The sequence below is a fragment of the Hibiscus syriacus genome, unplaced genomic scaffold (assembly GCF_006381635.1).
Source record: "Hibiscus syriacus cultivar Baekdansim isolate YM2019G1 unplaced genomic scaffold, ASM638163v2 tig00111131_pilon, whole genome shotgun sequence".
Classification (NCBI taxonomy): Eukaryota; Viridiplantae; Streptophyta; class Magnoliopsida; order Malvales; family Malvaceae; genus Hibiscus; species Hibiscus syriacus.
In genome coordinates this window covers 131,827-203,915 of record NW_024062991.1, presented here as the reverse complement: position 1 = coordinate 203,915, position 72,089 = coordinate 131,827, and the positions used below count along the sequence as shown (strand labels likewise).

The following is a 72,089-nucleotide window of genomic DNA, read 5'->3' as shown; positions in this document are numbered from 1 at the left end:
GGAAACAGATGCATACCTTTCTCGGCTTCACCTTAACTCAGCTGTACCTGCTGATCGCCCTCCCCTTCATTTCTCATAGTTGGAAGCACAAATTGCTTCCCTTTGCGCCGTTGAGTGTTGAAGAGGCCTTTAACGGAAGTAACAAATCCATGAGTTGGACGCTTTAGAAAGGTTGCTTTCTGATCAGACTGATCATCGTCACCGAGATTGAATTCACCATCAGGAGAAGCGGTTATACTTGGTTGTTGACTGTTTCCCTTGTCTTTGAATTTCTTACCCTACCAAAATGTAAAAGGAGAGTCAGCAGATCTACATTCCAAAAGCTCACACACTTGCATATAGTATGTTATTCGGATCCTAACCCAACAAATAGGAGGGAAACAAGACTGGTTAAGTTTGAAGTGGGAGAAGATTCGGAGTACGGAGATTTGAAGGCAGGTTTACAGGAGTATCATTAAGATACCTTAGCTGAATTCCAGTTACAGACTTTAGGACTCCCCATGTAACATGCTTCTTAACTCGAGAGATCAGTCTCCTCCATGTTCCAATGAACTCGACTCAACTCGAGAGATCACTTCCAACAAATCTGGACCATTCGTACGTAAGTGATAGCTCAACCAAATGCACAACAACAGAAATACATGACAATAGAAACCAAATAATGACAACAAAAAACATGAGATAACCAATTAAGTTAGTTGAAGCACCTGACTTAACTTGACATCGCGAAATTTAATCAGTTTAGGAGGCCTAGCCTTTTCTCTTCAATGGGTTTTACAACCTGAGATGGTCGACCGGCTTTAGCAGATTTTGTCTCTCATTTTATCCTGTTGCTCAATGGGATCAAGAAGGTTCATTTTCGAGGATTGAGCTTGCATGAGAATTTCGGTTGCTATGGACTCTGCAACAACGTCTTCCATTCTGTCGAAAGAAGATATTCTCCTCAACCCGGAGCCAGATTTTAGGTCTGGCAATTTTGTTGCCTGCAAGTGGGTTCAGAAAGAGTTTATGGAAATTACTGCATTATAATATAAAGATATAAAGCCTCAATAGAACCTAGTGGCTTAAACAAATCAAGAAGTTTCCGTGTTAATACAAGTTACTGAAATATATGGAAGCTTACTTGGGAGAATCAGTCGGCAGATCAGTAATAGACGCACTTGATGTGTGTGATGCCTCAGGCTCTTTTGATATTAGGCCGATGTTGTTGTGATATCAATGCTTTTCTTTGCCCTTCTTGCACCAGAGATTGTCGAGACCTTCCAAACTTCCTGCATATCCCAAGTTCCAAGCATAAAGAATATCACCAATTGCACTGAAAATTTGCTTACAGATTCAAAGACCCGAAGCCCAAAACTAACCTTCTGTTTTTGTGAATGTTGGTCTTCTAATGGGAAAAGATATGCCCACACCATTCTGTACATTGCCTCAGTCAAATGAATCTACATTGCCTCAGTCAAATGAATCTTAAGCGGATATAGATCTACCTACAGCACAAAAGCAATAACTTGTCATAACTTTTCTTAGCACTTCGGAGCTAACTTATGTATCAGAAAAGCTCCTCCACAAGCAACAAGGTCCACTTCTAAAGCCATGATACCATTAAACTATTGCATTGCATTCACTGCAATTGACAATATACAAGACCCTAGTCATTAAGCAATGTCAAACTCAGTTTTGAGGAAACAAGGGCCGAAAGCATGATCAGCAAAATCCGTGTCTCTTTTTGGTCGACCTTGCTTCTTGTTTCCTCTTGCTTTTAATGGCATCAATTCCAGATGTCATCTTATTTCCTGCATGAAATCATTTAATCATATTCACCGCTGATCTAGCTATAATTTCTCACAAAGCTATGACAACCTTTTAGCTTGCCTTTTAGTTCCATTATTCATCATCTAATCTGTAAGACCAACTCATGGGAATACATAGAGAAAATCGACTATGTAGGAGATTATACATATGTCCATAGCAATCAACTTGCTTAGAACAACATATGAACCAGATCATTGGTTCAATCAAACTGCAATCAGGGAACTCATGCAGGACTGAGCAATATATAAAAACTACTAATGGTTCTGTATTGAAGTCGGTCAAAATATAAAATGACTAACGCATGTAAACAATGAACTCGAAAGGGAAAGAAAGGGGGGGAAAAGAAGTGAATTGTACTTGTAAAAGCTCCAGAACAGAATTTCCACCCCTGGGAGCTCTCTGCATTGCATCAACACGAAGCAGCACTTTTCTGCAACAAGGAAAGTTGGTATCATGATTTTCTAAATAATTGTGACAATAAGCTTAGTTATCTAATCCAAATCTTCACACAGATTAAAATTTCAAGAGGAAACTGATCATGTATCTAGGCAAGTTTCAGATTGCATAAATGGAAAAACCAGAGGACCATAAGACAGAAGTAACTATAGGACTAGGTTCATTTGGCATTGGGTGCCAAAGTGGGCATTGAAGTATAGAAATTCAGAGGTTCAGATGAGGCGTGTTGTCAAAACGATTATAAATCTTGAATGGGGAAAAATAAATATTCTAATAAATGTCACAAACTATTATAAGTAGTGTTTAAGTTAAACTCTTAATCCTAATTTATCTCTAAAACTATCTCTTAATATGTAGAAAATATGACTCCTATTTTATCTAGGTCTCTAATTCATGTATATAAATATCCCATATACCCTCTTGTGTAAGATGTAATTTTCCTTTGAATAGAAGTATTTCAATTCTTTCACTATCGGAAAAATCTGGTTATTTACATGGTATCAGTTGCCGGAATCGATCTCAGCCTTGCTGTCGTCGCCGTTTGTAATTCTTCCGATCAGCAGTGTGCTTTCAGTGCACTCCCGTCCTCCCAATCATAAAATCCCATCAACACGTCGTACCCATCACAACAACAAACCCTTCACAACACCATCTTTTCTGGCAGCGCCACCCTTTTCACAACATAGTACCTTCGCAGTGTCGTCCTCCTTGCTACACCACCGTAGCGTTGCTCCATTGAATTGTCACACCCTTCGCAGTGCTATCCTTATCGCAGTGTCATTCTCTTCGCATCGCAGCACAACCCCGTCGCAAACTCATCGTCCTTGTTGTGCAATCACATCACTGCTCTTCTCCAAGTACTGCTCTCCTCACAATGCCGCTTCTGTCGCACCACTGCTCTCCTCGATGTACTGCTCTCATCACATTGTTGGTCCAGTGCTGCCCTCATCACAGCGACAGTCCTTCCCGCTGTTTGGTCACTGTTTGGCCAGCCCGGTCTCACCGTAACACAGCCTTCAATTTCTTTTCTCGACAGTTATGGCATTTCCTTCTTCATCTAATCTTCCATCCGAGACTGAAAATTTCATTATCCAGTCGTCTCCTTCCGACTTGATTTCCTCGTCTATTACTTTTCATCGTCTAAATGGTGAGAATTACATTGCCTGGTCTTAATCCATGCGTCTGTTGATTATCAGTCTTCGAAAACACCAATATCTCCCTGATAATATGTCGATCCCCGATCCCTCTGATCCCCAATACGACACTTGGCTCACCGAGAACACCATAATCATGTCGTGGCTCCTCAACTATATGTTGCCTGACATTAGCGTGGATATCATGCTCTATACCACTGCCTTCGAAATATGGAATGCTGCCAAGGAGACATACTCCAATCAGGAAAACTCGTTCGCTCTATTTTCCATTGAATGCTAGATCAATGACTTGAAGTATGGAAATCTCACTATTACGGAATACTTCACTCAGCTGTCTCGCTTATGGCAGCAAATTGATCTATTCGAAACTCTTGCTTGGCAAACTGGTGTTGATGCCAAACTCTATAAAGGGCTGCTTGAAAAATGACGTATTTTTCAATTCCTGTCGGGGCTGGGCATCAGGCCTCTTCTGTCTCTTCGCGAGGTGTTCTCTGAGGTCTGCCGCGAAGAAAGCCGCCGCTCTCTGATGCTTTCTCCATCCGTTGAAAGTTTTGTCTTGAATACCCATTCCTCCGGTGACACCCGTGTCAAGAAAGGTCCTCCCTGGTGCAATCACTACCGGAAACCTGGTCATGTTCGTGATAAATGCTAGAAGCTACATGGTTTTTCGGCCAATTGGACTCCATCGAAATCCTCCTCACATCTATCCCCACGATAACTCTACTGTAACAACATTGGAATGTGGTTCCTTTTCTCGTCAACAGCTGGATGATCTACGACAGATGTTTGGTCATTTACAGATTCCACCTACTATTGAGCCTAAGTCTGCCTGCACTGTTAGGGAAGGTAGTTTTCCTTTTGCCTTCTTATCCCCTTCATCCGGATGTGTCTCTTGGATTGTTGATTCCGGAGCAAGTGATCATATGACAAACAACTTCAGTTTATTTTCAACCTTTCACAAAAATGATATCTCATGCAGTGTTTGTACTGATGATGACTCCCTATCACCGATTAAGTGCAATGGCTCCGGGTTGCATTAATAGTCGAATTATTCTGTCTAATGTTTTAATTGTTCCAAGTTTGACTTGTAATCTTCTTTCGATTAGAAAATTATCTACCGATTTGGGTTGTACTTCTCATTTTACTAGTGATCATTGTGAATTTCAGGATTTGACATCAGGAATGGTGATTGGCAATGTTAGGCGTCGTGGTGGACTCTACATCCTTGAAGTTCCTCCTTATGCTCCCATTCCAAACCACTCACTCGCACCATTTATTTCTTCCTTTGTTTCAGTTTCTCCTACAGATGCGGCTACCGACATTGTGTTATGGCATTTTAGGTTAGGTCACCCAAGTTTTCCTCATCTTACAAAATTGTTTCCCAAATTATGTACTAATAAAAATCCCGCATCATTTTATTGTGAAATTTGTTCTCTTGCAAAACACATTCGGAGCTCTTATCCTCCTTCTCTCTCCCGCTCACCTAAACCTTTTTCTTTAATTCATAGTGACATCTGGGGACCTTCACGGGTTACGGGTTTACATGGAATATTTTGGTTTATTACCTTTATTGATGATCACTCTTGTATCACTTGGACTTTTCTTATGAAGGATAAATTTGAGTCTTCTATCATCTTTAAACGCTTCCACAAAATGGTTGAAACATAATTCCAAAGTTCATTGGCATCCTTAAATATGATAATGGTGGGAATGCCTCTCTTATTCGTTGGGATCTTTCTTCCAGGAAAATGAAATAATCCACCTCACTTCCTGTGTCGACACTCCACAAGAAATTGAGGTCGCTAAACATAAAAATCGTCATCTTCTTGAGGTAACGCGAGCACTTTCTTTTTTTCTTCTAATATTTCAAAATACCTTTGGGATGAGGCTCTCTTAACATCTACTTTTCTAATCAATCATTTGCCTAGTAAGATTCTTGTCTTTAAGTGTCCATGAGATATCATCTCCTCTAAATTCCCTCATTTCAAACCTTTTGCCTCTTATGTTCCACTACGTGTCTTTACTTGTAATGCCTTTGTCCATGACCATAATCCTCATAAATATAAACTTGATCCTCAGGCAATTTAGTGTGTCTTTGTTGGTTATTCTTCCTATTAGAAATGTTATCATTGTTACTCTCTGATAACTTCGTAAAAAGACTTAAATTATACTATTTCCACTTAAGTTATTGCTCGTCTAAACAAAGTATGCACTTCATTTTTAGTTGCATTTAGTTATATATAGGTTGTGGTGGATAAGTTTTGCCTAGGCAAGATTTATTTGGCTTAACTGATGCTGCTGAGGAGAAGGGGTTGTTTGAGTTGTGTTTGTGCAGGAATTCTACAGAGGAAGAACAATTCAGTCGTGATAATGAAAAGTTGCAAAGGCCAATGGAGCATATGAGAACGTGAGGAGCAGATTTATCTCGCCGAGGTAAGATTTATCTGAAGAATTCTGAAGCAAATGTGGCGAAACCGCCTATGTCACATGCCAACTGGATGACATGCTTCACGTGCAAGCAAGCCTTGAATATCCTGACAACTGTCAGCCACATTTCCTTTTTAAGTTTGGGAAATTAATAAATGCTAATTAAGGAAACTCCAAAAGTATGCAAAGCCCTAGGAGATTCTCCTTATAATTACCAGCCGTAACCGCAAAAAGAAGGGGGCAAGGAAGAAGAAAGAAGAGCTTTACCTTTGGCGTGAGCAAGCAACTGCAGTGCTTTCCCTCCGTCTACCACCAGTCTTCCTTGGTGTCCTCTATAGCCAAACGATAGCAGAGCGGTGATCAGGCCTCGAGAGAGGGTGATCACCAAGGTAGGCGTGGTGCTGATCAAGATTGTCGCGACAGAGCCCTCGGTTTTGGGAGTCGTTCTTCCTTTGTTTTTAAACTCTTATTTTATTTGGGGTTGTATTAAATGGTTTAATATTGGATGATCTTTGATAACTCCATGAATACTTTACTTGGTGTTAAACTTTGTTTTGCCTGAACAATATTTTATGTTTATGAATGATGAATTATGTTTGCTTATGACTGTTTTGCTCATAGTTTAAATATTTTGTAAGAGCATCAAGAGATCGCCTGGGGTTTCGGTCAAACATGTCTGGGCATTGTAAGAGCATCGAGAGATAACCTTTTGTCTAGAAAGTGATTCTTGAATTCGAGAGAATTAAGAGAGATCAACGTGAGCAAAGGAATGAATCTGGGATGGTGAAGTTCTAACTTGTCTACCTTAGAGATAAGGAGTGAGTTTCAAACGACTAAAAGGGATAAAGGCTAGAGTAGGTTAAGACAACGTCTCTAATTAACGCCGAGAGGTATTGCCATAGAAACGGTCTAAGAATACCTAGTAATCCTGTCGGGCAGTTTAGCGAGTCATAATAATTCATTCTGGGCTTAAAATAATTGTCGCCGAGACAATGGTTTAACATCAGTGCTCTGTGACACGTCTGAATATGTGAGGTTGTTTGCATTATTTTTAATCCAATACTTGTTTTGTTTTATCTGTCTGCATATTTTCTTTGTCTCGACCACACTTTCTGAAATCATTGAATCATTATTCTTAGCTCCTTAATATTAGTTCTTAGCTTTAATACTTAGTAGGATTAATTTGTGGCATTAGTTCTAGTTGTGGTGAAAATATATTTCTAATCAAATCCCTGTGGAGACGATACTCACTCACTATTATATTACTTGCATCGATTGTGTATACTTGCACATATTAGCTTGCCTTAGCATATACATTCACAAGCGATCAAGTTTTTGGCGCCGTTGCCGGGGATTGGCAACTGACGAAATTTCTAGCCATAACAAGTTCTTTGTGTCACTTTATAATTATTTAGGCTAATGTAGTTTATTATTTTCTTTTATAGGTTTTTATTATTACATGACCTTGAGATCTGTTGGTAAGCCTTTGGAACCATTCGACCCCGAAGTTGAGCAATCGTTCAGATAAAGGTTGCGTGCCCAAAGAATCAGAGAACAATTGAATCAAATGCAAAACGACATGGGAGATTTAGGAGATCAAGTTGCAAGGCCAAGAGCGATACGAGATCATTTAAACCCAATTCTCGATGACCTCAATCCTGGCATAGTGGCACTTGAGATACAAGCCACTCATTTTGAACTCAAATCGGTGATGTTTAATATGCTGAACTCTATCGACCAATTTGGTGGTACACCCAATGAAGACGCTAGACAATATATGCGTGCTTTCCTTGAAGTATGCGATTCATTTAGACAACAAAGAGTACATGAATATGTGCTCAAATTGAAGCTTTTTCCTTACTCCTTACGTGATAGAGCAAGAGTTTGGCTCAGCGGAGTTCCTTCCGGATCAATGGAGTCATGGCAAATTTATGCAAGAGTTTCCTACTCCGATATAACCCGCCTAATATGAATACACAGCTTCGGAACGACATTGCGAGTTTTCGCCAAGGCAATGATGAATTAATGTGCGAATTTTGGGATATGTATAAAATTTTACTTTGCAAATGTGTTAATCATGGATTTCATGATTGGACGCAAGTGGTGATGTTTTACAATGGAGTCAACACACTAACTCGAATGATGTTAGATGCCTCAGAAAATGTCACCCTACTAGACAAATCACCCAAGGAAACTTTTAACATCCTCAACAGGATAACAAATAATGACTATCAATTTCCAAGTGCAAGATTGGGAACTAGCAGAAAAACCTCTAGAGCATATGAATTAGAAAGCAAAGATTCGGTAGCAGCCCAACTTTATGCCATAACCAATATGTTGAAAAATTTGCAACGTCCTAATGAGGTAAGAGAAGTCAAGGCGACCAATAATGTATGCATATTCTGTCAAAAAAACCATCATGAGAGTGAATGTCCTGAAAACCATGAGTCAACTAATTTTGTTGGCAACTACAATCAGAACAACAATAATCCCTATTCGAACACGTACAACCCTGGTTAGAGACAACACCCAAATTTTTTGTGGAATAATCAAGGGAACAACAATAATCAAGCCATAAATTACAGGCCACAACAAAATAATTCTGACCATTAGCATATTCAGAATCAGCATCAGCAGCCCTGACAGAACAACAAAGGTATATCTTCTTCCTCTAACACTCATTCCAATACTAACTCCTTGGAATTATCCTTGTAGGAATTCATGGTCTCGACAAAATATTTTATGGCGTCTACAAAAAACCTTGATGCACGAACATTCTGCAACAATAAAAAATCAAGGAAATTTGTTACAAAGCCAGGCAACACTTTTGCAAAGCCACAGTTCAACTCTCAGACCATTGGAGAATCAAGTGGGACAGATTGCCACGACATTACATTCTCGCCCACACGGAAATCTCCCTAGTGATACTGAAGTCACTAAGCATCATGGGAAGGAGCAATGCAATGTACTTACGCTAAGGAGTGGAAAACAAGTTGATCAAGATGACAAGTTTGGGGGAGAATAACTGAACAATTCTCGCCAAGGCTTAACACAATCGGATGAGGAATCTGAGAATGCTGAAAAAGAAAAAGCGCATGAAGAGAAGGAAAGAAGTGAAGGCTCAGAAAAGCATCAACCGGATAACAAGAAATTCATGGTCAAGGCCAGTAATTTCCCTGCACCATCAGTAGTCGATGTGAGACCTCCACCACCGTTCCCTCAACGGTTGAAGAAACATGATGATGACATCCAGTTCAAGAAATTCGTTGATGTTCTGGACCAGTTGTGTATCAATGTGCCCCTACTCGAAGCCATCGAGCAAATGCCTTCCTATGCCAAGTATCTGAAGGAAATTGTTACAAAGAAAAGAAAGGTAGAACGTATCACCACGACAACAGAAATCTGCTCGGCAGTGATCAAACTCCCACAAAAGAAAAAAGACCATGGCAGCTTTGTAATACCATATTCCATTGGTAATGATTTCATCGGACGAGCTCTTATTGACTTGGGATCAAGTGTAAACTTGATACCAAAATCGATACTCATGAAACTAGACAGGTATCACGCCCATCCCACCTCGGTCATTCTACAGTTGATTGATCGGTCTTATGTGCGACCCGAGGGTACAATTGAAGACGTCATAGTAAAGGTAGATAAATTCATCATATTTCCAGTGGATTTTTTCATTCTGGATTGTGAAGCTGATGAAAACACACCAATTATTCTGGGACACCCATTCTTAGCAACAGGCAGAATCATAATAGACTGTGAAAAAGGATAATTCACCATGAGAGTTGGTGAGCAAAGTGTCACGATCAATGTATTCAACTCTATGAAATACGCAGACGATCCAAAGGAATGCCAATGCATTAATAAGATTGAAGAAAAGGCAATCCTGGGACGAGGTAAATCCCTAAGGCTCGATGAGTACATCAATTTGTACCATGAACCTACAACTGAAATATATAAAGCAGAAAACTTTGGCCCTGACGAAATATTTTTAGAAGACGGTTCTGACAATCATGGCCACGACAATGAAAATCTACACACTGAATACCCTGAAAGCGATACCAAGGCAAGATGCGAAGAAAAGACAAAGAACCAATTGAGATTTCTTCATAGGCCAGGTATGAAATTCGAACCTTTAGATTATGTTGAAGTTAAATCTCAAGAGTCATCTTCAGAACATGCACCGAAATTGGAGCTTAGGACTTTACAATGACATTTGAAATATGCTTATCTAGGAGTTGATGAAACTTTACCAGTGATAATCTCTGCCAACCTAACCTCCGAACAGGAGAAGAGTTTGTTGAATGTTTTGTCACATCACAGAAAAGCTATAGGATATACGATGACAGACTTGAAAGGAATCACTCCAACCATATGCATGCGCAAAATCAATCTTGAAGATAGCCACAACACCTCGGTGGAACCCCAAAGACAGCTCAACCCGATCATAAAGAAAGTAGTCCAGTCCTATATCCGATAGTTCATGGGTTAGTCCAGTCCAATGCGTGCCAAAGAAAGGTGGTGTAATCGTGGTTAAAAGCAAGCATGATGAGTTACTCACCACGAGAACAGTCACGGGCTGGCATATATGCATGGCTTATAGGAAGCTCAACAAAGCCACAAAGAATGATCATTTTCCTCTCCCTTTCATTGATCAAATGTTGGATAGATTTGCGGGAAAGGCATTTTATTGCTTCCTCGATGGATACTCGGGGTATAACCAAATTGCCATCGCACCCGAAGACCAAGAGAAAACAACGTTCACATACCCGTATGGTACCTATGCATTTAGGCGAATGTCATTTGGACTGTGTAACGCTCCAGCTACATTCCAACGATGCATGATGGTAATCTTTCCAGATATGGTGGAAGAGTGCATGGAAATATTTAAGGACGACTTCTCCCTTTCAGGTGATAACTTTAACCGATGCCTCGACAATTTATCCAAGGTATTGAAACGTTGTGAAGAAGCCAACCTAAAACTGAATTGGGAAAAATGCCATTTTATGGTAACTGAAGGAATAGTGTTGTGACACAAAATTTCATGCCATGGCATCGAAGTCGACAAAGCCAAGGTGGATGCAATTGCAAATCTTCCCCACCATGCAGGATTCTATAGGCGGTTCATAAAAGACTTTTCTCAAATCTCTAAACCCTTATTTCTTTTGCTTCAACAAAATCATCCATTTAAGTTTACTAATGATTGTTTGAATGCCTTCACAGATTTAAAGAAAAAGCTTTCAACAACGCCAATAGTTATCCCACCAAACTAGAACGAACCATTTGAGCTTATGTGCGACGCTAGTGACTATGCAGTTGGAGCAGTGCTAGGGCAACGTAAAAGTAAAATTTTTCATGTTATCTACTATGCAAGTCGAACACTTAATGATGCTCAAGTGAACTATACCACCACTGAAAAGGAACTCTTAGCAACAGTATTTGCATTCGATAAGTTTAGGCCATATCTAATAGGCACTAAGGTAATTGTGCACACAGATCACTCAGCTATTAAATATCTGATTAATAAAAAAGATGCAAAGCCTAGACTAATTCGGTGGATATTATTACTGCAAGAATTTGATTTAGAGATCAATGATAGAAAAGGCATAGAAAATCAAGTGACGGACCATTTGTCTAGGCTAGATAACAAACCTGATTGTTCTGACATCAAAGATATTAAAGAGGATTTCCCTGATGAGAAAATATTATTTGTCACGGCTGCATCGTGGTATGCTGACATCGTTAATTTTCTTGTTAGTGGTATTGTTCTTCTTGATTTATCTAGCCAGGGCAAACGGAAATTTCAACATGATGTGCGACATTACTATTGGGACAAACCATTTCTATTCAAGCAGTGTGGAGACCAAATAATCTGAATGTGCATTCCAGAAGAAGAACAACAAGATATCCTACTCCAATGCCACTCTTCACCATATGAAGGGCATTTTGGTGGGATGAGAACAACAACAAAAGTGCTTCAGTCAGGATTTTATTGGCCAACCCTATTCAAAGACACGCATGAATTCTACAAGTCATATGATAGATGTCAACGTACAAGAAACATCTCAAAACGGCATGAGATGTCATGTCAACACATTCTGGAGATTAAACTTTTCGACGTATGGGGTATAGATTTCATGGGACCTTTTCCAACATCATTCAGAGATATGTACATTCTCTTGGCAGTGGATTACGTATCAAAATGGGTTGAAACCATTGCAACACCTAAGAACGATTCCAAGCCGGTGTTGAAGTTTTTGCACAAAAATATATTCAATCGCTTTGGAACACCACGAGCTCTCATTAGCAATGAAGGGACACATTTTGATAATAAATTGATTGCCAAGGTACTGAAAAGATATGAAGTACAACATAGAATTGCTATGGCGTATCACGCTCAGACGAATGGACAAGCTGAATTATATAACCGAGAAATCAAACCGGTCCTCTTAAAAGTGGTCAACCTAAGTCGAAAAGATTGGTCGCCGAAGCTAGATGAAGCACTATAGGCTTATCGCATAGCATTCAAGACACCGCTGGGAATGTCCCCGTTTAAGCTAGTCTATGGAAAGGAATGTCATCTACCAGTTGAACTCGAACACAAAGCTTATTGAGCCATCAAAAAGATAAACATGGATGCTCAGCTTGCTGGAGAAAGAAGACTATTGGAACTGAACGAGATTGATGAATTTAGAGCGCATTCATACGAGAATGCCCGCCTTTACAAGGAGAAAACAAAACAATGGCATGATAGAAAAATATTGCTGAGGCAATTTTATTCTGCACAACAAGTACTGCTCTACAATTCACGCCTTAAGTTATTCCCAGGTAAGCTAAAATCACGATGGTCAGGACCATTCATCGTACACCAAGTCCATGACAATAGAGCAATTGAAATTTAGAACCAAAACGATGGTTCTATCTTCAAAGTGAACGGGCAGAGACTCAAGGAGTACAAAGGAGCCCCAATCATGCGCGACAAACCGACATCGTTGTCACATGATGCCTAAGAGTTTGCTTTTCTTAATTGAGCAAATATTAGTTGCCTAGGCAACGAAAATCTAAATTTTGTACATAAATAAGTTAAGTTATTTTATGTTTTAATCCGTTTTATTTTATTATTTTCTTCTTTCATATTGTATGCGAGCAAGGAACACGTGGCAGCATGGGGAGTTGAAGCATGCATGAAAAAAAGGCCTAGGGTACGTGATTTGGCGAAAAAATAAAGAGGGAAAGAAATTCTTTCTTCCCTTTTATGTCTTATCAAATATTTCTCATTTAATGAGAAATCTCTTCCCCACCGTGTAAAGACCAAAATACCCCGAAACTACCCATCACTTTCCAAGAAAAACTACCCACTCTTCTTCTTCTTCATCGTGTTTCCTTCTTTCTTTACAAACTAGAAAATTTCCTTTCTTTCTCTCAAAATACCTCCCCATCGCCACCACTAAAATCAACCAAGAAAAATGGTGAGATCGAGAACGGCCCCAACCCTAGACAGAGTTTCGAACGTTTCTAAACAGCCGAAGCAGAGGCACGCTTCAAAACCATTCAGCAATGCCAAGTCTATTTGGAAGATGCATTCGTTTTTCCAGCCGAGTGAGAAGAGCAGTTTGGCCCTGAGGTGATAGACGTCATAAAGAAGCATAACTGAGAGAAGTTTGCTCGTAATCCTAACGTCGTAGTACCAAAAATGGTGAGGGAGTTCTATGCCCACCTCGCAGACATATCCAACCACACGATATATGTTGGAGGAAAACTCATTCGCTTTTCCCCTTCTGTACTTAACAAATACTTTAAGTTGGGGAAAGTGGATGACCAGCACAAGAGATTTGTGGCTGAGGCAGATGAAGAAATGTACAGTGGAGTTCTACAGGATTTATGTTTTGGGTGGGCCAAGTTCGAAGGGAATGCCCTCATAAGAAAGCGAGTAGATCGTCGAGCCCTCAAACCACACGAGAAACTATGGAACCATTTTCTTAAAGGCAAGCTGATGCCAACGTCCCACAATACCATTGTCCTCGTTAAGCGGCTAATGCTGTTGCACTCGATCATATACGGTAGGACGATCGATGTTGGTGAGATCATCTTTGAGCAGATCCATGACTGTGCCAAGAAGAACCGTGGTAACCTACTATTCCCAAACAACCGCGCTGTGCAGAAAGAAAAAGGTTCCTAAGGAACCATTCGAAGACTTCATCAAACCCAATGAGGGTATTACAAAGAAAAAGGTCCCCGAGTTGATGAGTTTCAGTGATGACGACCCAAAGGAGGGTCTGGAGCGAGGAGCAAAATCGGTTGCCGCGACTAGAATGGTCGTTATGGTCAAGCACACGCGTGAGACGTGTGAAAAGATCGGGCGCTTGGAGGACCAAATGAAAATTGACTTTGAATACGCCAAGGCAAGGGACATGAAAATCAACGTCTTCATCAAGGAGTTGCTCCCAACCACAATGATCAAACTGCCAATCTTCCCCAATGTCATCCTCAACTACAATGCGGGCGGCATCACATTTCATGCCTCGACCTTTTATATCCCTCCAGGTGTTCCACCAGAGGTGCCCAGCGATGTGCCACCATTTTCAACTCATGTCCCACCCGTACCAGAAGAACGCCAAGGAGACACCGATGAGTTCCTCATCCTTCTCCACCACCGAAAGTAGCAGTGATATTCCACCCCATTTCTTCACTGATGAAGATTTCACGCCAGCACCGAAGCAGCCTGAGTAGGATCATATTCCATCCCCAGTTCTATTAACACCACCAGCCCCAAGAGCAGCTCCTAGTCCACTACCAGTTCTAGCACAACCGACTCCCGTGACCGAGCAATCCACTCCAGCCGACCAGCAAGAAGCGATACAATAGAACGACAAGGCGTATACTTAAACCGTATCCTTATAAGCCAGAAGTAGTAGACTCGGGATCCGAGAGCCCTTCCCCTCCCAAACGATGTCGCACGAGGGCGTCCAGTCAAGCCACACCACTACAGTAAGTTTTTGTAGTTTTCATTTTTTTTCGCATTTGCATATAACATCATTTAGTTTAGTTTTCATGCATTGAGGACAATGTATCCCTTAAGTTTGGGGGAGGTGTTTTCCATTCTGCCATACTTTGTTAAATAGTAATTGATGTTAATTGGTTGAAAATTTTGGTTGTCATGACATAAGCAAGTTAGGATTATTGTTAGGAATGAATTAGGGATGCCTAATGATGAATGCAAAATTTTATTGCCTAGGCCAGAATTATTGTAAAGACTGTCTGAAGAAGAGAACCAACCCTAGGCTTGATCCTTTGAAACTTATAAACACAATTGTAGGCTATCTTTACTCTAGGTAATCTGTAAAATTTTTAGGAAATAACTTTCTAATTGCCGAGACTTCAAAAATATTCTAAGGGTAAGGTAAAAACTCTCTAGTGTTTAAAAACTTGAAAACTCGAAAAATACAAATTGACACTCTTATGTGCAAAGGCATGAATAATAAAAACTCCAAAAGAAATTAAGAGTAGCTAAGGCATATGAGTGAATAAAAGTAGTCACATGATGACTCTGCCCGACTAGCTTGGGGGTGGAAGGTATGCTCCCTTTCACCTAGAGTATAGAACAGTAGTTGTGATGAGTCGACTCCCCTATAAAAAAAGTTTGAATAAAGAGAATAAAATTTGGTAAATAACTAGGAGTATAAACTAAGCCTAATGAATAATTTATTGCCTTGACAACCTAGAAGTGCTTACTTTAAGTTTTCTAATTACCTCTATGCATAGTATGGTTACAATCACGCACACATAATAGCAAAGGATCCTGACTAGGGAAGGGACTTGACTAATATGACTGTCGAACATGTTGAGGCCACATATTTTTGCTGAGGGTTGAAATCTCAAACTTGATGATGTTCATGATACTGCTTTGTCATGACAATTTTGATTTTCTTCTAGTTATTATCCATTGCTTAAGGACAACCAATAGCTTAAGTTTGGGGGGTGTGATAACTCCATAAAAAGACTTAAATTCTAGTCTTTCCACTTAAGTTATTGCTCGTCTAAACAAAGTATGCACTCCATTTTTAGTTGCATTTAGTTACATATAGGTTATGGTGGATAAGTTTTGCCTAGGCAATATTTATTTGGTTTAACTGATGCTACTGAGGAGAAGGGGTTGTTTGAGTTGTGTTTGTGTAGGAATTCTACAGAGGAAGAACAATTCAGTCGTGACAATGAAACATTGTAAAGGCCAATGGAGCAGATGAGAACGTGAGGAGCAGATTTATCTCGCCGAGGCAAGATTTATCTGAAGAAGTCTGAAGCAAATGTGGTAAAACCGCCTATGTCATATGCCAGCTGGATAACCTCCTTCACGTGCAAGCAAGCCTTGAATATCCTGACAACCGCCAGCTGCATTTCCTTTTTAAGTTTGGGAAATTAATAACGGCTAATTAAGGAAACTCCAAAAGCATGCAAAGCCCTATGAGATTCTCCTTATAATTACCAGCTGTAGCCGTAAAAAGAAGGGGGCAAGGAAGAAAAAAGAAGAGTTTTACCTTAGGTGTGAGCAAGAAACTATAGTGCTTTCCCTTCGTCTACCCCCCAGTCTTCCTTGGTGTCATCCATAGCCAGACGATAGCAGAGCAGTGATCAGGCCTTGAGAGAGGGTGATCACCAAGGCAGGCGTGGTGCTGATCAGGATTGTCACGACAGAGCCCCCGGTTTTGGGAGTCGTTCTTCCTTTGTTCTTAAACTCTTATTTTATTTGGGGTTATATTAAATAATTTAATCTTGGATGATCTTTGATAATACCATGAATGCTTTACTTGGTGTTAAACTTTTTTTTTCCTGAACAATATTTTATGTTTATGAATGATGAATTATGTTTGCTTATGACTGTTTTGCTCATAGTTTAAATATTTTACCTTAACACTGTAAGAGCGTCGAGAGATCGCCTGGGGTTTCAGTAAAACATGTCTGGGCATTGTAAGAGCATCGAGAGATATCATTTTGTCTAGAAAGTGATTCTTGAATTTGAGAGAATTAAGAGAGATCAACGTGAGCAAAGGAATGAATCCGAGATGGTGAAGTTCTAATTTGTCTACCTTAGAGATAAGGAGTGAGTTTCAAACGACTAAAAGGGATAAAGGCTAGAGTAGGTTAAGACAACGTCTATAGTTAACGCCGAGAGGTATTGCCATAACAACCGTCTAAGAATACCTAGTAATCCTGTCATGAAATTTAGTGAGTCATAATAATTCATTTTGGGCTTAAAATAATTGTTGTCGAGACAATGATTTAGCATCAGTGCTCTGTGACACGTCTGAATATGTGAGGCTGATCGCATTATATTTAATCTAATACTTGTTTTGTTTGGTTTTATATGTCTGCATATTTTCTTTGTCTCGACCACACTTGTCTGAAATCATTAAATCATTATTCTTAGCTTCTTAATATTAGTTCTTAGCTTTAATACTTAGTAGGATTATTTTGTGGCATTAATTCTAGTTGTGGTGAAAAGATATTTCTAATCTAATCCCTGTGGAGACGATACTCACTCATTGCTATATTACTTGCATCGATTGTGTATACTTGCACAAATTAGCTTGCCTTAGCATATACATTCACAAGCGATCACTCTCTTTCTACAAATGGTTCTTCACATCTATGGATGTCACTTTTCATGAGCATAAACCATTCTTCTCAAAAATCGAAATCCAGGGGGAGAGTGAATCTGAATTTCAATTTTTACCAATTATTACTGAGTTACCCATCTTCTAATGGAAAAACTACCACTCCACAACCTCTTAACACCACCACATCTGATAATGAAAACCAATCCATTAATCCCATCGACTCTCATAAAACACCCAGGCCATCTACCGATATTCTCACCTATACAAGATGACCCAAACAAGACCTACCTTCTACACTGTAGCTAATACATTGTCAATAGCCTGAACTAAGTTTAAATCCATCGATAGACAAAGGAGATGATGACCAAAGTAAGTTGGATGTGGTAATTGATACTAGTGAGTTACCAATTGCTCAAAGAAAGGGAGTTAGATGATGTACAACTCATTCGATTGGTAAATTTATTGATATGGGAAACTAATGTTTGGTTTTAAGACTTTCACAGCTCAGGTTGATCATATTCACATTCCAGAAACCATAGAGGAGACATTAAAAAGCCCTGAGTGGAATAAGGAAGTTGAAAGAGAAATTTCAGCTCTAGAAAACAACAAAAACCTGGGTCATCATTGATCTACCTAAGGACAAGAAACTTGTCGGCTACAAATGGGTTATCACTCAGACTTATGGAGTTGACTATCAGGAGGACCTTTGCTCCAATTGCAAAACTCAACACTGTTCGAGTTCTATTATCCTTGGCAGTAAACAAGGATTGGATACTTCACCAACTAGATGTGAAAAATGCATTTCTCAATGGAAATCTTGAAGAAGAAGTCTATATGCAAGTTCCACCAGGAATTCATTCTGGGAATAACCGGATATGTAAACTACTAAAATCATTATATGGTGTCGCAGCCGTCTTTCGGTTGGACCCAGAATTGGGATTCGACTTGGATTAAACGAATTAGGAGTCACCACCGATCATTTATTTTAAGAATAAAACAGGTTGATCGGATACCTCGATTTTTACCTGATCTGTATTTTACTATAAATGTGTCGGGTTTGGGAGTTGGTTACGGTCAAGGAAGGATTAGCACTATTGAACAACCCTTTCGGTACTAATTAATTTATTGGTTGCCTTTAATTACGAAAATTAAAATTAAAATTAAAACTTAAAATTCAATTCGAATTAATTAACTTTGATCGATTTAAATTACTACTGAAAAAATTTAAAAATATGTTAGATAATAAATAATAAATGAATATTAAAAAATCAAAGGGAAAAATAAAACTATAAAAAAAATTAAAATTTAAAAACACGAAAAGATAAAAAACCTTTAAAAAGTGCAGTTCCAAGATGGCCAGGAAATTGAAAATTGTACCATATCTATAAATAAACAAGTTCTGGTGGTAAATGCTCGTATCAAACTGGCTCTTTAAAGCATATTCATTAAAGATAGATGTCATTGATGGGACAATAAAAAAATTAGAGTGTACATGTATGCGCCTGTTGCAACTGGAAGATCAAATAAAGTAGTAACCTCTGGTAAAGACCACAACTGGTTTATATTCCCTTCCTTTGTATTACATTTACGGTTGGTAGTACATCACAGGTCGTTGCCCAAGAAGCATATGCTGCCCATACTATGGCCCACTTGGATGAAAATATACTTGAGGTGATTGCATCATTTCTACTCTCTGTTTCCTTAACTTCCTTATCGAATTCTCCAGACGAAGATGCAACAACTCCAAAAATAAAACTGATATCATCAACAATGTTTACAGTTGAGGAAGCTTTCTTCACACTAGATGCTACTTCAGGTCCTCTCTTGTTTTGTCCATCAAACATGAGATCCAAATTGTTATCTCTTGGGCTTGGAGAACTGCTGGGTCGAGAACCCACAAAAAAGGATTCGAGATCGTCATCATTCTTTTGTTGGCTTACCCTCGCAGAAGCAGCTGATATTTCCCTAGCCTCAAATACTGCCCTTTCACGGGCTTTAGCTTATGCTTTCTGCATTGCAGCTCTTTTGTTTCCCCCTTTTTATTTTCATTTTTACAGGCCCCACCGCCACTTCATTGCCCCAGAGCTTTGCATTGGGTCGTTGGTTGAAGCAGAGTTGAAAAGTAAGGTCCAGAGAGAGTGCGAAAAGCCCCATTTTCTCTAAAATGTTTCTCTTTTTTATAGGAGTATTTTGGAAGGCTTTGTGCTTCGTGTAATCAAGTTTATTAGCTTAGTGTGTGGGGTAGTGAAATGGTGGAGATAGTGGGAGTTGTTGGGTAGTTGAGATAATAGTGGGTGCCTGCAAAAAAATAAAATAATAATAATAATAATATAATAATAATAATAAATAAATAATAATAATAATAATAAATAAATAATATAATAAAATATTTTGTAGACCAGACAAAAATGGGTGTCTACAACTGCCCCTCTTTGCATATTTTTGCGTTAACAAGAATAGGGTAAAGACGAAAAAAGACAATCAGTTTTTGTCTGGTGTTCTTAAATGTGATTGGGCTTCCTGGAATTGGGCCTTTGTCTTATTCTCGGTTTAAAGATTTTGGCTTGAAAATTTCTTCCAGAAAGTAGTTCATCGTTGTCATCGAGCTGAATGAAATCGAACACGTCAAGTCTTTGGTTGGCATATAGCCCTTCTCGACTTAAGCTATGCTGCAAATGATGTGCCTTGGAGTTGAGCGTATTCGAAATCGAAGGTTTGGTGTTTCACGAGAAACATTTTCAAAGGTTTTTTTTTGTGTTTCAAGAGAAACTGTCTCAAGGGAGGCAAAATTTTGTTTCAATAGAAACATATTCAAAGATTGGTGTTTCAAGAGAAACTGTCTCAAGAGAGACAAAACTTTGTTTCAAGGGAAACTGTCTCAAGAGAGACAAAATTTGTTTCAAGAGAAACTATCTCAAGAGAGACAAAACTTAGTTCCGAAAGAAACTGTCTCAAGGGAGACGAAATTTGTTTCAAGAAAAACATATTCAAAGATTTTGTTTCAAGGGAAACTGTCTCAAGAGAGAAAAAATTTGTTTCAAGGGAAACTGTCTCAAGAGAGACAAAATTTGTTTCAAGAGAAACTATCTCAGCGGAGACGAAATTTGTTTAATGTAAAACATATTCAAAGATTTTGTTTCAAAGGAAACTGTCTCGAGAGAGAAAAAAGTTGTTTCAAGGGAAACTGTCTCTAGACAGATAAAATTTGTTTCAAGAGAAATTGTCTCAAGAGAGACAAAACTTTGTTTTGAGTAAATTAGTCTCAAGCGAGACGACCCCTTGTTTCGAGAGAAACAATCTCAAAGGCGATCGATAATCTACTTGTTCCTGAAGATGAATGTTGCTGGTGGGTACAATTCCCTTCATCGTGACGTTGAAACTGTGGTGGCCCATTCATTGTGAAGTTGAGCCTTGAATTGGATATCCTTTGTCATGAAGTTAAAACCATGGATAACCCCTTCGTCGTGAAGTTGATCCTTAACTTGAATATCCTTCGTCGTGAAGTTGAAATCCAAGCTTGTACTATTTTGAGTCCAATATTCTTCGCCGTGAAGTTGAAATTGGCTCTGAATGAAACTGGGAAGCCCCTTCTCCGTGAAGTTGAGATTTGAATTGGATATCCTTCGTCGTGAAATTGAAATCCAATCTAGAGTTGGAATGATATCTTTCATTGTGAAGTTGAAATCGTGGATGGCCCGTTCGTTATGAAGTTGAGCCTTGACTTGAATATTCTTTGTCGTGAAGTTGAAATCCAAGTATTGAATGTTGTTTGGAGTTGGATATCCTTCGTCGTGAAGTTGAAATCCAATCTCGAGCAAATTGTGTCACTTTGAGTCCAACATCCTTCACTGTGAAGTTAAAATTGACTCTGAGAGAGACTCGAAAAGTTGTTTGTCGTCAGACAGTCGCCCCTTCGCTGTGAGGTTGAGCAACCACCCTCAACTTTTGAATGTGCTTTTGAATCAAGTATATTTCGTCTTGAAGTTGACACTTGACTCAAAAAGCTGCAAAAAATTATGTATGATAAAAATGATAAGTGTGATGTCTAAGATGCATGCAACATGAATTAATTCTTTTTATCTCCTGGATGGAGCCTCATTCTTTGTCTTCTTGTTCCTGCATGTGGAGGAAAGGCATTCAGAAGATCTGATAATTCGCATCAGGATGTTGAATCCTCAAAGATGCCCTAATATTCGATATTGAATCTTCAAAGATGCCCTCATTGTTCCTCATTTCTTGCTTCAACATTGATTCTAAGCATGAGTTTTGTGTCTAAGAGCCACATGACATTTACCAAGATCCACTCTATAAAGATTGTCTTGTTTACTTTTTTTTCTTTCTCTTTTATTTTCAAAGTTCTAAAAATGTCAATTAAAAGAGTTTCAAAAAATGTTTAACCAAAAGTTTTGAAAATATTGTCCCTTTCACGATTTTACAATTGAGACGAATCATAAAACTAGAGTTCATTGGATATCAAAGAATTAATTACATTGTTAATCCTTCAATAAATTATAGTTGTTTGACAAGTGCTAAGATCAAAGCTATCTTTGGGAAATGGTTAAACAAGGGAAAAAAGTCTCAGGTTATTGTGTTTGGTCAATGATTTGGTATTTTTTTATTTGATTCTCAATGGTTTCATGGGGTAGCTCGCATGCTCCTTTATTGGAAGTGTTCTCTAACTCCCAGCTTTCATGGTCACACTCAGATTGTGCGATGCTTTATCAAGGAATTTGTATATTCGAGCTACCTTTTTAGGTTTTCAACTCGAATTCTCCTTTGGTTTCAAGGCGTAATTAGAATCCACGTCTTGAACCCCCTTTATTTTTTTCCTCTATCATGCATTAAAGATTTTAGAAAACTTTTTGCAAATAAAGATTAATCCTGATGGGTGGGATGAAATCTGAAGATAATCTCTTCTGTTCAGAAGTCCATGTATGATTGGAAGAGACTTTTAAGGCACGTAACATAGGCCATGGTTCATGGTTATGAAAGAAAAGGATAAATAGACCCAAACAAGTGTTCCAGGGTATTGAACCAATGATCAATTCATTTTGATGCCTTCAATCCTGTCTTGCTCAATTTGAATCTGCTCATATGTGTTTCTCTTGATTTTCTCTGGATGCTACATGAACTTCGAGTGAAGTGATTCTGGAATGATTGTGCTTGATCAATCTCATAATTTGAATCTCGATGCGTCATTTGAATCGAGAGAATCTTTGCATATGTGTATTGTTTTCTTTTTTCTTTATTTTTCCTTTGTTTTTGTTTTTGTTTTTGTTTTTTTTATTTAATTTTATTTCTTTGTTTTTCTCTTTTTTCTTCTTCTCTTTTTGTTCTTGATTTGATCTCCGCACTTGGCACTTGGTTCACCTTTTGGCATCTCCTTAGATTGATGTCTTCACTCATGTGAGCAGATTTCTTCCACATTGCCCCCGAGTGTGGAGGGTGATCCTTGGTTAGGGTTGAATCAGAGAAAAATACTATAGGCTCAAAAGGGGACACAAGGGATATATATTTTCTCCTGTTGTGAAGCGATAAAGAAATAAAGACGTTCATCATTTCATACATGGAAGTCTTCACAGAATAGGTATCCCCAGGGGGATAGATTTTCAGGATTAATTTTTCACATGAAAACAATGTAATTAATGCATGATAGAATTATTTAGAACAAGTTCTTCTTTTTCTTCTGCTCAACATGTCTCAATGTTCAGGCTCCCTGCGAGATGCCCCAAGTTGTGTCTTAGAAGAATGCTCATGTTCAAATGAACAACTCAATGCCTTAGGTTTTAATGATATAAAAATGTCAATTTTGAGTCTAAAAAGACAATGGTGTTATTTTATTGACTCAAAGAAAGGTATGGGTATGACTCTTTGTGCATCGAAAAGATAAAGGCAATGTTCAAAAGTTTCAAAGGGTTATAATATCAAAATCTGCTCTTTTGGTAATGACCATGAGTTATATTGGGTAAAGAATCAAGATACTTTATTTTGGGGTTTTTAGGCAGGATAAGATAGGTATACTCTTGTCATATGTCAAAAATCTATAATTCTTGAAGAATTAAAAGAATCCTCAATTCATTTAATATTCAAAGAACTAAAGATTAAAACTCGTTCAATTATTCCACCTTAAAAGGTAGCATAACTTCAATCATTTAAAAGATTAAGAAAATATGAAAGATCAAAAACGTGTTCAAACAAGACAATGCTCCCCAATGTAAATGGTAGATGCAATGCCCCCTTCTTTGATTGTCCATGCTCCTGAATCCATCAGGTTTTGAATCTTGTGCTTCAGTATCTTACAGTTATCAGAGGAATGTCTAGAGTTTCCCACAAAGATTCAACATCATAGCCCTTAGGATATGGGGACTCTTTTCTCATATCATCCTGGCAGGCTGTCCTACAATCAGTTGATCAGGCTCCTACTGTACTGATTTCAATTTTTTTCTTTAATTGTTAAAATCTTGCTTTTATGTGGTGTCATATGGTTAAGAACACTTCATCAAATCCTCCATGAAGAAATTTCATGTTTATGAAAATGCTTAAAAATGAAATGTAGATGCAAAATGCAAAAATGCATGAAATGTTCGAGGCATTGATCCGAAAACATGTATGTTATTATAAATAATCTTTATTGGGACAAAAGTGTTTTATCTTTTAAGAGACAAAATATATTCTGATTAAATCTTCTAGACCCTGAACGGTTTCTAACAGATTGACTAGTCCTTTGCCTTTGTCTGTTATCGGTTGAATACCCTGTCGAACCGCTCTGGTTCTCTGGCTGAACCGTGCAAGTGTTGAGTTGCCTTTTGTACTTGTTTCAGGAGTCTCAAATGACTGCATATCTGGCTTTCATCTCTTGTTGAACCGGTTCTCGACGAGTACGTCATTGGAGCCCTCCATCGAAAGAAAACTATTTGAAGTTTACTTGCTTGCTTCTTGAATTCCTCAACAATTACCTATAATTTCAGCTGTCGTTTGTCACCCTGCTCTTGTTGTCTTTAAAGGGACTCTCCAAGTTAATAGCCTTTTTCGCGTCTTGCCCCTGCAAATTTTGCCAACTCAAAAGTCAACTTTTGATGTGCTCGGTGTAATTCCTGGTGTGTGTTTTGAGTCCTTTGCAATGCAACATAGTCGCATATTTTTATTGCTGGTACCACGCCTTTTGGTTGAATTGTCTTGCAAATTGTCTCTCTGACCATAGCCGTACCTCTGGTTTTTCACCTCTTGTATTAAAACCCTTTTGTTCATTAATGCAAATTATTTAGGTTTAATGAACACGTTTCAGGTGGATCAACATCTCTTTTGAATGATGATGCAAAAGATGAAAAAAATAAAAGAGAATAAAAATGAAAAGAGTTAGTGAGGTAAAGATAAAAAACGATCATGAAATAAAGTCCTACCCATGATATCTACTCCACATGCTTACTATTCCTATCCGGACATGATCTCTATCCCGCATGCTAATTTCAAACAAATCCTAACCGTATATTTGTCTAGTTCACATGCTTTGAACAAAAAGTAAAGCAGGAAACAAAGCAGTCTAGGGTTTGGATGAGGTTTTGGGGTGGGCTCTAATTCCTTGTACTCTCCCGGTTTAGGTTCTAAAAAAGGTACTCGAGTTCTTGCTGGTGCACCCTTGGGCTGCCAACCCTTTGTCCTAAGCCCATACAAGCTTGTATAGACTAAGTTAAACTCGAGATGATACATTCTCTTATGCCCATATGGAGAATAAATTCACACGAAAACATAAGGTATATGAATCCCGAAGGTTACTTGCTAGGCTCACCCCCACTTAAGACGAGTTTGGAGTTCGGGTATAGAGCTAGAGATAAAAACTTTTCAAAAATATGAAATCATTGAAAAAAATGTCAGAACAACTATTTATTGGAAAAATAATCAAAGGTAAATAATTGGAATCAATAAATAAATTAAATTAAAATTTACTATTTTAGCCTAAAAAGACAACCGAAAATTAATTCTGGCCTGACTTACTTACCTGTCCCCAGTGGAGTCGCCAAGCTGGACCCGAAATTGGGCTTCGACTTGGATTAAACGAATTGGGAGTCGCCACCGATCATTTATTTTAAGAATAAAAAGGGTTGATCAGATACCTCGATTTTTATCCTGATCTGCGTTTTACCATAAATGTGTCGGGTTCGGGAGTCGATTAGGTCAATGAGGATTAATACCTTGAACCACCATTTCAGTACCAATTAATTTATCGGTTGCCTTTAATTACAAAAATTTAAATTTAAATTAAACTAAAATTCAATTTGAATTAATTACCTTTGATCGATTGAAATTACTACTGAAAAAGTTAAAAATATGTTAGATAATAAATATAATGAATATTAAAAAATCAAAGGGAAAAAAAAACAATAAAAAAATAAAAATTTAAATTTAAAAACACGAAAAAGACAAAACCTTTAAAAAAATGCAGTTCCAAGATGGCCGGAAATTGAAAATTGCACCATATCCATAAAGAACACAAGTTCTGATGGTAAATGCTCGCCTCAAACTGGCTCATTAAAGCATATTCATTAAAGATATATGTCATGACAGTAAAAAAATTAAAGTGTACATGTATGCCTGTTGCAACCGTAAGATCAATGAAGTAGTAACCTCTGGTAAAGACCGCAAATGGTTTATATTCCCTTCCTTTGTATTGCATTTCCGGTTGGTAGTACATCACATGTCGTTGCCAAGAAGCATGCTGCCCATACTGTGGCCCACTTGGATGAAAAATATACTTGAGGTGATTCCCATTTCTACTCTGTTTCCTTAACTTCCTTATCGAATTCTCCAGACGAAGATGCATCAGCTCCAAAAATAGAACTGATATCATCAACAATGTTTACAGTTGAGGAAGCTTCTTCACACTAGATGCTACTTCAGTCCTCTCTTGTTTTGTCCATCAAAACATGGGATCCAATTGTTAGCTCTTGGCCTTGGAGCACTGCTGGGTCGAGAACCCATAAAAAAGGATTCGAGATCGTCATCTTCTTTTGCTGGCTTGCCCTCGCAGAAGCAGCGATCTTTCCTAGCCTCAGTACTACCCTTTCATGGGCTTCAGCTTATGCTCTCTATACTGCAACTCTTTTGTTTCCCCCTTTTTATTTTCGTTTGTGCAGGCCCACCGCCACTTCATTTCCCCAGAGCTTTGCATTGGGTCATGGTTGAAGCAGAGTTGAAAATTAAGGTCCAGAGAGAGTGCAAAAAACCCCTTTTCTCTAAAATGTTTCCTTTTTTATAGGAGTATTTGGAAGGCTTGTGCTTCGTGTAATCAAGTTTATTAGCTTAAGTGTGGGGTAGTAATGGTGGAGATAGTGGTGGTTGTTGGGTAGTTGAGATAATGGTGGGTGCATGCAAAAAAAAAAATTAATTAATAAAATATAATATAATAATAATAATAAAATATAATATAATAAATATATAAAATATTTTTGTAGACCCAGACAAAACGGGTGTCTACATATGGTCTAAAACAATCACTATAGCTTGGTTTGACAGATTCACGAAGGTAATATTATAAGACAACTACAAACAATGCATACGATCACACTTTGTTTGTAAAAAATGCTCCAGATAAGAAGTTATCTTGATTGTCTACGTTGATGATTCATCATCAGTGGTGATGACTTAGTAGAAATTGAAAAGTTGAAGACTTACTAGAAAAGGAGTTTGAAACAAAGACTTGGGAACTCTAAAATATTTCCTAGGCATGGAGGTAGCAAGATCACGAGAAAAATTATCATAAATTAAAGAAGCATATTCTAGACTTACTTTCTGAAATTGAATGACTAATTATAAGCCTCGGAAACTCTTATGGAAGTAACTTAAATTTGAGTAAAGATGGAAACCCGGTAAACAAGGAACATTAGAGAGGTTAGTGGGTAAACTCATTTATCTAATCTTAACTAGACCTGACATTGCTTTTCTGTTAGCATTGTTAGTCAATACAGAATGATCCAAGAGAAGAACACATGGAGGCAGTCAATCTAATCTTAAGATATCTAAGTATTAGGGGTGTACAAAATATCCGACCCAATTAACCCGACTTATCGACCAGATCTGAAAATCAGGTAATTTTCTAAAAAATTACCTGATCGGGTTGGGTATCCAACCGACACATTTGGGTTGGGCCCGGTCGAATATCCAACCCGACACTTTCCGGGTTGGGCCCGGGTCACAAAATTTATTTTTTCGGGTTACCTGATTACCCGGTTTTTTATATATTTAATTATTAAAATACACCGCCACCCCACCCGGTTGAAAATTGAAATCCCTAAAGGTTGCACGATACACACCACAGACCTCCACAACCACGCTGCACGCTCCACCGCTCCTTCATGGCTTCCTCTACTCACGCAGTCACGCTTGTCGCTTGGCAGTTGGCCTTGGCTCCACCGCTTCAGGCTCCAGCCAGCTCCAAGTAAGAATTAAGAACAGTCACGCAGTGATAATTTGATTAGTGTCATTTTTGTATACATTATTTGTCTTTGCTGGTTTTCAGGCCTTAAAAGCGTTCCAAATATTGTACCTAAGAATTAACAGCATCATAGAAATGCAGAAAATGTATAGGATGTTTTTTTCTTATATTCAATAATACACTTTTCTTTGGATTATTCATGTATTTATTTTACTTTGTATAGGTCAATTGCACAAAATAATCACTGGACCCATTCCAAAGAACCTATATCTTCTGTAAGAATTGAAGAAAGTTCAATAAATTCTTTTTTGTCACCATTATAATGTATAAATTGTTCTGTTGTTAAGCAAATGTTACTCATAAAATTGGGTTTGTTTCATGTTTCTTGAAACTGGTGATTTAGTCGAACTTGGAGAATGTAAGTTCTAACTTTCTTTAGTTCTTTGTAGGAGAGTTCATGATTGTTTACAGGTTACCCTTGAAATTAAACAAATTGGTTTATGAATTTGGCAGATACATAACAATGTGTGATGAGTGGTGAGATTCCCTCAACATTTGCTAACCTTAAAGAACTTCGAACAGTGTATGGAAGTCCCTTCTCTATGATTATTACCCTTTCTCTCTTCTGGTTCTGCAAATTGCCCTACCATAACAATGGTAAGCTCTGTTGAATTTAGGTGGGCATCTGATATTGATAATGCATTAACAAGCAAAATACCAAATTTTTCGGTAATTACAAAGCTTACTACTACATTGTAAGTAATTCATCAAAACATATCTTCATAAGTTCTAATCAAACATCAAGTAGGGTAACTTTGCCTAGATTTTTCATCAGTTTGATTTGTCTGTCGAATGTTTATATAGGAGATTTGAAGGGAACTCTTTTGAAGGTCAATACATCAAAGAGTTATTTTTCCAGATAATGTCGATGACATGAGAAAATATTTATGATATAGAGATTATCTCATCAGCTAAGTCGTCTAAGGAATCCGAAAAGATTAATGTAGTTGAGACTCAGTTAATACGAAAACAAAAAGAAAGGGAAAAAGATTGCTGAAACGTGAAGATAAGGAGGCAAAAAAGAAAAAAAAACTTCTTTTGTTTGGGATCATTTTAAAGCATTTGATGGTGATAAAGAACATGTCGAATGCATTAATTGTGCTCGAAAAATAAGTTGTAGCTGTGAATGTAACTAATGCAATGAAGCGTCATACTCGGTGCAAAGCCCCCTTTAACTTTGAAAAAGCACAAACAATCTTAGATTTCGAGTCCAAGACAAAGTGCAACGCTGATGGAACCATAGAGACAGATAATGTTTCGAGTCCAAGACAAAGTGCAACGCTGATGGAACCATAGAGACAGAATGTTCCTAAATTATGGCGTTTTGATCAAGAGAATATTAGAGAAGCAATCACTAAATGGTGATTGTTGTTGAGTTACCATTTAGCTTTGCTAAACGTGAAGGATTTCGTATGTTCTGCAAGGTAGTCATTCCTGATTTTATTCCTCCTTCACGCACTACTATTACAAGAGATTGCTATGCTTTGTTTATTGCCGTTGATAATAACAGTTCAAATGATCCGTGGTCAAGTATTTGAAACAAATTGTTAACTTGTGGGATGAGCTTGTTGGATGCTCAATTTTTGCATATGAGATGTGTTGCCCATATTTTGAATTTGGTTGTTAAAGATGGTTGAAGGATGTTGATGATTTTATATGAAAGTTCGTGTTGTTGTGAAATATGTGAGGTCTTCCCCTGTAAGGCTACAAAGTTTCGATCTTGTGTTAAGAAGAAAATATAACAACAAAACTCTTGTTTGCTTGGACATTGAAACAAGGGGAATTCCACCTATTGCATGCTCAAGAGTACTTTAGTGTTTAGAAATGCATTCAATATATGAAACGAAGTGTGTTCCTTACTCCTGAAAATGAGAATTGGGACAAGTCACTGCTTTCTTGCCTTTTCTTAAGATCTTTTATGAGGCTACATTGAGCTTCTCTGGATCAAGGTATGTGACCGATAATAATTTTGTGGAAGAAATATTTGACATTAGATATACGATCATTATCTTGATGACTCAAATGTTAGGCTTCAGAGTATGGCACGCCAAATGAAGAATTAAATTTGACAAGTATTGGGCAAATGTTAACAATGTGATGAGTGGATTTGACCAGTATAATGTCTCACTATTTCATGTTAAACTCTTCTAATATTGTAGTTTGTGCTAAATTATCTCTTTCCTTGCAATAAAGAATGAATGGCCATTCAAATTCTTTTTGTACTTTATCTCACATGTATCATATAAGTATACTATGATTGCTTATGAATTTCATTCCTATTAATGAAATTTTATTTTGTTAAAACATAATTCAATTATAATTTTTTTTCATACTTGAGAATAAAAACTAACCACCATTTAAGCAGGTCGATGTTTCATATAAGATCATTTTAGAACAAATCATTTCCCAATACTATCATTTTGGCATTTAAACCGTTTTAACCTTACTCAAGTTTATATCAAAAGTGAGCCTCTTCGACCTTCGTTTGTTCTTCTGAACCTGAAAGAGAGAAATGAAGGAAAATGATGGCAAATTTAAAACTGCCAGAGCCATTCGAATAGTTGATATGTGACTATAGAAAATATAAATATGTATCAGTTCAAAAGTCGGCTCTCAAGTCCCCTTTAAACCCCCATAACAAGATCCCAATCCCGTCCGATGGCTATCTACATTATAATTAATCTTAACCAAATCCAAACCCTTCATTGGCTTCGTGAATTGCGAGCAACAATCTCTCTTCTAGATGTTCCTTCGATGGATACTCGGGTAAATCCAATTGATTGAAACTGCATTAATCACAAACAAAGGTCTATAAGTGTAACACAATGCAAATTGCAGAAAACCTGAAAAGAAGGAAACCATTAGCTGATACGCTTCTTAGGGGCCGAAAAAGCAGAGTAGCACAATTAACGAGCTAAGTATTATATATGGAGAAATAACATAGAGATGACAGGGCTGATTGATTACCAGGTGTGAGCAGAGGCAAGTGGTTGAAAGGCACCTGTGAAATTACAGATATCGAGAATTGGTATTTGAGATCTGTTATGAAACAAAAGTAATCTTCTAAACTAATATATTTCTCTACAAACTTGAAAGAAATAGACAGGTTATTTTTAATACCTGAATCCTAATTCAAGTACTAAATAGTCAACCTTTAGATTTAACTACAGTTAATCACTTTAAATGACAAATACAAATAGTATTTATCTGACAATTTCGGTGTTGAAATACCTTTGAGGTGCCCGTCACAAACTGTAGAAGCCGAGCTTTGTCCTCCTTACTGAACCCTTGAACAACCTCCCAAAACCACTGTATAACAGGTGATGCAGTACTATAACCAGAGTACTCGGTGTTTGCCCTCATATCATCCACTAGGAAAGATGAATCACAAATCAGGTCAATATTCAGAAGATGGTGGCAAAATAAAGCATTCTAACATTAAATTTATTGGCTTACAATCTATTTCTGGAAGACCACTTATCAGTAACTCGAGCTCCTTATCGTTAAAAATGGATATTAATACCCTGGGAATTAATTCATTGAAGCCTTCCAAAAATGCATTTATTTGAGGACGAATAGCAGTGGTCAAACGATGCTCAGCAACTAAATCAACGTACTGGTGTTTATTCTCCTCAGTAACTTTGATGTTCCGGCCGCCAGGAATCAGTTCATAGTCAGTCACCTGCATCGTATATGGTAAAGCAGATTTTATGACCAAGAAAATGGTTTTGCCACAAAGGGCTTCATGAAAGAATCAATGAAAATAATCAGTACCTCTGTCCTTTCATATAATATTAGCTTCTCCTCATCAGCATCAATGCTAAATGTAAGATCGGGGACATCACTAATATCATTCTAAAAACAAACAATGAAAAAAGTTAAGGGGGAAGAAAAGCTGGAAAATGATACTCTCAAATGAACCGTGAAAGGTAAATGCCAGCAAACTAACAAACTCAATTGCTTGATCTGTACTTAAGAAAAAGGGGGGAAATGTAGAAATTTGGCATATGACAGACCTCGAGCATCCACTTTAGGTTTTTGAAGTAATCAGGATCGATTGCTTCAATGTCATGGTAAGTAACTTTGGCACCCAAGATATGCTTATAGAAAGATCGAGTAAAGTGGACATCCAAGAGCTGCCCATCAAAAAGTGCTTTGCCAACCTGGAAAATTTCAGTTACAAGTGAATAAAAAGTTCCAACGAAAAAAGTGTGTCAATCCAATAGGAAACAAGAGAAGATACTAACAACTCGCCCAACAAATTTGAAGTATGAAAGATGTTCAGTTTGGTAGACAGAATTGGGGTTAGGCTGGAATGTTGACTCATTGCCCACTGTTGTGAAAAGCAATGCACCTTTGTCAAATATAACCCTGGACAACAGCTGGTACCATTCCCTTGTAAGCCCACCACCATCAATACCTTCCTCTCCTTGGAAGTGAACAGTCAACCTCCCCTTCAAATCTTGAGTTGACCGCATCCGTAGTTGGTTATATGAATCCTCAAGTATGTAAGCTCTTCTAACCGATATCCTTAGAGGACTGTGATGATGATCACGTTGTTGATGCTTTTGATGCTTTATTTTGGACCTGAAGTGAGCACGTTTATTATCAAAATCGACAAAGCGCGGAACCTTCAGCAGGAGTGAAAATGACTTCTCAAGGAGCCCAGGATTCTGGCGGATGAAAGTATTTAACAACTTCCTATGCCTCTCTGAGAACTTCACAAAGGCAACATGTTTTTCATTGAATTTTGAGACAGCAGTAGTTTTCTGCTGGCCACCAGATGGGGTGCTGGCATCCTCAACATCAGAAAGTACAGCCATGCCAAAATCACTACCAGAACCTGGTTGTGCAGGATGTAATTTCTCGCACGTCACAAAGAAAGATTCTATATATGGTAAGATGTTCTGCGTGCCTGCAGGTAGCGGTGATGTTAAACGAGATTGTCTTGAAGTGGAAGTCCTGGATGGAGCTAATAAATCTGGTGCAGAATCTGAATAGATCTCAATTTTGCTTATGCAAGTGCTCAACTCTATCCACAAAGGTTCTAAGGCTGTATTAATGTCACACACCTGAGAAAGAGCAGCAGAACGCTCTGTTTCAGGAAGCAGCTGAAGATCCTTCTCTTTCTCAGTTATTGAGGTAACAAGAGAACTTAGAGCCTGTAAAACCCTTAAAATTGCAGCTCCATCAGAAGATGTTGTGCTGAGTAGAGCTTTCACAGCTTCACTGAACATCTTTAACTCATCCATGGCAGATTTAATCAAATTTTGTACAGCATCTGCTAGCTCAGAAATAAAAAGATGACAATGGCTTGGAGCAATAGCAACCAGCTTTTTCATTACGTCCGCCACCAGACTATATGCATTATCTGACAAACTGGCAGGAAAGACCACATGAATCCAAGCAAATAGAAGAAAATATATATATTCAAGATTTAACAAAGAAAAGAAATTCATCAAGAGGTGCTAACTGCAAAACCCATTCTCTAAGATGTATTTTATTTTCCCGTGGTGTGTGTGCGGTGGTAGGTGGGCAGGTGAAGTTTGTTTTTGTTGGTGTTTGGGGGGGGGGTCAGCATCAGTTTCAATCCAGAAGTTACACAACTTATCTACAACTGACGCATAAGAGAAATGGTGGGAACATAGACTTCTGTAAAAATATATGGCATAAAGAGACATATAACTTACCCTTCCCGTGCAAGCAATGAACATAAAAGCCGGAGCTCCATTTGTGGGAGATTGGTCAGTACACTCTGTGCATCACACTCCTTACTTGCACAAGATGTTGAAGGTGTGGATGAATCAACAGGCTTTAAAGGTGATTTGGCAGCCACAGGAGCGTCAGGATTCTCGGCATTGATGTCATCAGACATTGAAATTTGCAAAGCAGGTGTCTGTTCTGTGGAAGATGCCTTCAAAAGAGGTTTCCTTTCCGCATGGTCAATGATGACATCCAACAGGTTAAGCGACTGGAGCAAAATCATAAATGAGCAAATAATGAACACGAAGATGAAAATTTGTTTAATTTATCAAGGTAATCACTTATCACCTGCTCAAGATGCACTATACTTCTCAAGTACAGGGGTTGATGGAGAAGGCTCAAAAGCAATGCAATGGACATGTTTCCTTCCTCCTGCTCCTCAGTCATCAATGCTTTTCCACGTGACTGATCATTATTTCTTAACTCCTTCAGGGTAGGAAACGGCAATTTAAGCTGAAGAAAGATCTTAGCAACATATGGATGGTTTCTAGTCAAGTAAGTGAGAGTTTCAAGAACTCGCCTAGACACCAAAGGAGGAACTCCTACAAGGAGAGAAGTACAGGATTAAAGAAACCGCTCAGAACCCAAATACTACAGGTTATATCATGAACAAAACCACAAAACTTCTCCAGATATTAAACTCATTAAGACTAAGAAGTAAAAGAACCATCCTCGATAGGATAAATTGTTCTAAAAAATGGATGAGAAAAATGAAAATGTTATGATGGCATCCACATTGAATCACCAAGGGTCGTGAACTCAAATCATGTGTATATAATATCTCACCATCAAAATGTTGAGGACGAGAATACATCACATTATTCCGACAACCATAAAGCCTGTACGGTGGTTCAATTGAATTTGAATAACTGACGGGCTTTCTTGTATCAAGCGTCAACATGCCCATCAAGATTTTAACCAACTCTGTTCTGGTTTCATTATTGGTACATAAATTCAAGAGAAGCTTCTGCAATGAACCTTTATATAGTGGCTGCAAGATCAAAAATGTTAAGTGTATAAATCAAAATCAAAGATAAACATCAAAAAGAAAAATTTACTGTGACAGCACCTGCACCATGCGAAGTAGCCGAACCATTGCTTGAAGAGCTTCTGCGCCAATTAAAGGGGTGCCTTCAGCTTCAATTAGCCTGGCAGAAACAGATCTGCGCGACACAATACTTCCCCCCATCCTGTCAAAGCTGGATCGAATACCTTCACCTCTCCTAGAAGATTCACCTCTGCGATTCCTAGGGTACATCCCAAACAAGTTACGATTATGATAGCGATGTGCAAATCTCTCGCGCAACATGTTTGCCTCGGCCACAAGGGCAGGTGTGAGATTAGCAAGAACAGCATCAGAAGATGTTAATAGAACCTGAGAATAAAAAATAACAAAAGGACAAAATTTTTAGACATTCAACTTAAGATTTAACCACAATATAACAAGAATCATACCTCTTCCCTTAAATCAGAAGGAAATGTTGCAATTATTGAGACCGTGTCCATTTCAACTGGTTGACCTTCAAGCTCTTGAGATTGATGAACCCTTTGAGCTTGCTGTTGTGCGAGGACTTCAGCTCGGATGTCTGGGGGAAGGGCAGCAAGAAATTCAGGATCAATATCCTCAGAATTCTGTTGTTCAGCATTTGAAGGCTGTGCCACTGGACCCTGCTCAGCTGAAAGAACTTCACTACGCAACTCCTCCGTCACTATTCATCTGCTGCTCAGCAGCTGTACAATCCTGATCTGTTTCTCGACTAGAATTCTCTGAAACCTCAGCAACACTATGAAGAGGTACATCTCTCCCATCAACAGCAGTAGAATTCCCAAAAGCCACATTTGTTCTTCTTGCACGCACAGCCTGTGGATCAGCAATTCTGTCAGAAGAACCTTGCCTTTCTCCACCATCATCATGGCCATCTGCACTTCCAATCTCAACATCAAGGCTGCGCAAGCTTTCCCCTAAAGTAGCCCCACTACCACTACTTTCTTGGCTCGCTGCTTCAATAACACGAACAGCTGCATCATTCTGATCAAATTGCATTTCAACAGATTGTGGATGTATGTTTGATGCATCTGTTCCTGGCAGAGAAGCAGTAACTGCAGGTCTCCCATCAGAATGGAGAGAGCTATCAATTGCTACAGAAGATAGAGCCACATTAGAATTTTCACTACTTTCGTTGCTTACAACAGGTATCTCATGTCTTTCGCCGGCCCTGATCCCTGTAACTGACTACCTTCATCATGGGTCTGAGGTTCCATCATAGCTGTGTTGTGATCAGAAGATATCTCAGGGACAGGCCGCCTGAGTTGGGAAACAAGCAGCTCTTCAAGGCCTTGTGGAACAGTGGCTGCACTTGACCCATTGCTTTGCTGGCTCTCATCAACCCACAAGTTGAAACGCTGGTTGTTACGCCCATTCCTTAAAGAGCGGAAAATAGTATCCAACCGTGATGAGGTGCTGTCTGAGTTTCTGTTTGAATGAATCATATCACGGGAATTTTCTGGAGAAGACCAAACTAGAGAAAGGTGGAGGTTTGTTAAAAATATAATGTAGAACACATTAACAAGGCTTTAAACTGTAAATTACAAAAACTATATATCAAAATACGGAAAATAAAAACCTGACTGCCTTGTAGAGGCTGAGTGCAGTGATGAAGGTCCCACTAAAAGAGGATGTGTTGAAGAGCCTGAATTCTCACCACTGCGCCCCAAAGGACTGTAAATAGATGTTGTACGTTCATGACGTCTAGAGCCAAAAACTTCAACTGGCATTACATGAAGAGTTTCAACAGCAAAGCTGTGGTCTCTGCCAAACAACTCAATTTGATCAAACATACCCATTCCATTGAGACCCTCCTCTAGCCTTAGAATAACTCCACCAACATCACCATCATCCTCATCATCGTCCTCCAATACTGCATCATCAAATTCATCATCATCAATCTCATGATCATCTTGATCTGTATCAGGATGAGACAGGTGATGTACATCATCTTCCTCCAAATCATTATGGTCCTCATCTTCGTCATCATCATCTTCATCCACTTCATCCCCCTCATCTCCAGACATCTCCTCATCCTCATCCTCATCATCATCAAGGTTTTCTTGCTCATGAGGCTGGATTTCAAAATGAATCCCCAGATTTTCTACACCATTTCCAAGACCCCTTCCATCCTCAGAAGTTTCTCGCATATAACCATCTTCAGTAGCAGGACCAAAACTTCCATCAAGATCCTGGTCATGATCCATATCATCTGTAACAGCTTCAGACCCACCATAATTTTGAACAGTATTGAATGGTTCACCGCAGTCAGCTGCAACAGAATCACGATTGGACTGAAATGCCATTTCCATGGACTGTGATGCATCAGCAATATTATCTGCTCCCCCGGACTGATTGTGATCAGCAGGTTTGACAGAATTCTCACCTTTGACAGCAGAAGAATCAGCAGAATGAACATATTCCTTGGTTGCAAGTTCCAAAGCTTTGATGATCCCTGTTGCGACTTTAGATGACTCAGCATGATCCAAATCCAACACTTCAAGCATACGTATTAATGATGCAGCCAAACCAACATCAATAAAAGTGGCAGAAGCTTCTGCTGAGATGCATGAACCAATTGGTGTACGAGCAACTAGTATATCATTCAATAGATCAACAAAGGTCCGCATATCACTACTTGGAGGTTTGAAACCTTCACAGGAATCAACAAAGTCATTGAAAATGCAATTAATCTCAGTAAATACTCTCTTCCTGGCCTCTGCAGACCGCACACAAGATGCAACCAGAAATTGACTGGCCCTGACTGCTAGTTTATGCCTCCAGTCACCATCAATTTTCCTTTCCTTCTTTGAACTCCGGGAACATGGAATAAAATTGTGAAGGAAGTGGTGAAATATTCCACAACTGGATAAAGCAGCTGAGCTCCTCTGATAAGGGACCCTGCAGCTACTAATTTCACCCTCTCTCCGGAGCAGCACATGAACAGAGGACGCGTACATCAACATAATCTCAGACAAAAGTTTCAAGATGAAGACCATCTTCGCAAGTGATGCAGAAGCATCTTGCCCAGAAGCTTCATTCTCCTCAGACACAGTTGCAATGGCTTTTCCTTTACCCTTGCTGGCAGAAACATCAATCTCCATATCAGTTGATGATGGTGCATCAACAGACACCTCTATGCTGATATCATCTGTCAAGGGAGGAACAAATGCACTAACTGAATCCAAAAGAAGCTCAATCATATTTACAAAGCTTTGAGGAGATTTTCTATGCATTTTAACTGACTTAGAATTTGAATCATTAGACTTCCCATGCCCATTACCAGGACCTGCTGAATTCACATAGCACAAATTACCCTTTCCATCACTGTGTTGTGTTTTATCTTTGTCAGATGCTTTCTCCTTCTCATTTTCTTTTTCCTTCAATTTATCTTTATCACGGTTTTTGATCAGAACAACATAGGTCTCTCACCAACCATCTCAACTTGACAGAGAGACTTAACAGACTGCATAAATATAACTGGGTCACGTGAAATGACAGAACTTAGGTTGGCGAGAAAATTACATGGACTGATCCTTCCATTAGAATGCCTGTTAGCCATAGCCGAAAGACTGTGCTTTATCTCAGTTTCCATTGTCTGCTGCAAGGTTTGGGGATCTTCAAGGACATGATGGATAATGGTAGCAGCCACATTATCAAACCCAGGAAAAAGACTATTTGTTGGCAATGAAAGAAGTGAAGTTACACCCCCGCCATCAAGAAAATAAACAGCAATAGAATGGGTTCTAGTAAGAGTAGCACATAGTTGTAGGACAGCATGCATTGTTTCAGATGGAAACCGGTTTCTTATACAACTACAAGCAATCTCTATCAGTCTCTTCTGCTCGTGATGATCAATATGTCTTGCAGACGCAAATGAAGAATGCAACTTACCATTTTTATACTCATCAATACTAACAGATGTCTGCTGACTACTAACAATGTCCCTTTTCAACTGTTCAACAATTTCAGTATTCAATTTTTTATCCACCTGAAGTAGCCTATCAAGAGCAAGGAAAGCAGTTGTTACCCACTTTGGAGCTTGACCCTTCTCCTTGTCTATTGAACCAGAATCCCACTCAGAAAGTAAATCAGTCGCAAGTTTTACCAGTCCAGCCTTTGAGGCAATTTCCCGTGCCCCCACATCCTCGTAAAGAATTAAAGCAAGAACATGGAAAAGGGCAGGAAGCAGAGAATTGTTTCTGTCCTCAGAAGTAGAATCTCTCACTTGGTCAAGAATAAAGGAAATGACACTGGACCTATATTGGCCATCATTTTGGGAGCATATTAATACAAGGAGATCTCTAACTGGGAAGGCTAGAGGTTCCTTCATTTGAAGCAGCTTTGTACATGTTGCCAACAATTCCTCAACAGGAGGAAGTTGGACCATCTCTTCTTCAAGTTCCTGGTTACTTTCATTTGTAACATCTAAATTTGTGTCAGTTTCAGAGTTCCCAAGAGATATGGCAAGTGCACGAGCAAGTTCATCCTCCTCCTGGGTTTCCTCTGGATGTGAGAATAGCCACTCCATTGCCAACTCCACACTATTAGATCCAACTTGCCTCAGAGCTTCTTCTGCCCTAGACCTGGAAAATCCCATCTCTACAATTGTTGCTATGGCAGTTTCATTAGGAGGGGGGCTCGTAATACGAGCACTATTTCTGCTGGGAACATCTTTCACTTCAGCACCAGAGTAAATATGCCTAATGATAGAAATAACTGCAGTGATGAAATCATAGCTGCAATCAGTAAACTGTGGATGTGTCCATACAGGAAGCACAGCCTTGAGCACCATAGATTGAAGAACCTTTACAAAAGTTTCAGCATCCCTTGGGAAAGGTATCTCTCCACTTCCAAGTGGTTGCACCAGCAGGTGTTTAGTGAATGGAGACAAAATAAAAGAAGATGCCACCAGGTGAGCCAGAAGTCTACCACAGCTAGCTAATGCACCATATATCCAAGCATGATCTCCGAGTTCCTTTTCACCCTGCTTTACATTACCATCATCCATATCCATTGGAGATGCTGGTGCCCTATTAACTTCAAATAGATATTGGCTGGTAGCTTCGAAAGTAGTCAAAATTGATTGAACAACTCCACATCCATATAAGCAGTTTAATATAATAGCATTACAAGAATCGGGACTGTCCTGGAGAACACCATCAATGAAATCAATAACCTTCCCAAAGTAGCGACACTTAGTTGATATGGATGCTTCTGAACCTGAAGAATTTACATAACCTCCGAAGTTCATGTGACTCAATGCAATAGAGGCAAAACCAAAGGCAACAAATTTTGATGCAGGGGATGCATTAACAGTATCATCCCGACGATGAGAAGGAAGTAAAATCACTTTTCCCAACTCTTGAAATAAATGGGTGATGTGCAAAGAAAGGGACCTCATCATATCACAGCAAGAGGTGTGATAAGATCTCCGCTTGTCATAATCCTTTTTGTTGGCAGTTCCAGAAGCATTTGATGTGGTAGAATGATTAGCTCCAAACCAAGTGTTTAAACCATCAATACCCAATCTCTGATGAAAGCCACTAGTTCGTCCAAGGTCACGATAAAGGTTTATGAGGTCAAAGAACTGGGATTCAGAACTCCATCCCGATGTCCTCCTTAATAATGGATCAAGGAACCGTCTAAAGGAGTTCAACCTTTGATCTTCCTCATCAGTTGCACTGGATTCCTGTTGCTGTGAATCAGGCTCAGCAGAACTAGCACTAGCATCATCATCATCCAGTTCAAGCTTGGCATCTTCAAGGAGAGAGATCTGCCATAAAATTTCACGATGAACACAACCAAGATCTTCCAGAACTTCTTTGCTGTCATTTCCAAGTTCAGCAAGCAAAGCACTAACCCAGCGATTGTCTTTAGAAGCAGCAAGAAATAGAAGGAACTCAATGAGGAAAAGGGGAGAAAAGATTCCATCTTCAGGCGTCAACTTAGGATCCAGTAAAAAGGACCCTGAAGCTGAACCAAATCCACTCAAAACTTTCTTCAAATGTTCTATAAGAGAAGAACAAAATGCACGAGCTAGAGGAGCAGAGTGATGCTGTGTAAACCCTTTAAAAACCATGGTGCTATGTAAAGCAATAGACATGCCCTCCGATGATTTTACAATACTGGGCCTCAAAAGAAGCTTAAGTAGAGCATCAATTCCTGATTTCTCCACAAACAGCCGACATGTTTCAGAGTTCTCTGTAGTTCTATGAAGCAATACCATCAGATGCAAAATGCACAATTGAAGAAATTGCTCGTCACTGATTCCTTCAGTTACAGAATCCACCACAGAACAGTGCTCTTCATTTCCTTTTTCTTCAGAATCAGTCTCCATTGCAGTGCTCTCATTAACTTTTTCCACAGATGACCCAGAGAAACTACTACTGCCCCCAAAGGAATCGATTCTATTTACAATTTCAATGATGATATCAACACCACTGCTTCTCAATGAAGCTACATGGCGCAAAAGCTCTTCAACTGCATTAGCAAAAGGAACAATTGCTTCATTCATCAGCAGCACATACTTCTTGCTAGTAAAGATGTCAACAAGGAATCGCAATGCTGAAGTTTCTTTCACGGCCTCCAAGCCTTTGGCATTAAGACATATGGCACCAATGCCATTTGGGAGACATTTTATAGCCTTTGAAGATGGAAGTATGCCAGATAACACTGAAGACAAAAAGGCATCCGGAAGACCCAAATCAAGCAGTGCAGGAAGACATATGGGATCTTTATGAATAATTTCACTCATAACAGTCACAGCAGAGTAGTAAATATCCCCTCCAAATTTATCTGCATTCCCAAAAATGAGCGACAATGTACCAGGCAGTGAATTTTCATTAGTATTCTGCAGTCTAGTGGAGTTTGCAGGGGCATATGTAGCAGAGCCAAGAGCCTTCAAAAGTATCTTGATAAGCCTCTTTTGGGAATACAACTGGTCATCACTGTATCCAGAGCATTCACCATATACCATTGAATTATCGTTTCCACCCGATATACCAATAGCTCTATGAACTTCTATCTGTAGCCTCTGAGCTAGAAGCTCCACTCCACCCAGTTCTCTAAGCAATGTTACAGCTGAACTACTGTAATCCATTAGCTTCTGTAGAGCTTTTACAGCCAAGTAGACGAGATGCATATGATTTGGGTCAGAATCCTCCAAAAGAGGTAAAAAGGTTGGAATCATTACTGACCCTCTAATATTACTCCCTGATGCAGAGGATGATGTGATATGAAGCAGATAGAACTGAAGAAGAGCCTCAATAAAAGACAGAGATGATGGATCACTAAAACCTTTGAGTGATAAAACTGCCTTCTGGAGCACATTCAGGAGGATCATCCGATTCCCTGCAGTAAAACTAATACTTGATCCACTCAAAATTTGTGCTCGGTCATGAGATGCTGAATATGCAGCTAACTGAGCAACCAATGCAAGCATTGCAAGAGTTCTAATATCTCCCGGAATAGTTTCTTCCGACCGCACTATCCTGACTAATTCATTTGTATACTCTGGTTCATTTGCAAAAAATGATGTCAGCTCATCATTAGCGTCACTAGACTTGACAAGCACAATAAATGCAAGAAGGCAAATCCTGCTATACAACCTGCATATCCTGGGCGACCGGAAGGCATGTGCATATCTAATTCTTGTTAGCAATGAAAACTGGAGCTCATGTGGTACACTATACTGCTCAATACACTGCTTCATTATCAACAGATCATCCTCCTTCCGCAAATGCAGATCTGGAATGTGTATAACTCTCGTAGAACTTAAATTGCCAATGCCTTCTTCGGTGCTTTGAGAATTGAGCCCATGCAATTCAAAATAAAGGCTAGACCCAATCCGATGTTGAGACTTATCACAATCATTTTCCATGTCTGATGGAAACAAGCTAAGCCCTTCATCCTGTGGTCTCTCATTTGCCAATACACACGTGCACAGGCCCAATCCCTCCTCCTTGCTTCCCCATCCCTGAGCAAGAGACAGAAGATAGCTGTTTACTGAGCCACATCCAAACAACTTACCACTACCATGGACCTTAGACGGATTTATTTTAACAAGAGCAGAAAGAGTCTCCAATGCAGCTATAAGAACTTCGGGATCAGTGGATGAAAGTAGAAGCTTGAAGTGCTGAAAGGAGAATGTAAGTTGTATTAGATAACACAACATTGAAAGACATAGAGCATACCATACATTTACAAGTTTGCAAGTCACTGTAGTTAAAAGAACAATATGATTCCATCGTAGCATACCTCCAAGCCATCAAATGAGCTCTTCTTGTGGCAATTCTCTAAGATTGTTTGCATTACTCGTAGTATTTGAAGAACTGTATGCTTCGGAAATGGACTATCATCTTCTACATTTTTATATGATAGTAGAAGATCATTCCTACAATATAAGTAAGTCTTGAAATATGTATCAAAATGAAGAAACAGTGGCCTCCAATGATGAAAATTCCCCTGATTGAAAGCAACAAGCAAGTGAGTGGCTTAAAATAAAATAAAGGATAAACAAAAGATAATAAATATAAAAAACCACCTTACTGTACTCCCATCGAAAGCCTGAAAGAGGTATTGCTATATCCTGTAATGGACTCTGGATCACATTATCAATAAATGCTTTAATTTGAGGCGGCTGCAAGTGACAGTAATGTAAAAGTTAATTACCAGAAAAATATATATTTTTTGAAGGAAAAAAGGAGCATGGAAAGAAGCTTTAAAAGCCACTCCAACAAGCTCTTTGAAACCAGTATAAATTCCATTTAAGCAAGATTAGCAGCAACCATTAATAAACGGCAATACACGCATATATTCCCCAAATGATGTGAATAAATTGTGTTGACTCATTACTCCCTAAAGGGCAGTGGGAGTCAAACCAATATGAGAAATAAAGTAAACAATAAAATAACTTATTTTAAAGGATAAAATTAAAGAGACATTGAGGATTTATGATGTGATCATGTGAAGCAAACTGATGGAATTATTTAATGGTTGGGAACTCAAGAAATACCTTGTGTTTAATTTATAAAAAGTTTTCTAAGTATTTGGCTAACTGGTGGATCATGATTATATTTACAAGACTATTGCATTGGAATATTTGTTGCTAATTGCCTTTTATGAAACATGCTCAAATTTCACACAGAAAAAATAAAAAAATTATATCAATCTTCTAACAAAATAGTAGCAACAGAAAATATATGCTATCAAGGAGATAAGCAGCACTTTTTCAAATGTCCAAAATGCATAACAAGCAAACATCTAACTAAAAATAGATTGAGGAGCCTTATAAAAGCTATTAACATCTCTAAATAGATAATACATATAAACATACAAACATGTATGTGTACCATATACAGTGTTAAAAAGGGTGCAAGGCACACTAAGGCGATAGGGGTTTAATAGCCAAGGCGCAAGACGCAAGGCACGCGCCTTATTGAAGTGAGGCGCATTTTTAAAAATAAAAGATATACAAGTTTTTTACAGTTGTATAATCAAACAAAAAGAACAGCTCATGAAATATAAATACCAAAGAGTATTTATTATCAACATTTTATGTATTAAACATCACTTTTGTTCCATCAACCATTGAACCTTGAGAACCAAGCAAACCCCCCCCCCTTTCTTACTTGGTCCAGAATTCCATATAAGAAACTGAAACAATAAATAAAAGTCTAATAACGAGTTGTCATCAACTTCTTATTGTCTCCTTCTTGTCCCTCCACCTCACACCTCTCAACAAACGTGTATTCCTCCTTGTTAACACCTACACCCTAAACCCCTCCTCTATCCACCCTAATCCTCCATTTTCGTATTTCTAAATTGTGTTTCCAATCTTTTCTTTCTTTCTCATGGATTCAAATTTCACCATGTGCTAAATGTGCTGCTCAAGAACACATCACTATGCAACAAAACTCACTGAAACCTATCTTTTCCTCCACGAATCTCAATTCGTGCATGCATGCCTCTCTCTCATTTTGCATGCTCAATCGGTTGTCTTTTTTAACACTTCTTTAACACCAAATATGGCCTCTATTCATCCCCCTTTGTTTCTCTCTTTCAAACTTCAAGACAAACAATAATTATATAAGTTAAAGCACCCCCCCAGTTATCTGTATTTCACGCCAAATTTTCATAAGTCTCCCATGAAACTGGCTTTTCTAATCACCCCCACCATGTTTTACTCTTTTCTTCACTGGCATTTCATTTTTACTTCTTTTTTGTTGTTGATATATAAGTTATTATGTAAAATATAATAAAAAATAAAAAAAATTGCGCCTTGCTGCGCTTCATTGAAATCGCCTCGCCTAGACCTAATTAAGCGCTTCACCCTCGCCTAGGCGCGCCTTTTTAAACACTGACCATATATCATATCCATTTTGATAGAATATAACATATATAATACTAAAAGATTATTACCATAAAAAATTACAGAATAACAAATGACATTCAATTCCAAACGCCAACACTAAACCACACAATAATAAAATATTATAATAAAGGTTGCCAAAGAACTAGTATGGATCAATATAAACTGTCTAAAAACTCTGGAAAATGATTTAGCAAGCATTGAATGGGAGAATACAAATTGTTAACCAAGTAAATCCGGACATATATTGACCCAAAAAAAATAAGAACAAGAAGGAAAGCTTAGAATCATGAAGAAAACTTCATACCAAGTGCAAAATAACACAAAATGCACAATTTACTAACCTAACTTTCTTTCCCAGAAAGAAAATGTATAGTGTGAGAACATAATAAGAACTGTTGGTGACAAAATTTTCCTAATCCAAGATTAATTGTTAAAAAAATATCTTTTAATTTAAAGCGTCATATTCCTACTCAGTAGGAATGATCTTCATGAGTAAACGTACGTCATCCTGTCAACCAATATTGCACCTTAAGTTTTTATCAATTTTGATACGTTTATAATTCATAAAAAGATTTTGAAGCACTGTGTACTAGTTATTTTTTCAGGTAATCATGTTGGTGTCTAACATTATTAGGTCTGCACAATAGCACAGAAACAATCAGTAGAATCACTGAAGCAGCTAAAGTGCTAAGCATTCCAATATAACCAAAACCTAACAGAAGAAGCATAAAGAAACAAACACATTATTGAAATACTAATTACTAGGACAATAGAGTAATAATTGAAAACACTAAAGGGTTCTACCAAACAGTAGTAGACTCCGATAACCCTAACCCGAAAGCATTTGTCAGGAAAAACTAAACAACTAAAAATTAAAAATGATAATAACGAGAACAATGACTTACGGGCTCAGAGTCGATTTTGATAGAAGGAGTGATGATGGTTTCACCAGACAAAAGCTGGCGAAGCCTCGAAGGCAAAGTCGATCTTATATTCGCCATCTCACCTCTACTTCTCTACATTCAATTACTACAAAAGAAACACCCAATAAATAAATAGAAACAAATAAAGCACAAAATCATTACCTAAACTACGAAAATCAAAGATTGATTAAGATTCGAAAATATTCAAAGCATATCAGATATTAGATTACATGAAATAAAAAGAACACTAATAGTCCAAAAGAGCTAAAGAGAGGACCTGAGAAAGGAGATGGAGAAGAGCGATGGATGCTTAGGCATCCAAATTATAGAGCGTGAAATTCAAGATAATTCGAGAGAGATTTCGAAGATAACGATGAAACAGAAGGAGAACACACCCAGAAGCGAAAAATGGGAGCGGAAATATATAAGAGGGGCGAATGCTATGGCTGTTTTGATTTTGTGGGTGACTTTACATGGTATGTTTGTTAAATAAGAAACCGAAAGCCAAGGGGTCAGAGAAATAGGGAAATTTTAGGGTCTCTAAGGCGTAAATTGAAAGGAAAATTAGTTAAAGGATCGAAATATAAATATGTAAAAGTTTCGGTGAGAAAGCAACAGGGCCATTTTTGTAACTAGGTTTTTGCTTTCTGACCCTTCTATTTTACTATTTTTATTTTTATTTTTCATTCTAGCTTTTTATGCCTTTTTTCTTTCCACCCCTCTTTCTTTTTCAATTTGTTCCTTTTATTTTACAGCAAAATTAAATTAATTCTTATTAAGTTTATTAATATTAGGGGCTTGCTAATAAACCTTGGAAAATTTTCATTTCATTGAAAAACAAAACTTTCAATTGTTAATGTTTTAGTTGCTTTTCTTAATCTTTTTAAATTTTTATTTAGTATAAATTTTTTAACAAAACAGTGTTAAATTAGATAGGTGGGTAGTTAGCTACTTATCCCTTAATTTAAAAACATTAAATTGATATTAATTCTTCAAACTTACATTTAAAATAAATTTTCATTTTATTTTTTTTTTTAAAAAATATTCAAATTATTATATTTAAATGTTGTTCAAAAATAATTTAAAATATTATATTACTAGATATAAAAATAAAGAGATAAAATTTAATGATGATTTAAAAAACATAGGTCTACCTAGTGCGAATTATTATTTAATAATAAGTTTTTGTTTAAAATAAATTATAAATATTTATATTAATAATTACAATTCTAATTGAATTTGATATCACAATTTAATCGGCATAAATTCAATTAAAAATATTAAATTACTCATATTTTTTAATTATAATTAATATTATTATAATAATTTCTTTTATGCTTCTATAGAATATTTAAATAAAGAACTAAGATATATATATATATATATATATATATATATATAGTTTTAAGAAATATATTTGACCAAGGAAAATGATAAAATTATGCCTAAAAGGTTATTGATATATTTGACGGATTTATTTTGATGGTGTAAGAGAGGAGAACATATAAGGATAAAAAATATAAATGTTGTTGTTTATTGATTTTTCTAATAGTACATTTTGAATGGGACAATTTTAAAAATCAAAATAAATACATTCAGTGAGACAGAGAGTAATATTTTTTTCCTGAGATACTAAATATTATCGATTTGATGACGTGATGAGTTAATAAAATAGATTAATTTTTAATTTTACAATTGAAGTCTTAATGGAATATAATTTTGATCTTTAAATGTAATATAATATGTCAATTTAAAATTTTAAATAAACTCACAAATACAACAACAACTACAAAACCCTATTCTCTGCCCCAACGTCAGGTTGAGAACAGCTTCCGTGGAAGACCTCCGACAGTCAGAAAATTAAAAATAAAGATAGAATGCAATGCATGTATAGTTAAATAAATAAATACATAGTTGAACAGTGTTAATAATGCAGTCTTCAATATGCACGTCTATAAATGGGAAGTAATCCTGCAAATAAATTCATGCAATAGACAAGAACTAAGAACCGAAAAAATTTAAAAAGAGAAAACATGAAGAGAAGGATACACAAAAATTAACGATAGCAAACTACGAAAATGAATAAATAAATAAACTCACAAATCTTGCACCTAATCAACGAAATAAAAGCCTAAATGGTTCATGTCTTTTTCTGTTCATATATTTGGAGGAAAGTCTTAAAATTATGTCCAAAAGGTTACATATTTCATGCTCGTAATTTTTAAAAATGAGTTATTTTTTAATTAATAGAGTTAATGATATGTTAACAGAATGATCAAACTAAATGACATTTTAATTTAAAGTATTTTAAAATTACAAATTAATTTAAAATAGTCATAATTTAAGGTCTAATAAAAAATATTTTAAAGTTTAAGAATCAATTTAGAAGAAAGTCATAACTTAGGTACCCCTATACAATTATATCTAATCTCAAATACAACTTTGAAAATGGAAAAAAATGACACTACAACATAATATGAAATAAAATGAATATAATATAAATATATCAAGTGGTCTTAATTGTCAAAAGAAATGCTATTATTTTCAAAGGTATTAAGTTCGAATAGTTGTTTGTAAGATGTATATGTGTTATTAATAGTTAAAAAAATATCTTAGACAATTATTATCATGTAATCATCCCAAATCATTGAGAAAACATATAAATATATTAAATTTATTTGTTAATTTTTTTATGGTAAAATAAAGTTGAGGTCAAGAGTGGTTTTCCCGTCCAGCCAGGGTATACTTAAATTAATTGGGATTTATATAGGAACTTACAGATTGCCCATCAAGAGTTACGGTGGTAGAATTCGAACTTGGCCTTACAAGCTTAAATTCTTGAATTTCAACACTTGTACCAATACTCATTAAATTATACTCTCTCTGTCTCATTAAAATTATATTTTATTGACTTTTAAAAGTCAAAATTTTAAAAAAATTTGTCAAGATTATTTTAAATATTTTAAATTTGAATTTTATAAAATATATATTTCAATACTACTTGATTGAAGGCTTTTTAGAATATATATATATATATATATTTATTTATTTTTATCAATAATAAGTTTTAAATAATAATAAGTCAAAATTATAATAATCATCATAGAAAAAATCAATAAATAACAATTTGAGTAAAACGAAAAAGTATAAAAATAAATTTTATCATACTCAAATTATGCTAATTAAATTTATACAAAATAAATAATTATGCAAAATGTTATAGAAGAAATTCTATTTTCCACACTACAATTATAATCTTACTATCATTTATAAGATGAACATAAAAATAAGCGATTAAATTGTATTTAAAATTGATTTTTGGTTCCTAACGAATTTTTTATTAGGTGTCTACTATTAAAAATATATATTAACAGACACGTGTCACATTTATATTTTTAAAAAAAAATTTCTTAAAATTAAAAAAGTAGTTTTTTTATAAAAAAAAATTAGAAACTCCCTCAATCGTGTCCTACTCCCCCCACCTTCTACCATCCCTTCCCTTGTCCCCTGTTTTTTCTCCCTCTCATCTCTTCTTCCCGTTCCCCTCCCCGATGACAGACAGGTAAAAAACCGTCAGAATCGTCAACGGCGGAAAAAATCGTGGAGTCACTGCAATGACTCTTTTTTTTTTGCAATTATTTCTTGAATCATGGGGTTTCAACCGTTGGGTGTTCGGGCGGTCAAGTGCCATTGATATTTTGATCGATTGGTGACGGTTGTGGTGACCGGATTTAAGTATTTTTTTTGTAATTTCAAAACATTTTGGGTTTTTTTTATAAAACACTAATTTTAAGTTTTTTTTAAATTTAAAATTTATATGACTGACATGTGCCAAATAACAAAAAAAAATAACAGTTACGATCCAAACATCTAAAAGTATAATAAAAAAACATTATATACCTATTTTTAATAAAAAAAATTTAGACACAAAAATTTTAATTTTGAACATAATTTAATACTTATTTTTATATTAACCTAATTTATAAGGACCACGGGGATTCTCTTAACTGGGGTCTTCCCTGAAGAGAGACCTGACCAAGGCCCAATTCAGATAAAATCTTCTTGTACGATTAAATCAGGCACTCAAGTATAATTAGGATAAATATTATTTAGACTTATGAATTTTCATATGAAAAAGAAGGAAAAGGACAAGTCCCTGTCTATGAAGCAAACAAAAGAAAGGTGTAAAAATTCAAGCCAACACAACCTTTTTTTATTTTCTAGAAAGTTCGCAGAAAGTTGTCTTCAAGTGCCTTAACCGAAGAACAGAAACTCAAACTTCCGGATATAATAAATAACATTTGGGTAAACTACATTTCAAGTCACTCAATTGTTAGTTCAGTTACAAATAGGTTTACTTTTTCCTAAAATTTACAATTTAACTACTCCATTAAAATATCATTAGAAATTGATTACTCTATGTTAAAATTTAAAAAAAAAGTCTAATGTGTCTAGTATAATAACAATAAGTTTAGTCTCCAAAATCTATACATTCTGTCAATTTAATCCTAATTTAAAATAATTCAATAATTTTAACATCTTGTATTAAAAATATAGATCAATTTAGTCATTTTTTGTGATATTGTCAAACCAAATGAACATATTGAAACAAAGCAACGTTTGGATAGCTACATTCTACTATAGAATAACAAAAATTATTGATAAGATACTTTCATTGATGAATATGAGTCAATTGTATGGTTAAGCGAACTCAACATGCAATCTCACAAAGTATGTAACAAAATCTATGACCTAAAGATAAGATTGGTCGACAATCAATACAATTAGAGGTGAGTAAAACTCGACTCGACTCGAAAAATCATTTTTTTTTCAATTTTGAGTTATTCGAGTCAGCTCGAATTATCAATTCGGTTTTCGAGTTCAAGTCGAATTGAAATTTTGAAATTTCGAGTTTCTCAAAAAAACCAAAAATTTGACTAAGTATTTTGACAGTTTTACGATTTAGTCATTGATTTCATTATTCATTAAATTCATCATTTATTTTAAGTCCGTTTTTTACCAAGTTTGAACCAAATGCTCCTAAACATAGTAGAATACATATGTACTTTCAATTCCTATTTTTTATAATAAATTTTCTAATTTTCAATTTAGTCCCTCAATTTTTTATAATTTCCTTATTTTTTTCAATTCATCATTTATTTTAAGTACGTTTTTTTATCAAATTTGAACCACATGATCTTGAACCATTGTAGAATACATATATAATTTCAATTACTCTTTTTTATAGCAAATTTTATACTTTTAAATTTAGTCCCTCAATTTTTCATAATTTCCTTATTTCCTCAATTCATCCTTTATTTTAAGTCCTTTTTTTTACCAAATTTAAACTACATGCTCCTAAAAGGGTTTTAAGAATACCTATGTAATGTAACTCCAATTCTTATTTTTTTTACTAAAAATAATACTCTCTCTTTATTTAGTCTTTTAACTTTACATTTTACTCAATTTGGTCTTTTGACTACAATTGTTTGTAAATTCTTTCTTCCCATCAATTCATTGACTCCTTTATACTCTCATAAATATTTTACCCTCAAAATGCTTTCTTTAAAATATAATATTATGAATATATTTCATAATTTTATATTGTATTTGATATATTGAATAACATTTTAATGTGAAAAGAATATAAAATATATATATCTTATATGATTAGAGAAAGTCGAAAAATTGGAACAAATATTTGTCATGATACTATAAATAATTATAATAAAATTAGTATAGAAACTCGAATAGCTTGACTCACATAACTCAACTCAAATTTCTTAAACTCGATTCGACTTGACTCGAAAAAAATTCAAGTTAAGTTTGAGTTATAAAATACACTCGTCAACTCAAATAACTCGAAATTTTTTAACTCAACTCGATCGAATGTTCACCCTAAGTACAACATGCATTTAGTGTTTTCATAACAAAACATGAAAGAGAGTATCTCTAAATGTACATAGGGATGGCAACGGGTCGGGTTTTTGTCAAACCGACCTAACCTAAAAAATATATATCCTACACCTGAATTTGATTCTACCTAAAAATATATATCCTCCACTCGACTTGACCCAACCCAAAAAATTTATACCCTCCACCTTACTCCAACCCGACCTGAATTTTAGAGTAAAAATATGATCCAACTTGACCTAATATAAATTAAGGACTTAATTTAAAAATAGATAGAGAGAATATTATAACAATTATCCATAATTTTATTTGAAGAAATTTCACTATTACCCCGATCAGATCGGATTAGAGTTTGTTACCCTTCACCTAAACCTGATGTTGAGTTAATCGATTGACGAATATGGCCAAGAGGGGGTGAATTGGCAATTAAAATTTTTGGTGGAAGCTTTTGCAGAAAATTGAAAGAAATTTGCACAGCGATTTAGAGTGGTTCGACTTTCTCAACCAAAGTCTACGTCCATTACCTTAGCTATCCACACTAAGGGTTTTCCACAAATTCACTAATTTGTCTTTCTTTTGAGGACAAAGAGTAACCTTACAAACCCTCAAGAATTATACCCCAAATTCTTGAGAACACTCTCTCCCAAAGAGAACAATACAAATTTGCAAACTTCCAAGGAAATCCTCACAAGGTAGATTGTTTTCACAATTCTAGAACAAAAAAAAGAACACTCAAGAATGAATACAATTGAGCACAATAAGTGTTCTTGAAAGCAAAATGAATATTGAATGAAAAATAGGCTTGAAATGCTCAAACTTGAGGTTTGATGCTTTCTCTTTGATTCTCTCTTGATTCTAGTTGCTTGATGTTTCTTGTTATTGATCAATGGCTTCTAAGCTTACTTAAATACAACTTGAATCACTTCTGAACGTTGGGGATCATTAATGAAGTTTTTGGAGCCGTTTAAGTGTGAAAATAATTAATATTTCTGCTTGGAGCGTGGGGGGAATCGGTACCCCTAATGGGGAATCGGTTCCCTAAGTGTAAAATTCAAATATTTTGACCGTTGAACAGTGGGGGGAATCGGTTCCCTCCGAGCATACTGGAATTCTCGGAGCCAAACCATTCAGTGGGGAATCGGTACCCCCTTGGGGGGAATCGGTTCCCTCTGAGCAATCTGGAATTTTTGGCTTTGAAATGATTCGAAATATTTTGTAAAATCGTTTTGAAATTATTTTAAGATTAAAACTTAATTTTACACTTGAGTAAGGATTTAAAATGAACTTTGAAATACTTTGAGTAATATTTTGATATTTGAATAATTATATAGAATAAACTTAGAAAATCTTTTTGGAAAATCTTAAAATTCATTTAACTTAATTTGTTATATCGAAATATCAAAATGTTTTCAACAATCTCCCCCTTTTTGATATAATAAACATTTTAGTAATTTTAAGATTTTGAAATCAAGTTTTGAAATTACTCCCCTTACTCTAACACTTCTCCTCTTCAAAAACTCTTTTTTTTTTAATTTAATAACATTTATCCCCTTTTGTTAAATCAAAAAGATTCGTAAAAGAATTTAAACAAGGTTTTGAAATCATTTGACCAATTGATTATATATATAGTTTAAGCTTCTAAGATCACAATCAAGAGAAACGTTAGCCATTAGTTTCATAATCAATATTCAAATAATGTGATATGGCAAAATTGGTCATATTGCTAAAATGATGTAAATGATGCAATAAATTTAACTAAACCAAATATTCAAACATCCAAACAAATCCAAAGTTTAACAATCCACAAAAATCAAACATTCCAAAATATTCAAAATGTTGAAACAATAAGCTTTAAGTTCAAAGTACTAAAGCAAAAAAAGAATCAAGCATCCGTAGGAGGATCGGGAGGAGGAAAACGAGCTCGTATAGCGGCCATTTCATGAGTGAGTCATTAATACGAGCGTTGGTTGCTTCATTGTTTGCACGCATCTCCTGGAGAATTTCCAATTGTTGAGCTCCCATTGTGGATAAATGGGACTCTATAGAAGTAAAGCGCGAATCTATTGTAGCATATCGGAAATCGAATGTCTCCATAAAAGATTGAAAATATGAGGCATTTGATTTGTTTGTTGTGCTTGCTCCTCGGGCTACTCCTCGGGCTGCTCAGACTCATCTTCGGTTTCATCGATGTCTCGCATTAATTGTTCAAGCTCGGGATCGTCGTCAGCTTTTGGTGGAGCTCGTGAAGAACTAGCTCCTGGAGTATTTTCAGAAGATCGATCCCATTCACCGGTTTCCTTATCCTTTATCCATCCCGCTCTCGTTAAGGAAAGAAGATTAATTTATTTCTTTAGAGGAAAGATGACATATAGACCTACTCTAAGCCCGGCTTTAGAAAAAAGATTACCCAGAATGCAACCGTAAACTAGAGATGAACAGAGTTTCTTGTTAGGAACAAGATTTACGGTTTCAACGATTTTAGCAAAATAATCTGAGGTATGTTTATTTTAATATTGTTTTGGAAACAATGTAACCACCAAAAATCTAAAGTACGAAGAGTAGAGTAACGACCTCGGATGGTCAAAACCACCAAGAAATCATTAAATGAAGAAAACGATCATGAAGGTCTAAGACACTTGCATTATCTCTTCTTTTATAACGAGAACCTAAAACCTATTTTTCATTTGATATACCATCATTATCTAATCCTAATGCTTTGCCTATATAAGCCGAGTTAATATGTAAGAATTGTCCTAGGAGGTAGGAACGAACTTCTATGGTCTCAGTTTGAGCTCGGTTTTTGACACAAATGACATTAGAATAAAAGATAAGAACAAGTTGATGGTAAACTATAGGTTCAAAGTCACAAAGTTTATCAAATTTCCACTCTTGTAAAAGAGGAAGATATCTAAAATCGACATCTAACATAGCTTGACGAGAAGGGATACGTTCTTCTCTAATTTTGTAAGAGTCAAAATATTGATAATACCAAAAACGATGATTTCTAGGATCAGGATGATTGAAGCACGAGTTTTGGATAGTATATTAGGATCAATAGGATTAGGATTAGGAATTGGAATTTCAGGAATAGGAGGAGGATTTGGAGGTGGATTTGGTTGACGCTGTGAGCGACTAGATGATGACCTAGCACGTTTAGGATTAACATGGTTTAGGAAGTCGGAATAGAATGGATAACCTGCAATTTATAAAACACATATATGTAATTCAATCAATCCCAAAACTCAATTGAGTCCTCAATATTTCAGGGTTCTCTAAACCAATCTTAATGGGCAAAGTTTTTTAAAACTATTGAAAAATAAGATTTTGAAAAACAATATATGTATAGTTTTCATAACAACAACATAATTCAATCAAAACACAATAATTTGAAAAACAATTTTTTTATTTTGAAAATTTTAAAAATTTTGGAAAAATCTTGTGTTTTTGATTAGTTGTAAAAATTTAGTTTCTAAACACTAATAAGCAATGCCTGATCACTATTTCTATTTAAAACTAGTCCTATGTTCAAAATTAATGAAATAGAGAGTTTAGAAAAATTTACCTTGAAAGATGAGATTGAGTGGATTTTTATGTTGTTTGCATGATTTTAATGATGCTAGCAGGTTTAGAAGATGATATTTGAAGTGAATTCCGATTAAAAACGTTGATTTGAGGCAAGAATGGAGATAGGGAGAGTAGAGAGGGGAAACAGTGGCAGGGAAGAAAAAGAGGGTTTAGGATTTTTGGGTGTTCTTCCCGTGTTAAAATCCAGAACCCCAGGGGGTATCGATTCCCCTAGGGGAAATCGGTTCCCTTCAAAGGGGGAATCGGTTCCCTCATGGGGGTATCGATTCCCTCTGCACCAAAATGCTAAAATCCGATTTTAAACACACAAAATGCTAAATTAATTTTCTCTAGTGGTATTGGCAACTCATACATTGAAAATTAATCACGTTCAAACAACCAAATTAATCTTTAAACTATATTTGAACATAAAGTTAATTTTCATCAATAATCATAAACTCCCCCTAACTAATAGCAATGAATGCAATCAAAAATTACTATTCTAAGCATTTTTCATTTAGTCTTAAAAGTGCTAAAATTATTTTAAACACTAAGTGAAGATAGGTTGGTCAAACCTAATTCTCTCCTAAGTGTCCAAAATCTTTCCTTGTCTAAAGGTTTTGTAAATATCCGCTAATTGGTGCAAAGTATCAACAAATTCTAGAACTACATCTTCCTTAGTGACATGGTCTCTAATGAAGTGATGTCTTATTTCAATGTGCTTAGTTCTAGAGTGTTGGATGAGATTTTTAGTGAGACAAATAGACTAGTATTGTTACACTTGATAGGAATGGTACCTACTTCAATTCCATAATCAAAAAGTTGTTGTTTCATCCATAAAACTTGTGCACAACAACTACCAGCTGAAATGTATTCGGCTTCAGTGGTAGATAATGCAACACAATTTTATTTCTTTGAAAACCAAGAAATCAGCATATTTCCAAGGAATTGGCAAGTACCGGAGGTGCTTTTCCTATCTAATTTGCATCCTCCATAATCCGCATCAGAAAAGGCATGCAAGCTAAAGCTAGAGTCTCTAGGATACCAAAGTCCTAAACTAGGAGTGTCCTTAAGGTATCTAAAGATTCTCTTAACAGCTAGTAAATGTGATTCCTTAGGACATGATTGAAATCTAGCACATAAGCAAACACTAAACATAATGTCCAGTCTACTTGCAGTTAGATAAAGCAAATAGCCAATCATTGACCTATATAATTTAACAACTACACATTTACCTCCTTCATCTAAGTCAAGCTTTGTTGAAGAGCTCATTGGAGTGTCGTGAGGTTTGCCATTTTCCAGTCCAAACTTTTTGAGCATATCTTTGACGTACTTAGCTTGATTGATGAAGATACCATCTTTTCTTTGCTTGATTTGGAGTCCCAAGAAAAATGAGAGCTCCCCCATCATGCTCATCTCAAACTCACTTTGCATTAGCTTAGAAAATTCTTGGCAAATAACATCATTAGTAGAACCAAATATTATATCATCAACATAAATTTGAACTACTAATAAATCTTTACCTTTATGCTTTAAAAACAATGTAGTGTCAACCTTCCCTTTTGAAAAACCTTTTTCAATTAAAAAGTTTGACAATCTTTCATACCAAGCTCTAGGAGCTTGTTTTAAACCATAAAGCGCTTTTGTCAATTTAAGAATATGATTCGAAAATTTTGAATCTTCAAAAACCTGGAGGTTGTTCCACATACACTTCTTCCTTTATAAAACCATTTAAAATGCACTTTTAACATCCATTTGATATAATTTAAATTCATGAAAACATGCAAATGCTAATAACATTCTAATTGCTTCCATCCTAGCCACGGGAGCGTATGTTTCATCATAGTCTATGCCCTCTTCTTGAGTATACCCTTGAGCAACAAGTCTAGCCTTATTTCTCACTATATTACCACTCTCATCAAGCTTATTCCTAAATACCCATCTAGTGCCTACAGTAGATTTATTACTAGGCCTTTCAACTAATGTTCATACTTTACTTCTCTCAAATTGATTTAATTCTTCTTGCATAGCCATAATCCAATGTTCATCTTTTAATGATTCTTTAATATTCTTAGGCTCCATGCATGAAATAAATGCAATATAATTACAAATATTTCCAAGAGAAGATCGAGTTGTTACCCCTTTGGATGGATCACCTATAATCTTACCATCCTTGACATAGTTGTACTCTCTTTGATAAGATACTTCCCTTTCTTCAATGGTTGGATTCTCAAGAGGATCATGAGCTACCTCATCTTTTGTTTCTTCCTTTGATGATGGTTCTTCAACGTCATGTCTAACTTCATTTGTATTTATAATACCTACATCATCATTCACACAAGAATCCTTCCTCGGAAGGGGATTATCATCGAAAACAACATGTATAGACTTTTCTACAACTAAAGTTCTTTTATTAAATACTCGATAAGCTTTAGAATTTAAGGAATAACCCAGAAAAATTCCTTCATCACTTTTAGCATCAAATTTGCCAAGGTTTTCTTTACCGTTATTTAAAACAAAACATTTACATCCAAAAGATGAAAATAGCTAATGTTAGGCTTTTTATTTTTGAAAATTTCATATGGAGTTTTCTTTAAAATAGGCCTAATCATTACTCGATTTACAACATAACAAGCGGTATTTGTGGCTTCCGCCCAAAAATATTTTGGCAAATTATTTTCACAAAGCATAGTTCTAGCCATTTCTTCTAAAGTTTAATTTTTCCTCTCAACAACTCCATTTTGTTGTGGGGTTCTAGGTGCTGAAAAATTATGGCTAATATCATTAGAATTACAAAACTCATTAAATCCAAGATTTTCAAATTCAGTGCCATGATCACTTCTAACACTAGTGATAGATTAACCTTTTTCGTTTTGGATTACTTTTGAAAATGTGATGAAATTTTCTAATGCTTCATCTTTAGTACTTAAGAATAGAACCCAAGTATATCTAGAATAGTCATCTACCAAGACAAATGCATATTGTTTTCCACCCAAGCTAATAGTCCTAGTTGGCCCAAAAAAATCTATATGGATTAATTGTAATACTCTACTAGTTGATACATCATTAATGGATTTAAAAGAAGCTCGCTTTTTTTTCCTTTAGCACAAGCATCACAGATTTTATCATTATCAAATTTAAGCTTAGGCAACCCTCGAACTAAATCACCTTGAATTAGCTGTTGCAAAACACTCATACTAGTATGTCCTAGTCTCCTATGCCATAACCAAATATCATGTTCATCCTTAGCAACTAGGCACAAATTAGTCATATCAATAGAATCTAAATGCACCATGTATATGTTTTCTATTCTATGACCAACAAGCATAATCTGATTAGATGCAATGTCAATGACTTTACAACCATTAATATCAAGCATGCCATTGAATCCCTTATCACAAAATTGACTAATACTCAATAGATTATGCTTTAATCCATTCACATATAAAACATTCTTAATTTGTATGGAAGAGGTATTATCAATAGTACCAATAACTTCAATGTGACCTTTTGAATCATCACCAAAAGTCACTTCTCCTCCATTTTTGGCGTTAAGCTCAATGATATGTATCTTGAGCATCCACTATCAAGGTACCATGAATTTGGATTTGTTTCCCCTGCCTTGTAGCAATGCTCATTTTCCTACAAACATATATTAATTTCTAATTTTTGGTACCCAAATTCTTTTGGGTTCATATTCATTAGTTTCCAGAATCCTAGTCCCCTTAGGTATCCATTTGTGTAGGATATCCTTATCTTTTGTAGTATGAGCTCTTTAGGAACCCATATACTTTTAACGATTTTTCCATTAGAGGTTCTTTGGGGACCTCTATGATCGTAGTTTTTAAAACTTTTTATAACAAAGTTGGATTTTGAATTTTCTCCATTTTCAAAACGTTTTGTTCCAACTTTATCAAAAGAGGCTTTAAGATCATCAATTTTCTTTTGATGATCATCATTTTCCTTTGAAACTAAATTTTGCAAATCCAAAATTTTCTTTTCAAACTCTTCTAGTTTGATTTGTAAATCTTTGATTTTACTTTCAAGATCGTTGTTGGTTTTGGATATGAGTTTATTTTCATTTTTCAATTTTGAAATATCATTTTTATATTTTAAAAACAATTTCTCATCATCCGAAGCCAACCCATTATATTCCTCTAATAACTCATCATAGGATAAATCATCAAAATCAGAATCTTCCCCGAACACCATCAAGCACAAGTTTGCTACTTCTTGTTCCTCTTCATCAGAACATTCTTCATCGCTCCATGTAGCCACATGAGCCTTGTGCTTATTCTTTGATTGACCCTTTCTCTTCAATTGTGGGCAAACATATTTGACATGCCCCGGCTTTTTGCATTCATAGCAAATGATTGGGTCTTTCTCTTTTGGTTCATTTTTGAGGCCGTCATTTCGTTTGAATTTTCTTCCTCGGTAAGGTCTCATCATTTTTCTGAACCGTTTGGCAAACAATGCCATTTCCTCGTCATCGTCATCTTCATCTGAATCATTCTCATCTTTTGTGGATTTGAGAGCAACTCTAATGTTTTTCTTTTCTCCTTTGGTGTCTCTTTAATCTTATCGAGGTCCATCTCATCTTCAAGCATCATTTCATAAGTGAGGAGTAAACCGATTAGCTCTTCAAGAGTTAAGGACGTTAGATCCTTAGACTTGATGATTGTCGTCTTCTTTGATTGCCACGATTTTGGAAAGGAGTAAACTAGCTTCCTCACAAGCTTTTCATTTGAAATGATCTCTCCATATGATTTGAGACCATTGACAATCGTTGAGAATCTATCCGTCATAGCTTTGATATATTCATTTGGTTTCATCATGAAATTTTCATAGCTATGCGTTAGAATACTAATTTTAGATTTCTTTACCTCATCGGTACCTTCATGAGTGACTTGAAGTTTGTCCCATATTTCTTTGGCGATTGTACAAGATGAAACTCTTCCGTATTCATCTGGTCCAAGAGCAAAAATATAATATGGATGGCTTTGGAGTTGAGTTGGAACATTTTTGTCTCTCCTTCACTCCATAATCTTGGATGAGTGAGAGGCTTGAAGTATCATTCTTCTACGACATTCCATGCTCCCATGTCACTTGCTTGAATGAAGTACACCATTCTATTTTTCTAATAGGCATAGTTAGCCCCATTGAAGAAATGAGGCTTGTTGACAAGCATCGAATCGAGACCGGAGTCGAAGTTTGAAGTAGAAGTCATTGATGACTTTGATTATCGATGTAACTCTTCTCGAATCGACTCAAGAGGTGATTAAATCTTTAAATGAGTTAGGCTCTGATATCAATTGTTGAGTTAATAGATTGGTGAATATGGCCAAGAGGGGGTGAATTGGCAATTAAAATTTTTGGTGAAGCTTTTGCAGAAAATTGAAAGAAATTTGCACATCGATTTAGAGTGGTTCGACTTTCTCAACCAAAGTCTACGTCCACTACCTTAGCTATCCACACTAAGGATTTTCCACAAATTCACTAATTTGTCTTTCTTTTGAGGACAAAGAGTAACCTTACAAACCCTCAAGAATTATACCCCAAATTCTTGAGAACACTCTCTCCCAAAGAGAACAATACAAATTTGCAAACTTCCAAGGAAATCCTCACAAGGTAGATTGTTTGCACAATTCTAGAACAAAAAAAAGAACACTCAAGAATGAATACAATTGAGCACAATAAGTGTTCTTGAAAGCAAAATGAATATTGAATGAAAATAGGCTTGAAATGCTCAAACTTGAGGTTTGATGCTTTCTCTTTGATTCTCTCTTGATTCTAGTTGCTTGATGTTTCTTGTTGTTGATCAATGGCTTCTAAGCTTGCTTAAATACACCTTGAATCACTTCTGAACGTTGGGGGATCATTAATGAAGTTTTTGGAGCCGTTTAAGTGTGAAAACAATTAATATTTCTGCTTGGAGCGTGGGGGGAATCGGTACCCCTGGGGGGAATCGGTTCCCTCCGAGCATACTGGAATTCTCAGAGCCAAACCATTCAGGGGGAATCGGTTTCCTCTGAGCAATCTGGAATTTTTGACTTTGAAATGGTTCGAAATATTTTGTAAAATCGTTTTGAAATTATTTTAAGATTAAAACTTAATTTTACACTTGAGTAAGGATTTAAAATGAACTTTGAAATACTTTGAGTAATATTTTGATATTCGAATAATTATATCGAATATACTTAGAAAATCTTTTTGGAAAATCTTAAAATTCATTTAACTTAATTTGTTATATCGAAATATCAAAAATTTTTAACACTTGACCCAAGCCCTTTTTTAAATTTAACCCTATCAAATCAAGTCGAGTTAAAATCTGTCGATTTCGAGTTAAATTATCATCCCAAGTGTACAATAAAATGGATTCCATAGAAAATATTTTGCCTTCCCTACTTAGTGTCTTATACAGAATAATAAACACAGATCTTCTATTAGTAAAATTCAACGCCATAGAAAAGATTAAGAGTAATTTTAAGCAAAGAAAAAGTAATATAATATTTATGGAAGATGCACGAGCGACTTAGGAGAAGAACAAAGACTATATTGATGAGATTTTTTAAGCTGAATTATTAAATTTAATGAATTATTTTAACTTAAGATCAAATTGATAGAATATATAAATTTTAAGAATTAAAACTATTATTATACCAGATTATTATATCATTATTACGTTTAATATTAGACAAATGACATTTTGTAATATAATTGAGCGATTAAATTAAAACCTTTAAGATATTATCATTTATAATTGCACTCGTAATTGAGTGGTACGAGATATATCCTGATCTTATAATTAATGAGGTGAACACAATTTAATTTAACAGAAAAATCAATTTATCTTTTAAACTTTCGAGTTGGATTGAAAGATTACAACATGGATGTTCAAAGAACCGTTAAGCAAAACTTCACTTCCAATTACAGATATATTTTATTTTTTCCCCATTGGTCACGATAGTAAGAGGTAAGGGCTACTTTCGATGGGGTTTAACAATCAATGCATTGATCTTGATTATTTATCTTATGTTTTAATGGGCTTTTTGTTGGCCTGCTGGGTTGTTCTGGTTCTTGTGCTTGTAATTTGCAATGTTTTAATGCCTGGAATCTGTTCCCTTCTCTGTTTCATTTATTGGGCTTTATGTTGGTTCTTGGGAGTGCTAGGATGTTATTATAACAAGTTTGTTGCCTATAAAATAGCAATAGGCTCGGGGCGGGGCGGGATGGTTTTTTCCCACCCGGACTAACCCCGAATTTTAGATTAAAACTGTGATTTTGACTCGATTTGAATATATTATTTTTAAAATAATTAAAATAATGTATTTTATAAAAATATATTTATAATTATTTTCATATTTTAAACAGTTAAATTAATATATTTTATAATTTCTATATTTTTAATAATTAAATAACATATTTTAATAAATAACATATTTAATAATAAAGATATTAAATATATATATATATATATATATATATATATATATATATATATATATAAAGTAATCGGGTCGGACCAGATCGGTGATTTTCACCTTAAACCCAACCTTGTCCTACCCTGATCCCCGAAATTAAGGAACACCGTTCCCATAGGATCATATTGGATCGGGTATTTTGATGATCCCTAATCAGGGGAGCTTTGGAGTACTTAGTCAAATATTTTAATTAATTAATCATAAATTTTAATATTTAGATCCAGTTAAATTTTATGTTAGGGATGATTATGTTTAGATTCCAGTTGCCAGTCCACATTTATAATAAAACAAACAAACAAAATGCTCAGATTATTTTTACTTTGTTAAAGTTTTATGTTTTGATGGAGTGAAGTAATCCAATCCAAGGGAGTCAAAGGTCACAGCCATGGAAAATCATTCAACTACAAGTTCACATTCTTTTCTAAAAGTTCTATATTTTGATATTGTAGCATTTTAGACTTCTAAATTGGATTCACATATTGTACACCATTTCATATGCTCTATTAATGTGTACGACTACTGCTACTCATCGACCACAATTAAATTTGACGATACATTTAATTCAACTAAAAAGAATCTTCACTCTATTGGATGAACTACTCAACCTAACCATCACACTAGGGACTCTTCGTTGTGTTTCCACAATTACATTACTTGTAAAACCTAGATATGCTCAGAATTTGTAAGCATCCAACCTCAAAGCAATCAACAACCCTATTTTAATATCACACCACAAAAAACCCGATACGTAACGTACGTGAGACAACACCAATCGACACTCCCCTACCATGTAGTAATATACAAACCAACACATGCACAACTTCACTAACGGTACTCAATTTCGCATGGGATTAGGTAGTAAATAGGTGACAGGCCTAACATTGATATAATATCACAATGCTCGAACCTCAGTACAAAGATACCTTCAAAGATTTATCTAATACATGAAAACTTTTTTTAAAAATAAATGCACTGTCATCTACACACGCACGGATAAAAAAAGACACCAAGTCTGAATAACATAGATATAAACCATTCTTGTCATATATAAATAGGTTTCATCTTTTTTGTTCTAAAATTTTTCACCTCCATAACGTTATCGAATAGAAAAATAAAATGAAGAAAGAAAAATTCATCCATAAAGGTTGATGGCTTACAATTAACATATCTTTAATATATATGTCGTTCAATCCAGTCAACCATCTCCTTAAACCACCATCAGAGCCAACACTGATTTGGCATTTCATTGCGAGAGCAGCTTTGAGTCGCATGCTACTATTTTGACTCGACCAACATTTTCCTGAGAATCTTCGTTCTTAAACAAAGCATCCTGTAAAATGAAAGTCCAAACATTGTCGCAGAATCTATAGGTGTGCAGATGTCCCTGTAGCACAAACATACAAGACAATCAGCATCCAAATTTAAATTACAGGAAGCCTTTTGCATGGCAATGCTAGATTGTATGTTGATTTAAATGTGTCACTAGAGAGCACGAAAGCCCCCAAATAAAATATTTATAAATGGTGAAGGGTCAAAACAAGTGGCAAAAACCCTATATTTGCTCAAACTCTAGTGTGAAACCCAGATACAGGTACATATCCAACTTGAACAAGCTCGATTGTTTTTTGAAATTTTAAAGTAGTTGGAGTCCTTTGAGGGGCATATCTATATCCGGATATACTTCAAACATGGGTACTTTAAAGAAATTAATGTCGAAGCAACCTAGCAGAAGAAAGCTAAGAGTTTAGCTACAAAAGAAAAGAAAAGAACATAATGATGATTACCAACCAACTACAGTTTTTGACATGTACCAAAACGAAAATACATTATTATGTATGATAGAAAAGGAACTTTATCAAACAAGTAAGCTTTCCACAGGACTATTATTTCAGGTCCCCAGAAAATGTTTCTCTAGCATAATACTAAAATAACCCAATTTTTTTGGCATAATTGAAGCCTTGAATATATAATTAAGATGTGTTCACCCTGCACTTCAAAATTTCAAATCATCAATATTGATCCTAGGAAACATTTTGGAAAAAGAGGGCTATGAAGCAGGATCTGACATGATGAAATGCATGTCATACAAATAATCATGTGTTCCGCTTGCTAGCACTCCCATCGGATAAGTGCAAAACACACATACTGAAAAAAAAAAACCAATTACTACCACAATCAGGGACCATATATGCAAATTTGGTACCATTACAATTGACACCGTAGCTAGATTTTGATCCCTGCAAATACTTGTAAAATAAAATACAGGGATATTTCATCATTCATGAATGGTGAATGATCTGTCTTCAGGATGGGAAGGTCAAACATTGCCCTTAACTAGGGCTGTTCATGGACGGTTAACCGTACCGTTTAACGGTCGGTTAACAGTTATAACGATTATGAGATTCTTCTAACCGTAACCTAACCATTAAGAAACGGTTAACCGCTAATGGTTAACTGTTATTAACGGTTCGGTTACAGGTTAACCTATTACAATTATTTGTCAATTTTTTTTCATAATTCATACTACAAAAAAATGTAGCACTTAACACATACATACACCGATGTAAGTGAATAAAATAAACAAGTGTAACACTTAATACATACTTACACCGGTGTAAGTGAATAAAACAAAAAAGTGTAGCACTTAACACATACTTACACGATGTAAGTGAATAAAATAAAAAAGTGTAGCACTTAACACATACTTACACCGATGTAAGAACGTACATCTCCTAATATCTTACTACCTATCAATAAACATATAATTATATTGGTGTAAGTATGTTTCTATATTTTCAAAGAAATAAAAAAAATTAAAAAAATAAAAAATATATATTAAGTTATTTGTATACAAAGTTTTATTAAAAATATATATAAATTGTAACTAATAGAAACTTATATTAAGTTATTTATGTAAAAATATAATAAATTAGAAATATATCTGTTTATCAAAATTCGTACTATAACCTTAGCTATTATTTTTAGCGTTCGGTTAAACCAAAACCGTTTAGTATTAACGGTTCGGTTAGCCTGTTAAATATAACTATTATACCAGTTAACAGTTACGGGGTTTCGGGTCTTTTTTTAACACCCCTACCCTTAACTATCAGATCTAAAACAAAAATATTTCACCCCAGTTGTTCATAGAAACATCAGATCACCACATAAATAAAACACAAGAATCACCGTTTTCTATTTAAGTAAAAAAGAATGTACCTTAATAGAAACTTTGCTCTTCACTTGACTTTCAAGGGCTTCAGTCATAGACTAACAAAAATGCAAGAAAATGAATGAATAAATCATCCATGGAAAAAAGAGAAAATCGGAACAAGGTTGTAACAGTACCTTATCGAACTGGACGAGAACCTGAATAGCGAGCTCAGGGCTTAGAGTACTGCTTGAAACCATCTCATCTAAAGTCTCCGTCAAACACATCCCGATCGTTGACCTCCGGTAAAGCTCAAACGTCGCCATTATTCACCCGATCTGCGCAATTTTTTTTAAAAAAAATTGTAAGTCTCGAATCTCGATATCGAAAAAGTTAAAGAAAAACAATGATAAAATCAATTACGGATATGAATTTTGAAGAAAGAAATTACAAAATAAAATGGAGTCAAAGGGACTGCGGATGTCTGGATATGTTGTGGCTTTGAAGAATTTTCAGAAGTTCAACGTTCAATTATGGTGAAAGGGGAAAATTATGTTTCTTTTGGGCGGAGACGATTTGGGGGCTTTTTATACCCTAGATTTTGTAGATGAAGATATATATAGAAGCGACAGTCTGGAGTAATTGCTATGACTATTTTACCCCTTTTCTCTCTTTCTGAGACCAGGCCTCCAGATATGATTCAATTATGGCCCATCTATTTATCGATATTACTTCTTTCTTTTATTTCTTTAATACTAATTACATTCTTTGTAGTCCAATTCTATGATTAGTTTTTATGTTATGTATAAATTATGTAATTAATATTTATATTTTAATTTGATAATTTAATGTTATATTTTTCAATGAAATTTTAATATTCATTTAAATGATATAAAATTAATATAATTAAATTACATACTTCAAATTATAATATTTTAAAATAAGAATTAATTCTAATACTAACATATAATATAAAGATTAATAAAATTTAATTTAATAGATTTCATAATATATTCTAGACCAGAAGTAAAATTTCAAGATCTTAAAAGAATAAGAATTAAGAATAACTAAATTAAAATGTAGGCTTAATATCAAAATAAGTGTCTAAATATATTGTTTTTCAGAAATAGATGTCTAATGTTACAAACGTTACCACTTTAAGTGTCCGGACCATCAACGATTTTAATTTTTCCATTAAATAATACATGTCACAATTTAATAATTTTAAAATTTTATTTAAGATCAAAAAGTTAAAATTATATATATATATATATTTAAAAATAACCACTTTGAAATAACCCAAAACTTTATAAACCATTTCAACTCCTAAACCTACGTCGACCATCACCCTTTGTCGTTGATGAACCTCCACCCAACCTAACCTCCCCTGACGACCAAAATTCCTATGAAATTATGATTGATCGACGGCAAGTCGACGTTTTATACTCCGTAAACACTAGGATGAAAATCGCGATCCTATGCGATTCCGACGACCAATCGGTGACAAATACAGTGGCGTAAAACTTGGAGGATGGCAAGGGTTATATCGGTGGTGGAGATCGTGGCCGAAAAGGGTGACAGTGGCGGCCTGGCGGGATAAAATTAGGATTTTGAATTTTTTAATAATTTAAGAGAAAATATTTTTTATAAATATAATAATATTTTTAATAATTTTTAAAAAATAAATTACAAAAAAATCACCAAATTATGATACGTTTCACTTAACATAAGAAATTAACGTCGTTGATAGTCCGAACACTTAAAATGATAACATTTTAACGTTAGACACCGTGATGAGTCAAAAAACACTTTAGATACCTATTCGTGAAAAGTGGTACAGTTTATGCATTTATTTTGGTATGAAGCCTAAAATATATGAATTAAATCCATAATTTATACATAATAAAATTACTAATTATAAAAATTAGGCTTAACTCCTAGTTTATACTTGAATTTCCGCATTAGCTCTTAAGTTCTTTTTGGTCAAAGTTAGGGACTAAAACCATAAATTGACCCAAAAGAATGCTTTTGTTCTTTTATTATTCATCACCATGTTCTTGTCCTTTCTTCTAAACCACCCTTGCACCTTCGACATTGAGAAAAATTCCACTGCATGCCAAATTATTTACCAACGTTGATGCTGCCATCTTCGTCCCTATCGCCGACCTTGAATTTCTCTGGTGATGAATTGTTAGACTAATCCGAAGTAAGGACAGGCGTAAACTTTTATACAAAATATATGTATTTCTAAAATTTTAAGAATAGATGAATTTATAAAAATCTAAAAATAAAAACAGATTTTAAATAAAAATATATACAAAAAATTTTAAAATCATAATATTTTTTTAATTTTTAAGAGGACGATTGTCTAACCCTGACATTGGTTTCAACTTTTTTTCTAGGTTACTGACCAAACAAATACTTGTGTATTTGTGGATAATAGCAAATGGTATAAAATCCTATAAGACATAACTTGTTTTACGTGAACATTCACGTGATATTCTTGGTTAAATTAAAAGCTTTGATCATATCAATCCACGTAACAAATACACGACCATGAGCGGCCAAGAAGAGTTCTAGATTGGGATGGTTATGGATATGGTTGTTGGATTTTTTCATCTAAATTTGATTTGAATATTAATATATTTTTTCATTTGTTATTTAATTCAGTTTAGGTTTAAAGAGATTATACTCATATGAAATCAAATGTAATTTTTAAAATAAAAATTTATACTAGTATTTGATTCGACTCGACAAATATATATATATATATTTAATAAAATAAATATTTGAGTTAAAATATAAAATTTAAATTTAAAAAATAAATAAAATTTAAACCTACTTTTAAATTTATAGATTTGGTTTTGAAATGAACATCCCTGATTCTAGTCCAACCAACTCCACCTTGGTGGCTTCCATATGAATCAAATATTTCCCGTTGATCTCCATTACTTCCATGTGAATAGGGGAGTCACGACCTTCAACAGGAGGGACACCTGTCCAAGGCCCCAATTTAAAATAGGTAAATTATATTATGTTTAATATTTCAATTATATCTTTATTTTATTTTGGTGACTTAATTATTTTTTTATAAAATCATATTTAATTTTAATTTTTGTTTTATTTTGGGCACCATCCATTGAAAAATCAACAGTGATACTTACGTGTCACTATAATATAATAATTCATCATCATTGAATAAAATTTAAAAATATCACATCAATGGTTTTGATAAATTTTATACGATATGGATTAAAATGAAACTAAAATGTAACATTAGTTATAGTTTTAGAAAAAAAATAGTTAAATGAACAAAATAGAATAAATACACAATTTTTTTATTTGTCATAGGGCCACATAAATCTCAGAAACAGACCTACATGTGAAGCATATATTTGATAAAGCTTTTATTATTTGAAGAATAGAAGTAGTTAATTGTTGATGGAAATGAAATGCATGCATGTATGTATTGATAAAAGACAACGATATCTCACGTTTATCGATTGCTGCAAACTTGATCGGCCGATTTTTATAACCACGTTAATAACAAAACTTCCAAGTTTTCAATACATTTTTTTTATAACGAACATGGCCAGGATTTAGCATAAATAATCATGAGGAAGAAGAAAGCTCTACCGACCTGAAATTCCAATGAAAATTATCAGAATTTAGTTTTCTTCCCTTTTATTATATAATTGCCCACAATCATCAAAATTATTCTTGAATAACTTTTTTAGCGTATCATATAATTGCCCACAATCATCGATGGATGCTGTATCTTTTTTCCCCGCTAAGCAGGAAGATTTATTGATTAAATAGGGAATAAACCCTTGGCTACATACATGGCCGCAAAGCTCCTGATCTAACAATTTCAAACAGACAAATGAAAAATGGAACGCTGTCCACGATTGTATTGGCTTTTCTACTTTTTGAAAGCTCAAGCGAAGAGGGAAAAGCATGACGCACTTACCATTGTCGTACATAGAAATCCTTTTCATATTTAAAACGCAATCCAATTCCATTTTAAAAAATAAAATCCAAGTAACGGTAAAATGCTGATATAATAATCAGAAAAGTCCATGCGGTAAATATACATGGATATCAACATCAGAAAACAAAATAGCGATAATACATATACATAAGTGTTAGTAAATCATGTGTCACCAAAATATAACAAAAAAGGCGTATAGAAATATACAATGATACAAAACTGAGAATAATCAATCATCATGATGCCAAGTCTGCTAACCTACTGTGGAGTAGTATCAGAAAAGTTAAAAGAATTGAAGAATGAGCTAAAATCCCAGTATGCTCCTTACAGTGTATAAAAGCATACAAATAAAATACTTCAGCAATCATGGATCAATCTGACAATATCCTCTCTCGTCAATATCCTTCCTCCTCTGGTTAACATAAGATTTTGGTTTATCAAAAGCCTCTCTGAGGTGATCACGGATCAATCTGACAGTATCCTATGTCTCCTAGACTAAATCTGGACCCAACGTCCTCCTATCATGCAACTTAGTCCAACATATAGGAGTATGGATTTACGTCCATATAGGGCCTCATACGGTGCCATACGGATGCTAGCCTGATAACTGTTGTTGTAAGGGAACTCAGCTAAAGGCAAAAGTCCTCCCAACTACCACGGAAGTCAATCACTCAACCTCGTAGCATATCTTCAAGAACATGAATCACTTTCTCAAACTAACCATCAGTATGTGGTTGGAAAGCTTTACTAAAGTTCGAACGAGTACCCAGAGCCTCATGTAGAGCCTTCCAGAATCTAGAAGTGAATCTCGGGTCTCGATTAGAAATGATAGACAACAGAATACCATGAAGTTTGACAATCTCAAGATATATAATCTCGCCAACTTATTCAATGAATAATTAACTCGAACATGAATAAAGTGAGCTGACTTGGTGAGTCAATCAACAATCAACCAGATATAATCCTTTTTAGAAGGAGTCAAAGGTAACCCAATCACAAAATTCATTGTGATACGCTCCCATTTCCACTCTGGAATCATAATAGGCTACAATAAACCAGACATATGTTGATGTTCTATCTTGACCTGCTAACAAGTCAGACAACTCATCACGTAATTAGAAATATATTTCTTTATACCAACCCAGTAGTAACGCTCCTTGATATTCTTATACATCTTGTCTCCACAAGGATGCATAGCATAAGGGCTGCTATGAGCCTCCTGAAGGATGGTATATCTCAAATCATCATCCTTAGGAACACAGTAACGACCATGGAAGCACAAAAAACCATCTCGATCAAGAGTATACTCAAACTCGATCCATGCTCAACTTATTTAATAGTGAAAACAAGGAGCTATCTAGGAATTGCTTAGCCCTAATCTCGTATGCTAAGGTTACTTAACCCACAACTCTACTAATAAACTGCCATCATTATACAAGATCAACATGTCAAACAAAACTCTAAGATTAGATACTGTCTTATGGCTCAAGGCATCGACCACCATATTGTCTTGCCTGGATGATACTCTATCTCACAATTATAATCCTTCAAAAGCTCCAACCATTGATGTTGCCTCATATTCAACTCCTTCTGAGTAAGTAGATACTTTAAAACCTTATAGTTGGTGTAGATATAACACTTCTCTCCATAGAGATAGTGTATCTAGATTTTCAGAGAAAATACTATTGCAACTAACTCCAAATCATGGGTGGGGTAGTTGTGCTTATGCAAATTTAACTAACGGGTTGCATAAGCTACAACCTTCTCTCATCCTGCATCAGAGCACATCTGTTGGGATTTGCGAAAGCTCGAATCGATAAACGAAAATGTTCGCCAAGAGGGGTCGGGATGGTTTTTGTGTTTAGAGAGTAAGGAGATTGAAAGATAGAAAATTTGCACAATGATTTATAGTGGTTCGACTTCT

The 72,089-nt window shown here is 35.7% G+C and overlaps 1 protein-coding gene, 1 long non-coding RNA gene and 1 pseudogene across 2 annotated transcripts in view; all 3 read right to left on the bottom strand.

Annotated features, from left to right (window-relative positions):
* The window catches only part of LOC120154518, a 20,346-nt gene extending 1,198 nt beyond the window's left edge, over positions 1–19,148 (bottom strand). The window contains exons 1-3 of the long non-coding RNA XR_005518885.1: positions 19,023–19,148; positions 18,198–18,203; positions 48–50 (exon numbers count right to left, since the gene is read on the bottom strand). This is a non-coding gene — a long non-coding RNA (uncharacterized LOC120154518). The remainder of the gene's footprint in view (positions 1–47; positions 51–18,197; positions 18,204–19,022) is intronic.
* Positions 19,149–30,553: 11,405 nt separating this feature from the next.
* Positions 30,554–46,501, bottom strand: LOC120154528 (annotated as a pseudogene).
* Positions 46,502–64,050: 17,549 nt separating this feature from the next.
* Positions 64,051–66,757, bottom strand: LOC120154451 (transcription initiation factor IIA subunit 2). Its single transcript, XM_039166204.1, has 4 exons — positions 66,626–66,757; positions 66,372–66,512; positions 66,243–66,293; positions 64,051–64,410 (listed from the first exon to the last, which is right to left on the bottom strand). The coding sequence occupies exons 2-4, from the start codon at positions 66,498–66,500 to the stop codon at positions 64,270–64,272; spliced, it is 321 nt and encodes a 106-aa protein (XP_039022135.1). The 5' UTR covers positions 66,501–66,512; positions 66,626–66,757; the 3' UTR covers positions 64,051–64,269.
* Positions 66,758–72,089: the final 5,332 nt, after the last annotated feature.

What these genes read in the sequence shown, in the direction of transcription:
- LOC120154451 (XM_039166204.1), bottom strand. Translation starts at nt 66,500, where the DNA reads ATGGCGACGTTTGAGCTTTACCGGAGGTCAACGATCGGGATGTGTTTG. An exon ending in TTCTCGTCCAGTTCGATAAG is followed by an intron (nt 66,294 to 66,371) that starts GTACTGTTACAA and finishes CATTTTTGTTAG; the next exon opens with TCTATGACTGAAGCCCTTGA. An exon ending in AGAGCAAAGTTTCTATTAAG is followed by an intron (nt 64,411 to 66,242) that starts GTACATTCTTTT and finishes TTTGTGCTACAG; the next exon opens with GGACATCTGCACACCTATAG.